Source organism: Lynx canadensis, chromosome D1 (genome assembly GCF_007474595.2).
Source record: "Lynx canadensis isolate LIC74 chromosome D1, mLynCan4.pri.v2, whole genome shotgun sequence".
Lineage (NCBI taxonomy): Eukaryota > Metazoa > Chordata > Mammalia > Carnivora > Felidae > Lynx > Lynx canadensis.
Genome location: NC_044312.2, coordinates 79,361,922 through 79,434,010, shown reverse-complemented (window position 1 = coordinate 79,434,010; position 72,089 = coordinate 79,361,922). Strand labels below are relative to the sequence as shown.

Below are 72,089 nucleotides of genomic sequence, written 5' to 3'. Positions count from 1 at the left end.
ACTAAGCCCAAAATTATCACTAAAAAGGATATGACAAGGATCAGAGCAGAATGAAAGACCTATCAATGGAGAAAACTCAATGGAAGAGATCAATGAATCTATGAGCTGGTTAAAAAAAATAAATAACAAGCCTTTGGCTAAGGAAAAAGGCTATTAACAGTATCATGAAAATTTTTTTTTTAAATTTTTTTAATATTTATTTTTGAGAGACAGAGATGAAAGAGCACTAGTGGGGGAGGGGCAGAGAGAGAGGGAGTCACAGAATCCAAGACAGTCTCCAGGCTCTGAGTTATCAGCGCAGAACCTGACACAGGGTTCAAACTCAGGAACCATGAGATCATGACCTGAGCCAAAGTTGGATGCTTAACTGACTGAGCCACCCAGGCATCCTGATAATATTTAATTTTAATGACTTTTCATTCCCTTTCTCTTCTCTATTTCCTTATCTGCATATATAACATAAGTCATAACAGAAAATTTAGTGTTGCACTCTCATAAGAAGGTTACCAAACCTGGAAAAACTTATCATACTTATTAAAAAGATGTAAGACAGAAGTCTGAAAGAAACCAAGATGCTCAAACACGTATCCATATAAGAAAAAAACTAATGAGGGAAAGCATATTTCTGTCCTATTTTGTCTGGAACTGCTTCTTTTCATTTGGGTCTTGGGCATGTCATTTTCATGGCTAACTTATACACAATATTATTAATCAATTGCTTAGGGAGACCTTGAATGTTCAAGTTGAGATCTGTTTGAAGCTTAATTAATGATTGTATGATAGATCTAGGGATATTCTTCAGATATTTTAAGGAAATAAGTGGAGAATATTTTGATAGGTCTTTCAGAAATTTTAAGTGATTTGACAATTTTCAGTTCTCCGAGGTAATGTTTAGTTGATTACATAGAGCCACGGTGAACATATAGAGACATATTTTCACTAAAATGACCTTTTTGGATTTTTTTAATTGGACACGCACAACATTTTCAGTTAGAGTCTAGCTGACAAGAACTGTTTTAGGTTTGTTCAGTAGTTCACAATTTGAAACTCATTCATAGATGTTTTTAGACATGTTTCCATGTTTCTCATATAGATATATAAAATATAACAAAACAAAACAAAACCTGAGGAGACATATCTTGGCCATAAATTTAAGCCAAATCAATAGTTTTCTCCTTTGTGATTTAATATATAAATAATTATGCTAAAATTTGTTTTTCCTAGAGATATTTTTCACAGTTGAGGTTGATTATGCATCTGTAGGGATTCTTGTCCTACTTTGTTACCAGATGTTCAACCAAGGCATAGTCTAGCCTAGCAAGCAAATGCAGCCTATTTCTAGATTCTCAATGTGTTGCAATGCACCTCTCATTAGAAGGTCAAAAGCATTATAGTCAAGATGCTTATGTTATTGTGAAATGACTGAAAATATTTTTTATGTGTTTATTATTTATTGAGCAATTATAATGGTTCATTTTATGTGTCAACTTGACTATTCCAAGAGATGCCCTGAGAGCTAAACATTTTTTTTTTTTTTTTTTTTTGTGGGTGTGTCTGTCAGGGTGTTTCCAGAAGAGATTAGCATTAGAATTGGTTGACTGAGTAAAACCAATGGCTCTCTCTGTTGTGGTTGAGCATCACTGAATCTATCTAGGGCCTGAATAAAACAAAAAGGCAGAGGAAAGTGGAGTTTGCTCTCTGACTGACTGTTAGAACTAGGACATCAATCTTCTTAAGCGCTCAGTACTCATGGTTCTCAGGCCTTCAGACGTGGACTAGGATCTACACCATCAGCTTTCTGGGTCTCACACCTCCTAACTATACCACTGGCTTTCTTGAATTGTCCAGCTTGCAGATGGAAGATCATGAGACTAGCACAATGCTAGATACAACATGGCAAAAGTCGGCCAGATACTTTTCCTGCCTTCATGGAATTTATAGTCCAGTAGAGAAAAGGACATCTTATGAATACTCAAAAAAGGAAGTACAATTACAAAATTAGGTAATTTCAGTGATAGAAAAATTCAAGAATTTAGGTAAGATTGAGGAAGGGTAAGAGAGATGTAATGGGGAAGACATGTTTGTCTAAGTGATGTCTAAGCTGAAGCATAAAGGAAGCACTTGTATTAATCAAGTAAAAAGTGATGTGTAGATTATTTCATCTAAAGAGACAGGTACCTGCAAAGACCTAGAGGTTGAAGAGGCCTGTACTTGTTGGAGAAACTAGAAGGCCAGTATGGACTGATGTGTCCTGAGTGAAGCAGAAAGCACTGCAAGATGAGGATGGTGAATAGGCACATCCTTGTGCAACCTAGGAAGGAATTTTCTTTTCAAGTTGACCATAACCAGCTAACATGGATGATTTTTAGGCAGGCAATGCATGTTCTCACTGCCAGTTTTGAGTAGACTAAGAGGGAATCCATTAGTATCAGCTGGCAGGCAATGTTCCGGGAAAGATAAGATGGGTGCAGGAACTGGAGTAGTAATGTGGAAATGAAGATGTGGATGTAGATTTGAGACATATTTGGTGACCCATCTCATGATGTGCTGCTTGTGGAGAGGGGACGAGGAGAAGAGATGCATTAAGGGTGATTCCTGGATTTTTTGATATGGGCAGCCAGGTAGACGGGGTAATTTATTGAAAAGAGAAATAAGAGGAGGACCACACACACTAATCATATCCAACTTTAACATACCTCTCACAAAGACAGACGAGGTATTTAAGAACTTACACAGATCAAACCCTAAAATGTGATGATACAGGATGTACCTTCGAAATAAAATTGGGCTAGGCATAAAAACTGAGTACATGTTAGACCACACACTAAAAGCCAATGAATTGCCAGGGTAAGAGTAATAAAAACGCCATTCTCTGCACCTTAAGCATAATACTAAAAATTCATAACAAAATGTAAAAGTTCCCTACCATTTAAAATTAAATTTAAAATAAAAGCCTGCTATTAACTGTTGAGCCAAAGAATCTATATAAAATTAAATTTCAAAATTTCTTGAGATAGTGATAATGGAAACAAAATACATCAGAGTCATGGTATAAAGCTAGAACATTGTCAGAGGAAAATTTATAGCATTAAAATACCTATGTTAATGGATATAAAAGTAAATGAGGTGAATTCCAAAACCTCATTTTCAAAAAAGAATGTTTACTTATTTATTTTGAGAGAGAAAGAGAGAGGTAAGGGCAGAGAGAGGGAGAGAGAGAATCCTAAGCAGTCTCCGTGTTCTTAACACAGAGACTGACATGGGGCTTCTTCTCACAAACTGTGACATCAAGACCTGAGCTGAAATCAAGAGTCGATGCTTAACTGACTGAGCCACCCAGGCACTCCCAAAATCTCATTAAAGTAACAAAAGTTAAACTAAAAGAAATGACATAATAAATAGAAAATCAGAAGTATATCAAATAAATTGATAAATGTTAAATATTAATGAACACAACCCAGCAACAAATTAATTATACATCATGACCAAGTATATTTAATTCCAGAGCACAAGCCTATTGAGATATAAATATACCAAGTAATAAATTCTTTCATATTAATAGATCCAAAAGAAAAAAAAATATATGATCATCTCTATGTATTCAGAAAAGATGTTAGCAAAATTAAACACTCATCAGATAATCAGTAAAATGGGAGTTTATGGATAATTATTTAACAAGAAAACTGCATATACCTCTGCCAAAAATGCAGCATCTTACCTAAATGAGCAATTAAGAATTTCTCACTGAGTTCAAGGAGAATACCCACGATTTCCACAATATTTTAAACATTGTGTTGGAAGAATTTACCAACACAGGAATAGATAATCAGAGGTGTAATAATATGAAAGGAAGAACATTTTTTTTTGTTAAATCTCCTTTCATAACTGTAGATGATAGTAAAATTGGTATACAAAATCAATAGCCTATATACATGTGTATATATATTAATCTGTACATATATCAGAAGATATAATGGAAGAGAAGGCTCAGTTTAAAATAGAAATAAAAATAAAATACATATAAGTAGCTTAACAAGAAATATTAAAAACATAAATGGAAAAGTTATATAAAACATTCCTGAAGTACTCAGAAAAAGAATTCATCAAATGAGAAGACTTATTAACATCCATAAACAAAAAAAAATTACAAAGATGTCAGTTTTCACTGTTATATTGTATTATATTATATTTGTTATATTATATTATATTTGAATCAGTCCCAGTAAGGTAACATCTCCACCCCCAGGATATTATGCTGAAGTGGCTTGTTCGCATGATTTTCTCTCTGCTATTCCATAAACTAATTGAGTGGAGTAAATTAGTCTTTTCACCTTTCATGACTATCACAGGATCAGTGACACAGTAAGCACTTAAATATCCATTTAATGAATAATTAAAGAAAAGTAACACTGGATTATACTGTATTTATTATTTTCTGTGATTTGATAGTTCAACAAAAGCCAGCTTGAATAGTGTGTATACTTAACTTTGAAGATTGTCATAACTTTGTACCATGTCTTCTTTTTAAAAAAATAATAAAAATTTTGAATAGAAGGGAAAAAAAGTTGCAAAAGTCTTACTAGTAATATATAAATTTCTTTCTCCCTCTGCTTCTCTCCCCTGCTTGCATGCCCTCTCTCACTATAATAGATAATAATAAGTAATAATAAGAAAAATATTGACTAGCAGAGAAAAAAAGTTGCAAAATTCTTACTAGTAAGAGATAGAGAAAGCATTTAATGAGCTCTGCAAACAGTGCTAGTGTGCAAATTACAGAGCAGTTACATGTTCTATTTGATTTTATGCCTCTAAGCCATATATTTATTCAGCATATATTAACCAACTGCCCTTTCCCGAGATCTAGAGCTAGAAAGATAAAAACAGTCCATTATCTGAAGAAATAATCTTTTTCTCCCTGATAAATGTGGTCGTATTTCTATATGTGCATAGAATATGTATATATATGTGTAGATATACACATACACACAAAAATATACATATAAAAATATTCTATGTTGAGACCTCTTTTAAAGGAAAACTATATAAACAATAATGGTATTATAAATAATTTATATAATGACAGTAGAAGACTACAGAGTCCATCTCAGTGTATTAGAGTCAAAATGAAATTTAGCCCCTGGGTCTCTGTATGGCATAAATCTACACATCATCTTCCAAAAAGTTAAGAACCTTGTGTTGGAGTGGTATGTAGGATTGTTAGGAAGAGAATTGCTTTCTCATTCAGATTCAAAGTATACAGAATAAGATCCTATTCTTCTGAATCAACTGTATTCGCATTACTTAAATGAAAATTATACAGTTAAAAGAGGTTGGCATATGTTCCTATGCTGAAGATCACATAAAAAATATTCTTAAAAAGGGATTAGTAAACGTACATTTTCTACCAATACTGTAAATTCCATTTTCTACACATCTGCTTGATGCATCTGCTTCTCTCTCGCCATGATCTGACCACAGCCCATATCCCTCCACTCTCCAATTCACTTAACAAGCTCCAGCTGTACTGACTGTTCTCCAAAGCTCTACAGTGGTCTTAATCTTTCTTCCTATAATTAGCACAATGAGCAGAGAGCCAGTGTTCCCTCACTACTCTCAATCAAGGAGGAAAATTGGATTGAGAAGGGATTGGCAAGAATGTGTAGAAACAGAAGTGTTATAATCGAGTGAAATCTATGCCTACCCATATGCAAGGTACCTTCCAGAAGGCTCACTTTACTGAATTTACTCTTATCTATTGAATTTACGGAATACTCACCTGATTTGGGTAGCTATTTACTTATTGATTTACTTTTTATGGAAATATTCCCTTTGCTATGTTCTAAACCAAAACACCATGAACCAAATTACCCATGAACTGCTACTCCTGTGGTTTGAAGAAATCTCCGTTTTCCTGAAGTTCTGATATGACTGTGGGAGGGGGAAAAGGAGGGAAGATCTAAACTTTCTCTTTTCTATGGCTTGGAGTACATTTGAGAAAAATGCACTGAGGGGACAAGGGAAAAACATCAGGCCACTGAAACTTTAATTTTTTTTTAATGTTTATTTATTTTTAAGAGAGAGAGAGAGGAAGAGAGAGAGGGAGACACAGATCTGAAGCAGGCTCCAGGCTCTGAGCTGTCAGCACAGAGCCCACACGGCACAGGGCTCTAACTCATGAATTGTGAGATCATGACCTGAGCCGAAGTTGGACTCTCAACCAACTGAGCCACTCAGGTGCCCCCAGGTCACTGAAAACATTAAAGTCACAGTTGATTATAAACTAAATTAGTCAACAAGGGATTATGATCTTTCTACCTGGAGTTAAACCCTCTATAAATATGTCACAATATAATATTTAAGGATCTTTATCTCTCTCTCTCTTTTTTTTTTTTTTTTTTTTTTTTTTTTTCTGCTGCTGGAGTGTCTCCTCCAGTGGTTACATTCTTCTCACTCCTGCTCTTACAGCCTTTTTGGTTAAAAGTCTCAGCATCTCAGCAGTTCATCCATTGAGGGTACAAATCCCTTCTCCCACAGACCGGGGATCGAAAAACTGGAAGGGTCTGCTTTGAAATGGAAATGAGGAAAGAAGAAGATGAAGGAAAGGAAATAAGAACTGAAGGCAGTGCTTTCCAATTTTTTCTGTTGAACTACTGCTAATAGCAAGCAGACAGAAGTGGAGACAGACCCTCCCGTGAGTCTTAGGGCACAGCCTGAAGTTACCCATCTCAAGTACAGACTCCTTTTGAACTCTCAAGTTTAATCATTAAGAGAATTTGCATTCTGTTATATAGCATAGATGTTTATTTGAGCTTAAAGGATGGTTTAAGTATGTTCATTATAAATACATTACCACCAATATCCTCCAATAAAATCTGAGATGAAAACATGGGGAGGTGCCCCATGTTTACTCTGAGATTTCTCTCACCTTCTAGTACCCCTTAGAATACCTTAACTACTTGTCTAAGAGACAACCTTAGACCTCAGATCTAACCTGATTAAATAAAGGCTTGAATAGTTTTCCTGTTACTGAAACATCCTTAATTGCAAGAATATGTTCATTATGTTTGTGTTAAAGTTATGCACTTATCTGATAGCTTAAACTCTGCCTTTTCAAATCCTTACCTTTTTTTGCTCGTGACATCTCACATGATTGTCACTTAAGGTAGAGTGGACACATCGAGGGGAGTTGGAGATAGTTGTAGTGACACCAAGACAGAGATAGAGACAGCTATCTCTATCTCTACCAATGGCACCTGGGCGGCTCAGTTGGTGAAGCGGCTGACTTTTGATTTCGGCTCAGGGCGTGATCTCAAAGTCTGTGAGATCCAGCCCTGTGTCAGGCTCAGTGTGGAGCCTCCTTGGGATTATCTCTCTCCCTCTTTAGATCTGCTTATCCCCTGCTTATTCTCTCTCTCTCTCTTTCTCAAAATAAGTAAATAAAACTTTTAAAATATATATATAGCAGGCACCTGGGTGGCTCAGTCAGTTAAGCGTCCAACTTTGGCTCAGGTCATGATCTTGTGGTCTGTGAGTTCAAACCCCATGTTGGGCTCTGTGCTGACAAATCAGAGACTGGAGCCTGCTTCAGATTCTGTGTCTCCCTCTCTTTCTGCCCCTCCCCCACTTGTGCTCTTTCTCTCAAAAATAAATAAACATTAAAAAAAAAGAAATCTAGTCCTTGTATTTTTATAGTAGATATATTTCCTTTTTTAGTCCTTATTCTCATGTATGGTTTAAAAAATTGATTAAATTTTATCCATCTTCCATAAGCCTCTCTAGTTATTCTAAACCCGATTGTTATCTTGTGTATCTTTTTTCCTACTGACTTCATGTGGCACATTTATTTTGTACTGAATGTCCATATTCAATTTGGTCTATCTGTGAAATTATTATTAAGTTCCATTGCTTTGTCTTGCTATTCACATATGGGAATAACCTTAGGAACTCCCCGAGCTTGCACCAATGGGTTAACAAAGCATAAAGAATTAGAAAGCCACGGGATGAACATATCCAAGTTTGGGTAAACAAGAATAGGTAAACAGGGAAAAGGCCGCCAGTATAAGACAAAGGGATAGGAATAGGAAATCTCAAGATAAAAAACATCCAAGATTAGGTAAACAAGATTAGGTATTCAGGGTGGAAGCATCCTCCAATTTAGTGAAATAGCAGAAAGCTGCTTTCACAGGAAGGAAGGACAAAAACAGGAAAACAGGACTTTACACCTCAGCAGCATGAAGTTGCCAGAGCAGAGCTAATTAGCAAAAGAAAGGTGCCTTGTTGACCCTGAGGTAGCATGCTCTGTCTTTCTTGTCCCCTAACCCAGTTCAGGTAAACAGAGGTAGCTCCTCATGTGTGTTGTAAACAACCTTCTGCCCAGTGCCAGGATTCTGTTTTGTATTGACCCAAACTCCTAACACCACATGTCTTCAAAACACCCTTCCTTCACGCCCATGAGTTAATGTTCATGGTTTCAGTGTCTCTGTGTGCACATCCACCATGCTTGTAAGCCTTCTGATCTTAATAAAAACGGAACAAGGACCCTTATTCAGGGCTCTTGTCTCCTCCCAGATATCAGCTGCTTTTGCATTTAAATCCTGCATGTGCTCTCTTGCTGGACAAGAGAGAACTCCAGACCCAGAGTCTATGACATTCATATAATAATATTAAATTGGCTTTAGTTACTGGGAATTTTTTCTATGTTAACAACATGCTCCCCGTTAACTTCTCTTCTTTTAACCAGCCTTTTCATGGTAATTCTTTTCTGTTGGTTCTTCTAAATGAATTAACAATCATAGTGACTAGCTTACAAAAATATGTTATACATAGAATTAGACCCATCAAAAAGCAGCCAAATGACTAGGACTCCAGGGTTAAATATAGAATGAGAGGCAGACAAATTTCAGGAAATACGTGTTGCTATCCTATCTCTGTCTCGGTGTCACAACAACTATTTCCATCTTCCCCCAGTGTGTCCACTCTAACTTAACTGACAAACACTTGAGATGTCCCAAACAAAAAAGGTAAGGATTTAGAATGGCAGAGTCTAAGGTATCAGATAAGTGCATAATGCACAAGTAGTTAATTTTAATACAAATTGAAGGAAATGGGTGACTAGATGGCAGCTACAAAGCTTGTCTATAAGAGAGGTAGTTGTAACAGGGTCCTTCCAGGACATCCACTGGTGTCAGGTGTTAGCCCAGTTCACTTTTAATAATGCATATATTAAATCTTGATATTTTAAAAAGAAATGAAAAATAAATGCATTTTCAGCACTTGTTTATCAACACTGATATTTTAAACAAGCTACTCCTTTAATCTAATACAACTGCTTTTATACTTTAGAGTTGGTGTATGTTTCATTGTGTATCTTTTTATCTAGTTATCACACTAAGTGTTTAAAATTACTAGATTCTGTTTTGGGTCTTTCATCAGTTCTTCTATGTAATTTATGGTAATGAAATAATTTATAAACACTAAAGAGAAATGCTTCCTTAACAAACCTCAATTACATGAAAAGATTGAACTTTACTTTAAATTTATTATAGCTCATAATTCCTCAAAATTTAACTGTTTCACATAAATAGCCCTTGTATTACATAAGAAATAGTGTATCTCTCTCAAGCTCTCTCTCTCTCTCTCTCTCTCTCTCTCTCTGTCTCTGGAAGAAAGAATGGATAAGAGAGAAAGAAGAATAAGATGAGAAAAAGGAGGAAGGGAAAGAGATGAGGAGAGACAGAGACTAAGAGAGAGAAGGGAATACACATTCAAACTGGGAGAACTTGGATACTTAGAAAGATTTTAGGACTCCTTTCGTCAAGCCTCTTCTCTCATTTTACAGAGAAGGAAAATGAAGCTCTGGATGATTAAATCATTTATTAAAAAGACTAGAGTGAAGGAGTGGCACAGCCAGAGCTAGAAAACTTTCTTATTTTTAGCTGTGTGTTCTATATTCCCAGAAACCAGATTTTTGTTGTTGTTGTTGTTGTTGTTGTTGTTATTCTAGCACTCTAATTCATAATTACTGCCTGCACAATTTGTATTTTAGTTTTTATAAGTCATTGAAAACACTGTGAATTTTGTCATTATTCAATAAGGCTTGACAGTTCAGTAGCCATAGAAGACGCAGTCTGATTAGAATTGATGAAAACCTATTACTACATTTTAGCAACATTTTAAAAGTTTTCTCTGGCAATCCAATGGCGCAAAGATAGGCTTTTCAACAATTGGTGCTGGGCCAACTAGACATCTACATGCAAAAAAAAAAAAAAAAAAAAAAAATGAATTTAGATATTTAGAGACTTTACACTCATCAAAAACAAAGCAAAACAAAACAAATAAAAAACTAGCTTAAAATGTATCACAGGGGCGCCTGGGTGGCGCAGTCGGTTAAGCGTCCGACTTCAGCCAGGTTACGATCTCGCGGTCCGTGAGTTCGAGCCCCGCGTCGGGCTCTGGGCTGATGGCTCAGAGCCTGGAGCCTGTTTCCGATTCTGTGTCTCCCTCTCTCTCTGCCCCTCCCCCGTTCATGCTCTGTCTCTCTCTGTCCCAAAAATAAATAAACGTTGAAAAAAAAAAAAGAAAAAAAAAAAGAAAGTCACCTTTCTAACAATTTAAAAAATAAAATAAAATAAAATAAAATGTATCACAGACCAAAAGTAAAACACAAAGCTATAAAACTCGTAGAAGCTCCCATAGGAGAACTCAGATAACCATGAGTTTGGCGATTAGTTTTTAGATTACAGCATCAAAGGCACAATCCATGGAAGAAACAATTGATAATAGACGTAGTTAAAATTTAAAAAAATTCTGCTCTGTGAAAGACAAATGAAAAGGAATGAGAAGACAAGCCACATACTGGGAATAAATATTTGCAACAGATGCATCTGATGAATGTTATCCAAAATATACAAAAATTCTTAAAACTCAACAATAAGAAAATGAATGCCCAGATTTAAAAATGGGCCAAATACCTGAGTCACTTTAACTGAGAAGATATACAGATGACATTTTAGCATATAAAAAGATGCTCCCTGTCATATGCCAGCAGGGAAGAGCAAACTGAAACAAGGAGATAGCACTTCACACCTATTAGAGTGGCCAAAATCCAGAATACTGATAACACTGCTGGCTGACAAAGATCCGGATCAAGAGCAACTCTCATTCTCTGCTGATAGCACCATACAGCCACTTTGGCAGACCGTTTGGTAGTTTTTTTACAAAACTAAACATACTCTTACCATGTGATCTGACAATTACACCTCTCAGTATTTGGCCAAAGAAGCTGAAGACTTATGTACAACAAAAACCTGCACATGGCTGTTTATAGCGGTTTTTATTCATGATCGCCAAAGTTTAGAAACTAAGATGTCCTTTGGTAGATAAATCGATAAACAACCGGTGGTACATTCAGACCATGGAGTGTTATTCGGTGCTAAGAAAGGAGCCATCAAGCCATAAAAACTGTGGAGAAAACACAAATGCCAATCTGCAAGAAAAACTTGAATGCTAATCTGGAAAGAAGCTAATCTGAAAAGGCTACGTAGTATATGATTCCTATACGACATCTTGGAAGAGTCATGAAAAACCATGGCAACATTAAAACATAAGAGACTCTGAAGGACTGAGAACAAACTAAGGGTAGATGGGGGGTGGAGGAGAGGGGAAAGTGGGTGGTGGGCAGGGAGGAGGGCACTTGTTGGGATGAACACTGGGTGTTGTATGGAAACCAATTTGACAATAAATTATATTTAAAAAATAAGTTGTTTTCAGGAATTGAGGAATGGAGAGAGAAGAATAAAGAATTTTTTGGGCAGTGCAAATATTCTCTTAAATACCATAATGACAGATACATGTTTTCATACATTTGTTCAAACCCATAGAATGTACAATACCAAGAGTGAATTGTAATGTAGACTATGGACTTTGGGTGATTATGATGTGTCAATGTAGGTTCATCAATTATAACGAAATTACCACTCTGGTGGAAAACATGGATAATAGGGAGGCTATGCATGTATGGGGGTAGGTGTATGTGGGAAATCTCTGTACCTTCTCCTCAATTCTGCTATGAGCCTGAAACGACTCGAAAAAAAAATAAAATCTAAAAAACAGTCTTGTCCTACCATTTTAAAAATATAAGGGTGATCATTTTTTTAATATAGTATAAATGATTGAGTTTGTCAAGTGGTTTCTAACTTGGAACACCACTTAGCCCTTAAAATAGAAGCAAATGCAACAGTTACTCTTAAATTGTTATTTATGTTGAAACCTCATATTTTCTTAAGGCCAGATTTAAAAAAAAAAGATTTTAAGTTTATTATTTTGAGAGAGAGAGAAAGAGAGGGAGGGAGGGAGAGAGGGAGGGAGGGAGGGAGGGAGAGAGAGAGAGAGAGAGAGAGAGAGAGAGAGAGAGAGAATAAGCAGGGAGGGCCAGAGAGAAGGAGAGACAGGATTCTAAGCAGGCTCCACACCAATAATGCAGAGCCCAATGCAGGGCTTGAATTCAGGAACCATGAGATCTTGACCTGAGCTGAGGTCAAAAGTTGGACTCTTAACAGACTTCACCACCCAGGCACCCCTGATTTTTTTAATTGGCAAATAAAACAGGTAAATAGGAAGAAATATGCCAATTATACTTCAAAATGATTTTAATTAATTACTTCTATATATGAAAAGTAAAACCCAAAGTAGCTGTCTGCAGGAAGGAGAAACAACTAGAAAAGCCATTAAACCACATTTTATTTATACTTCTATTGTTCATCATGACAGTTTTCTAGCTTCTGTATATACACATTCCACAACTGTAAATGTCAGTATAAAAAGTGCAGATAACTTCTGGAGCAGAATTCAAGGCAGATAAATTTCATATCGACTTAAGTTAGTGTTAGTAGCACTTAAAGCCTTGAATGTGTATACAGTAAAACCCTGGATTGTGAGTAACTTGTTCTGTGAGTGTTCCACAGGAAGAGCAAACATTTCTAATAAATTTTAACTTGATAAACGAGGGATGTCTTGCAACACTAGGTATGTGAAGCCAAATGTCACATGATCACAACTGAGCCAATGGTTCTCCTCTCTCTCTCTCTCTCTCTCTCCCTCTGTCTGGATTGTGGGTGATCATCTTCCATGCTCAGATGCTCAGTCTCAGGCCACGGTGTTTGGCAGAAATCAGTGATTTTTTCAGAACATTGGAAGATGCCCACCACTGGCACTAGTGTGTTTTCTGTCATTTCAAAGCACCTATGGGCAGTCCTTTACTTTTCCATACAGGAGTAAGGTTAGGAATGCTTTGCTTCATTCTAGGTCTTAGATAGGTTTTTTGTTAAAGTTGCATGAAAAGAAAAAGATTTCATTGAGCCAATAGTTAGTAGTGATTCCGTTAGAGAAAGTTGTCCTGTATGATAACCCTCCTCTCTTGTCTCCCTTACACCAGTCATGAAGGTTTTCAAAAGTAAGTGCAGGTTAATTTGTTTATATTTCCTTATATTTTGTATTTTCTTTATTATTTTCTATTATATTACAGTATTGTAATCATTTTTATATGAATATGTTTTGGGCTGTAGAATGAATTATCTGAGTTTCCATTATTTTTTATGGGGAAATTTGCTTTGATATACAGGTGCATTAGATTACAGGCAGATTTTTATTTACCAGCTTATTCTGTATGCAGAAAAACACATTTTTGTCTGGGGCAACAGAGGTGTGAAGGGTTTCCAGCCCAGTATGAGATGCAGACTCTGTGCTCTTTAAGAATTGCTGGCATGTTGAAGTGGGCTGCTCATTAATGACTTTGGCTTTGTTTTTCTCTCGTGTAGTTCATATCTAGAGCTGAGCCCTTCAAAAATGGTTATGGGACGCATGCAGAAAATAGAACAGCTTCCAGTGTGCTATAGTTGTTACATACTTTTTTTTCTTTTTATGTTATTTATAACCTTTATAGTGTCCATTAACTTCAGCAGATTATAGTTAAAACTTTGGGAAAAAATGTTTCATATACTGAGCATTATTTAGAGGAGTGTGGTGTATTATTCCTATGTAGTTTATTTAGCTAATACTGAAATTGTTTTTTTAGGCTTTCTCATATGTCTCAGATACCTACATTTTCTTAATGATGTTTAGACAGAAATCAGTTGTTTGTGTTTACTTGTCTTTTAGAGAATAACACTTCACAATATACATCATTTAAACTTTTCTATGGAAAATAATGAAATTTTCATACATGTGGTTTTCTGTAAAACTTTTCCATGATAACAAATTATTATACAACTTTAAAAGCTTGTTTCACGATGAGTTGTATACACAGTAAATATGCCAATAAAAAAAAATTTGTATTTTCTTTGGTAAACAAAAGCTACACATTCTTTACCAAAATAGAAGGGTTAGGAAATTATATTAGAAGTTACTAAAATATGAAGAATCAGTATATCAATTGATATATTATATTTTCAAAATAAGATATGGTCTAAGGTATTATATTCTGAACGCTGTCTCCAGTTGCATTATTTTTCTTTCTCAGAAATGACTTTTTTCAGATAATGCATAGTTCTCTTCTTGTGAAAAAACTTCTATAAGAAACATAAGAATCTTTGGAACCATATATATTTGGGTTCAAATCCAAGATCATTCCTTTAATAATGATCTGTGTGACTGTGTGACTTTGTTAAGTTCTTTTAATTCTCTAAAACCTACATTTCCAGACACTTAAAATGAATTTTACTTTTTCTAATGTACTATGTATGATTGAAAATAATAATGTGTATTCTCTAGTTTTTGATGCCAGTTCTATTTGTTCCTTTAATCAAACTGTCAGTTATATTTTTAATTCTAGATTATTATTAATTTTTTAACTTAAGTGAAGTTTACAAGTTTGTAAATTTCTTCTAATGTTTCTATACATCTATTCTTTTTTTTTATTTTTAAAAATTTTTTTTAACGTTTTATTTATTTTTGAGACAGAGAGAGACAGAGCATGAACGGGGGAGGGGCAGAGAGAGAGGGAGACACAGAATCCGAAGCAGGCTCCAGGCTCTGAGACATCAGCCCAGAGCCCGACGCGGGGCTCGAACTCACGGACCGCGAGATCGTGACCTGAGCCGAAGTCGGCTGCTTAACCGACTGAGCCACCCAGGCGCCCCTATACATCTATTCTTTAAATATTTTTTGTTGAAATGTAGTTGACCTATAGCATTATACTAGTTTCAAATAATATAATGATTTGATATTTGTATATATTGTGAAAGGTATTATAAAAACTAACCATATAGTGGGGCACCTGGGTAGCTCAGTTAGTGAAGAATCCAACTCTTGATTTCAGCTCAGGTCATGATCTCACAGTTGTGAGATCAAGCACCATATCGGGTTTGATGCTGACAGTGTGGAGCTTGCTTGGGATTTTCTCTCTTCCTCTCTCTCTGTCCCTCCTCTTCGCCCCCCTTAAAATAAATAAATTTAAAAAAGCTTTTTCTTAAAATTTTACCATATGGGGATAATGGCTGGGAATATAAAAATAGAGCTAACTTGATGGAAGGGAATTTGATAATATATAACTGCATTTGCTCTTTGACACAGAAACTTCATCTCTAAAAACTTATTTTAAAAATATATGTTCAAAAATATGAAAACAAATATACATAACATGATTTATTCTATTTCAATTTGTAATAACAAGTGACCATAAAGCAACCCAGTGTCCATGGATAGTTTACTGGTTAAATTAGTCATGGCACATCCTGATCATTTGGCTGTAAAAAGAAGTGAGGAATATCTATGTATTGATATTCAGCATATATATTTTTCATTTTGTTTTTCAGAATATATTTTAAATTAAAAAAGCACATAAAAAAAGTATATGTGTGCAATGCTACCATTTACCTAAGAATGTGATGTTGGGCACATGGGTGGCTCAGTCAGTTAAACATTCAACTCTTGATTTTGGCCCAGGTCATGATCTCATGGGTTAGTGAGTTCAAGCCCTGCGTCAGGTTCTGTGCAGGCAGGACAGAACCTGCCTTGGATTCTCTCTTTCCTTCTCTCTTTGCCCCTCCAGCACTTGTGCTCTCTCCCTCTCTCTCTCTCTCAAAATAAATACATTTGTAAAAAAGAATGTGATATTATTTTTATCTGTATCTAGCTATATCTATATCTGTATCTACCTATTAAAGGAAGACTAAAAAAAAAAAAACAAAAACTTTTGTAAAGTGTTGCTTATAACCCACTAATTCCATTCCTACACATATACCCAAGAGAAAAAAAACCCTTCATATTCACAAAAAAACTTGAACATGAATGTTCATAGTGACATTATTCACAATAGCCAAAGAATGGAAACAACCAAATGTCCATCAACTGATGATTGAGTAAACAAACTATTATAGCCACACAGGGAAATATTTTTCAGTTACAAAAAGAACTATGTATTGATTCATGACGTAAAAATGAATGTACCTTGAGTACATTGTGCTAAGTGAAAGAGTCTATCACAAAAGGCCACATACTGCGTTATTCCATTTATATGAAAAGTCCAGAGTGGGCAAGTTCAGAGGGAAAGAAAGTAGATTAGTGATTATCATGAGCTTGCAGTGGGAAGAGAGGGAGAAATGGGGTGCGGCTGCTATTATAGGTATGGGGTTTCTTTTGGGAGAGATGAACTATTCTGAAATTAGATAGTAATGATGGTTGGATAACTTGGTAAATATATTAAAAGCCATTGAATTGCACTCTTTAAAAGGGTGAATGTTATAGTATATAGTATATTTTATTTCAATAAAAATTTTAACATAAAATGAAGATAGTACTGTTTACATTAAGTAGCTGTTCTGTGGATGAGATAATATTCACAAATTAAATAACAAGATGGTTAATAGATAGTAGGTGCTTACTCAGTGTTAGTTCTCTTTCCCTTATAATGTATGGTAATTATACTTTCACTTGTGATTGTGAACAGCTTTTGATTTTTTTTTTTTGATCCATCCCTTCTTTGCATCTTAATAGCTCTTTGAGCTTATTACCTATTCTTGGCAGTAAATTGCATATATAATATCCCAAACTGTTAGTCATTTCAGACAATCAGTCAGACGTCTGTCTGCAGGATGCTGTTGCAACAATTAGCTAAATTTGGTGATATGTGCTTGGTATCAAAAGGACCAAAGAGGCTTAAATGAGATGGAAGATCCTCAAATAAATTAAATTGGTACCTAGCTCTATCGAGAATTTAAGTACTGAAAAGCCTGTCTTATGGGTGAATTTTGCATTCGGAATTAAAATTCCTGTTGAAATCATTTTAGTATGGCAATTCTTCACATGTAGTCTGATGGAAGGATAGTGAGAAATAAGGTTGGAGTAGTAAGTAGGAGTCAACTTGAAATGTCTTCTAAGTTATAGCTTATTGTAGTTTATTAAACTAATGGTTAAATCAATTCTGCTTTTCTCAATTGTCCAAGTTCTCTGAATGAAATTTTGACCCCATTGTACCTATCTCTTCTAGAAAGTGACACCAAAGACCTCCCGCAGGTGAGATAGAAGCTGGAGAAGGGAAGTGAGACTTTGTTTTGTGTTCTGGAAATAAGTCCTTTATTAAATATGTGATTTAGAAATACTTTCTCCCAGTTGGTGCCTTATCTTCAAACTTTCAAAAAGCAGAAATTATACATTTTGGTGAAGTTCAATTTATCAATTTTTTTTGTAGATTGTTTTTTTTGTGTGTCATATCTAAGAAATCTTTCCCCAAGAAGATCTTGAAATTTTTTTCTGTGTTTACTTCTAGAAGTTTGAGTTTTAGCTCTTATATTTAGGTTTTTCATCCATTTTTAGTTAATTTTTTAAATTCATACAAAATAGATTGTTCCTTTTTTGAATGTTCATGTCCCATTGTCCAGTAGTCATTTATTTAAAACATTCCTATTTCTTGTCAATCTTGACATCCTTGTCAACAATCAATTCATAATATATTGAGGTTTAATTGTTGAACGTTGTATTTTTTTATTGACTTATGACCACATTCTTCACTAATCTCACACTTACTTGATTGTTCTTAAAATGAGGTAGTGTGAGTCATCCAACTTTTTTGTTTTGCTTTGTATTGTTATAATTTTGGGAAATTTGAATTCCTTTATTTTCCATATAAATTTTAGAATCAGCTTGATAACTTCTACAAAAACTTCTACTGAAATTTCAATTAGGTTAGGGTCATATTTATAGATCATCTTGAGAAAAATTCACATATTAATGACATGAACTATTTTGATCCATAAATATGGTATATCTCTCCATATATGAAAGCATGATGGAGTCATTGGTAATACTCAGGTTGTTGGCTTGGGTATTATGTTTTTGGCCTACCAAGTATCTCTGTTTTTCTTTGTTGCTTACATTACATGGGCTTTGTTTCAGTTAGTAATGTGCCCAACTAAAGATCTGATTTCCAAGTCCCCTATATAAGCAGCTATAGCTAATTGGCAAAATTTTGGTCAGAAGGATATATTTAGTGTCTAGGTGTGGCTTCTGGAAAAATTCTAGCTTTACTACTTAAAGCAGGAGGAAGAGAAGGAGAGGAAGTAGAAGGGAAAGAATAGGACAGAAGCAGTCATCAGGCCTCTTCCTCTTTGCTTTCTGGATCTGCTTCCCTTCCCTTGATGAGAATACTGAATGCTTGGTTGTTACCAATTAACATGAAATTTTGAAGATTAATTCAACATATTAAAAATGGTAAAAAGGGGGTGCCTGGGTGGCTCAGTTGGTTGAGTGCCTGACTTCAGCTCAGGTCATGATCTCGCGGTTCGTGGGTCTAAGCCCCGCATTGGGCTCTGTGCTGACAGGTCAGAGCCTGGAGCCTTCTTCGGATTCTGTGTCTCCTTCTCTTTCTGCCCCTCCCCACCTCATGCTCTGTTCACTATCTCTCCCTTTCTCAAAAATAAATAAACATTAAAACAATAAAAAATAGATTAAAAAAACAATCTAGGTTTCCAATAAGATTAGTAAGCCATTGTCTGAAAGTTAGTTCCCGTATTATTAATTTTTGCTTTATGAAGCCCCTAAACCTCCATTTGTCTGAGTATTTGTGGGAAGATAATCTTTAACTTACTAACCAAAATATTTCTACAGAGTGGGTGTACATTCACAGATATGTGGAAGAAAGAAAAAATAATAAATGCCTAACATCATTCTATAATCCATACCAGAGTAGCTGTAAATATCTTATTCATGGAAGTGTAATTTGGAAAAAAAGAAGAGGAGCATCTAGGTAGCTCAGTCAGTTGAGCACCGCCCCCCCCCCAACTCTTGATTTCAGCTAAGGTCATGATCTCTTGCTTTGTGAGTCCAACCCCTCATTGGGCTCTGTACTGAGTGTGGAACCTGCTTGGGATTCTCTCTCTCTCTGCCCCTCTCCTTCTCCTGGATTCTCTCTCTCTCTCTCTCTCTCTCTCAAAATTAATAACTAAGCTTTTAAAAAGAAAGAAAGAAAAAAAAAGAACATATATCTGCTGCTTTAATTTTAGTGAAGTAAATAGGAGTACTGTTGTTATACATAAGTTTTATACTTTTTTGTGCTAGATGTATTTTTGTTAAATATTAAATGATTAATGATTAAAGGGGCGCCTGGTTGGCTCAAACGGTTAAGCATCTGACTTCACCTAGGTCATGATCTCGCGGTTTGTGAGTTCAAGCCTCACATCTGGCTCTGTGCTAACAGCTCAGAGCCTGGAGCCTGCTTCAGATTCTGTGTCTTCCTCTCTCTCTGCCCCTCCCATGCTCATGTTCTGTCTCTCTCTGTCTCTCAATAATAAATAAACATTAAGAAAATTTTTAAAAAAGATTAAATGATTGAAAATTACTACATTATACTTTGGAGATAATGGAATGGTCTCTAATTTGTCATTTTGGTTGAACCACTTTCATGTATAGGTCTTATATTCCTTGGAAGAAGAAATTATATACCTAGCACACATCTGTTTTCTACCTATTATTGAGTCCTGTAAATATACAGTTCATTGCAAATCAGTAATATCTGTGCCTTAAAATTCAATACTTTATTTTTTTCATAATATGTAAATCTTAGCTATACACTTTTGGATACATGCTGAAGTCACTTTTATACCCTTCCCAGCATCCTGTCTATTACTTCATAATTTCAAAGTAAGATGTAATTTCCCTTACAAAATTTGGGTTCTAAGAAATAAATGTTAGGTTTTGCAAACTTGAGTAAGATTTTTTAAAAATATTTTCAATGTCTTTATTTTTGAGAGACAGAGAGTGAGCAGGGAAGGGGCAGAGAGAGAGAGGGAGACACAGAAATCCGAAGTAGGCTCCAGGCTCTGAGCTGTCAGCACAGAGCCTGACGTGGGGCTTGAACTCACGAGCCGTGAGATCATGATCTGAGTTGGAGTCAGATGCTTAACCAACTGAGCCATCCAGATGCCCCAAATAAGATTTTTTAATAGAGAAAATTAAACAACAATTTTAGAGGTAACAGTAGAGTGACAGACACAAAAAAAATCAGTGAAATAATATCAAATTATTTCTAAGAATTCTATGTGCAAAATGTATTCTCTCATCTCAGTTATTGGAAATTAAGTACAATCATCATCTGGATATCCAATTAAGTGAAGGTGATGCTAACATAATCCAACTGTAATTCATGTTTGATACCAAGTTAAAAGTGATATATTATCCCATTATATTTAGTTTTTTAATTTTTTAGTTTGGCTTAGGTTACAGTAACATGAATCTTTTTAGTCTAGAACGACTTCTTGGTTATTATTGCCCTTTGAAATACTTCTCATTGTGTAGTGCTAAGCTCCTGTGCTGTGAAAACTTTCCTCATCTCCCAAGCCACAATCGTCTGTTTTTTCTTTATTACTTCCATAGGCTGTGGCTATATTTCTGCCATCCCCTTACTGCATTCTGCCTCGTGCAATACTTAATCATGCATAAATCTGTGTTTCTCATTAGGAAGTATGTTACTTTAAGATAGCAATATGGCCTTCTTCCTTTTCTGCCTTTCATTTCTCCTTCCTTTCTTCCTTTTCTTATTAATAATTATAGCTAAGAGAACTTGATAGACTTTATTTTCTACTAAATCTACCATTGTGCATGGTACAAATAAACATCACATACAACTATATGAATCACTTAATATTCTCGAAAGCATCATTATTTTGAATGATATTTCATAATAGAATAAATAAAGTAAAAAATATATTATGTTATGGATTTCAGAATCAATTTTCATAGCTAAAGAGAACATAATGATAGAATTGAGATTAAAACCTACAGTATCCAAATTTAATTGGAAATATCACTTGAGACTCAACATTTATTTCTTCGAACACTTTTCAATGAGACGGTCTGGATACAATATTGTTCCAGTAGAAATGAGTGCCTCTAACCTCACAATTGTCTCTTCTAATCCCTTACCTTAAAAGAAACCAGAATTTCTTAGAGATATGTCCAATTTTATACATGACTCTTCCCTCAGTTCTATTTCAAAGGTGACTTCCTAGTGTAAATCTTTACCTTGATTTTATATTGTTAAGCTCTAAGTATCTGTGGGTTTTTTGTTGTTACTGTTTTTTTTTTGTTTTTGTTTTTGTTTTTTATGGTCTTCCTGCTCTGTTTTAATGTTTCTTTAACTCTAGAACTGAGTCAGGTGCTAAGTTATCTTGAGTTCTGACAAAAAAAAAATCAGGTGGTGCATGGTGCAGAAGTTTCTGCCTTTATGGCTTTTGAATGAATAATCAGTTAATAATCAAATGAGCAAATCATTTTTCCACCACTTAGGTATAGAAAGAGAGCTTTCAGGATCTCGAATTTCCTGTTGAAAGCATCCGTCTCTTTTCTAATGTTAGTGTTTGAAAGTACTTCAGCCCATGGATCCCATACCACATGGACCTTGAGGGAAGTATGACGCAGGGAAATTGGGCAATTTCTCCCTGGAGTAAACTCTGGGTACAGGCACACATAGTTTCTCACAAGGGACTTACTGCCTTCTGTAGGCTAAGTCTCCATCAAGAAAGCACAAAATGCTAATCTTCACCTAAGGAAGATTTCCTTCACCTAAGGAAAGGCAAATCTCTGTGGCTGGTCTGCCTTTTTTGTAAACCTAAAGAACACAGTTGCCTTTTTTTTTTTTTTTTTTTTAGTGTTTATTTATTTTGAGAGAGAGAGAGAGCCCACACGTGCAAGCGGGGAACGGGCAGAGGGACAGGGAGAAAGAGAAACCCAAGCAGGCTCTGTGCTCTCAGTACAGAGATCCATGAACCATAGGATCCTGACCTGAGCCAAAATCAAGAGTTCGATGCTTAACCAACTGAGCCACCCAGGCACCCCAAGAACATAGTTTCATATTTGTTCACAGTTTGCCAACTCCAGGCACCTAGGTAGAATCCTAAGCATGTGATGAATGCTTTTAGTTTATTCCACCAATGTGCCTGTCCCCATTCTCAGTCCCCACTCTCTGTGGTTTAATGACAAAGTGAAACAGAGTGAGACTGTGAAAAACATAAATTCAAACCAGGATTTTTCAAGAGTTCTGCAGATACTTGTTGAAAATGTGTAGTTTTTCCTTCATCACATGCAATATAGACATACATTACATGCTTATCACTATTTTTGTGAATGTTGTGTTTGAAAATTGCTGATCATTGCTCTATAGGAATAATGGCAAAAGCACACATATGTGAATCCACTCTTGAGTGCCAGTCACAGATTGATCCAAGGGAAAATAGCAGACGACTGTCTAGATTTTAAATGAACTCTCTTTACCTGGCTTTAATCTGGCAGGCAACTTCCTGAGGCTCTAGCGAAGTGAAACGGAGATAAATCAGTCATGACTAAAGAAGTAATCTTAGTTAAAACTAATGAGGAAGCTAATTGGAGTCATTTATCTTCATGTCAGGTTCATTATTATACTATGGTTCTTCTTTGTGTTAAAGTGGTCAAAGTGTCCATGTGAATAAACAAACAGGTTCTTGCATTGTTGAAATAAGGAGATTAAAATGGGGCTTAGAGTTTGTTAAGAAGTCCCTTGGTTTTTCACTCTTTCCAGTGAAACTTTGTATTTCTATATACGTTCCCTTCAGTATATAATTGATCTACTTGGGTTATATGACTTTGTAGAGCCATTTCTGCATTACAGGACTGTTAAAATCATTCTACTCCTATTGAAGGAGTGTATTAGTATTTGAATGCATATTATGAGATCAAATTTAAATTTGGTATATTTTGTTTCAGACTTTTATTATACATCAAGATAAAATGTTTAAAACATTTGTTTATTTAAAAAAAGCTCATTCCCTCAAATATCCCATACGTGTACTTTCATAAATGAAATATCTTCCCTATATTTTTTTGCCACAGTTTGTTAAAAAAAGAAACTTTTGTAGATCATCTAGTGTGGTAGCTTTCAATCTTAGCTGTACATTCGAAGCAGTCAATCTGGAAAGTTTTTATTTTTAATTGGAACTCAGGTGTGCAGATGGATTAGTGATATCCTTGGTAGTAGATACACGGTTATCTTTGGCCCACATTTATGTGTTTACTTTGCTAATATAATGAGTATTACTAAACTCACTATTCAATCCCTTACTTACTACTACATATTTATATAGGCCTTTCCTATCCTAAGTCCCTTTCTCCTCCACAAATGAAAGCACTATTCTGTTTATGTACTAGTCACACATGTATACATTTTATGTGTAAACAATGAATTTTTTGTTTTCTGTGCTTTTGAAGTTTATAAAAAAAGACATTTCTTTATATTTTCCTCACTCATTAGATCACTAAAATGTATTCATGTTATGCATATAGGAATTAATTTCCACTGGCATAAGGTATTTCATTTTCTTTTCTCTTAATTTTAAATATTTTCTTGCTATCTTCTTTTTTTTCCCTACTAAGTAGTGCTACTATGAACATTCTTTTTTTTTTTTTAATGTTTATTTATTTCTGAGACAGAGAGAGATAGAGCATGAGTGGGGGAAGGGCAGAAAGAGAGGGAGACACAGAATCCGAAGCAGGCTCCAGGCTCTGAGCTGTCAGTACAGAGCCCGACATGCGGCTCGAACCCACAAACTGTGAGATCATGACCTGAGCCGAAGTCGGTCGCTCAACCAACTGAGCCACCCAGGCACCCCAAACATTCTTCCTTATATCTCCTCTTTACAACTTTAATTTGGGAATATACTCAGGAGTTGAAATGCTTCTCACTGGGAAAACTTCTTCGACACCAGAAGAGCCACGGTAGGGTGAGTGGAATCCAGAATAGTTGATAGAAGTATATAATGAGTATCAGTTGCAATTTCAGGATAAACTACAGTAGTTAGAGATAGCTCATCTTTCTAAACTACCTACTGTAAATTTTGCCCCAGAATTATGAGTACATGTCATCTCAAAAATGTCTTGGCAGGACACAGTATACCTAATGTGAGATGGGAGATGGACGTGCATTGGAAAGATGTTAAAGGTGGACGATAGCAGGTGTGACTGTCCTCACAGGACTGCTCTTCAGTTACATTTTTCTATACATACAAAGATCTAGAAGTGCCTGAGTTCATACTAACCTGGAGAGGTTCTGGTGAAGAATAAAACTTAGTTCACATGTCCCCAGTGGAGACCAAGGGTATGGCAGAATTGACCCCTAGAAATCCCAAGCATGATGAAGCTGAGGCTGAGTTTTTGCTTGAAATAGCTTTTGTTTTCAAGTTTTTGCTTGAAATAACACCTCGGGTTAAGTTCCTCTCCTCTCTTCTTCCCGCACTCTTGAAATGGTTTCTAATGAGAGCACTCCCTCAATAAATTGCTGTCATTTGAGTCCTCACCCTATGGCCAGCTTCTGATGAACTTGATGGATAGAAACATGCTAAAGAAATGATCTAGAAACTCCATGACCTAAATTTTCAAAGCTTAGAATTGAGTGGTAAAAAAGAATTCCACTTTGCTCTTTAAGTTCTATGAAAGTTTGATATCAGACTTCTGGCTTTCAGAACTGTGAGGAATAAATTTCTCTTGTCTTAGAGCACCAAGTTTTTGTGGTAAAATTTGTTATGGTGATGCTGGGAAACTAATTTAGTTACTTAAACATAATAGAATATTGTACAATTAGTAAATATATTATTCTAAAGAACAGAAAAAAATGTTATGGGATAATATTAAAGAATAATGAGGCTGAATGTGATTACCAAAACGGTGACATAGGTTGTTCCTGAATTTGTTCCTCCTCACAAGAACAATGGACATCTATTTGAAAACAAGGCACCACTGAGAGAATCCTAGAGCATAGGGATGAGGCTGAAGCATTCCCTTATACCTCAGAGACCAAGAGAGGTCACAATAGAAAGCTAAGAGAAACAGTTACACATTGGCCACATTTCTCCAGTGCAGCACCATGTGGAGAGGTCTCCCTGAACTTCGAGTACCTTCAGTGCAGAAATAGAACTCAGGAGATACATCCAGGTACCCCTTTTCAGCATTGTGGGTCACTTTGTGGGAACCCCTACTTTGATATTTCACCATGGGAATTGCAAGGGAATCTGTGGGGCAGATTTCACTGGGAATCTGACTACAACAGAGAAAGCAAGGGGGGGCTTGTAACAACCAGTAAATAGATCTCTGCAGACCAGGCTGATAGCTGCAGTATCTAAGTAGTAGTCCCAAACAGCAGTTTTTCTCATCTGCAAAACTGACAGACTCCAATCAGGGAACTCAGCAAGGTACAGAATAACCTGATAAAGATCCTGAAACAAGGAGTTTTGCTGGCCCTAGAGCTGTATTTGCTCGTGCCTTGGTAAGGTGCTGAGTCACTCCTTCCCTCCTGTCAAGAATGTCTTCCAGCTCTACCTGATCAGAGGGGCTCATGACCATGCCTGTGTGCAACCTAGCAGTGCTCAAGCTGGTCAAAGAAGTGGGCAGGCAGAGTTGATAACCCACCAAACAAAGTCAATACTAGGCATAGAAGCTTCCTGTATTACATGCATGCAGGAGGTCCAAGGCTGAGGGTAGCTCCCAGCCCCTTCCAACTAGAGAGACGGGGAAATTAAAAGTAGCTTAGAGTGCTTTCTCCTCTTTCCATTCAGGCAGGGAGGGCTGTGACATTACCTTACCTGGGGTGGAGAGTATATTCTGGCCCCCTTTGACCAGAAAGGCTGGTGAAAACACTTGAAATTTGTGCAGCTAAGTGAGGCTCTAGTGAAGAGAAGGACAGACAGCTGATAGTTTGCAGAGCAAAGACAGTGGCCGTGTTCAGCCAATGAACTTGCAGTATGGATATTTTACTTCTATTTAAAGAACTTCCTTTAGCATCTCTTGTAAGGTAGGTCTGGTGGTAATGAACTGCCTCAGTTTTGTTCCCAAATGTCTTTATCCCTCATTTGTTTCTGAAGGACAGTTTTGCTGGGTATAGAATCTGTAGGTAACAATGATTTTCTTTCTTTCTTTCTTCTCTTTCTTTCTTTCTTTCTTTCCTTCTCTCTCTCTTTTTTTTTTTTTTTTTTTGAGAGAGAGAGAGAGAGAGAGAGATTGAGAGAGAGAACACAGGAATGGGGAGGGACAGAAGGAGAGAGGGAGAGAGAGAATCCCAAGCAGGTTACAGGCCCAGTACAGAGCCCAACACCCAAGCCCAGTACAGAGCCCAATCTCATGACCATGAGATCATGACCTAACCCAAAATCAAGAGTCAGATGCTTAACCAAATAAGGCCTCCAGGCTCCCCCAACAATAATTTACTTTCAATATTTTAAATGTCATCCCATTCTCTCCTGGCCTGAAAAGGAGAGAAATCTCTGTTGAGAAATTTGCCAAGGGGTACAATTGATTGTTACATAATATATAACCATAACAATGTTTGTGAATGCATTAAAAGAATTGTGCTTATAGCTTGTTACTTCTAATGCAGTGTAACCTCTCCTTTTCTCACTAATACAATTTCCAATAACACAACAGGGAAATTGAGAAAGTGTTTTAAAACTGAAAACAATAAAGATATCTTACATGATTAAATCAAATGGATAGAAACCTAAATCACAAGTGTTCTTATGCTCCAGATGCAGACAGATTAATTTTCTGGTAAATAGTATAAAAAGTCAATTCATTCCATATTTTATAGTTTTTCTGAATCCAGGTTGACTGTGTCCCAGGACATGCTTTTGTCTATTTTCCAATCCTACTATGACATGTAGTCGGATCACCAGGAGTATTAATTGACTTCATTGAATACTAATGGTACTTCTTCATTTCATAGATTTATGTATGTATTAATTCTTTTTATTGTTCACCAAACAAATATTTATTATGGATATATCATGTACCAGATACTATTCTAGACAATCAGAATACAATAATAACAAAGCTAATTGCCATTCACTGAGGACCCTAATTGTACCAGATAGTGCTAAGAGTATTTTATTTATATAATTTAATAGAAATAGTGAGATGTCTGATTATTCTATTTCTTTAGGTAAGAAAACTGAGAGTCTAAGAGGTTAAGTGAATTGCATGAGATAAGGGGCAGAATTAGGATTCCAACTGTTGTTCAAACACAAAGTACACCCATGTTTGCTTATGCACATATCCCAGTGTACTCATGATTATTCTGTTTTACAACTTTTGCCCTAATATAATTACTAATAGTGCCCTATCCCTCTCAAATGCATCCTTATTTCTGAAGATAACTGATATTGTCACCGTAATATTGTTACATTGTGACTTATGGTCTTTGGTCAGAGTGTAGGCAAGAAGAGCGCCTATGTGTGTTAAGATATCTTGAGATGATCAGTGTGGAAATGAAACTGCACGTCCAATAAATCTTCCTAACTCTTTATTATTCTGTGTGGCAGACTGTCTTATAAAAGATTGCTTTACAAAACTATACTGCAGTTAGTTGGAAAAAAATTTACTCATGTTAATATTTAGTGACAATTGATACCTGAAAGGCTCAAAATTGTGGTATTTTATGTTTTGGAAGGCACACCACTGTAGTTCAGTGTTGAATTATGGAAGCCTCTTTTTTCTCCATCACTGGATTATGTAAGTGTTCCCATAACCACGAGCACAGATAGTAGTGGGAAATACAGAGAATATTGTCGGCATAGTGGAATATCCCTCAATAAATAAGCACAATCAATCTCATAAAAATTTCAATAAGACAGACAGTTCTGTGAAAACTTCTTTTGTTGTTACACACATCAGTCTAGGGTGTTCAGTTTTTCAGGCTGTGAATCAATTATGTAGTAATACCTTGGAATTAATGGGTGTTTCGAGGACAGTATGAAATTTACATAGATGTGACTTTCAGATACTAGAATATATTTTATTTTGAAGTAAATTCAATAGCTATCTTATCATTTTTAAACAACAGAATGAGGGAACAAATCTAATAAAGGGGCCATAATCAAGGAATAAGATTCAAAGACCTTCAACTGCACTTGAACACATTTTGATGGTAAGATGTTGGACCTCCAGCCTAAGTCTAATACCATCATAGATGATACTTTGTGAGATATCTTGGGGAGAAAGGATGAGGGAATTTTGCATGTGTAGAGGTGATAAACTATTGTGGCCAGAGGTCAGACTGTAGCAAATATATTTCCCAGGAAAGTCCACGAAAATATATTTTATCCTACATATGCTTCTTAAAATGTGATATTGTTATTCCTCCATTGATTGTTGAAGTGTTTCTTTTTTTTCCTTTTAACATGGGTAAGCCTGTGACTAAAATAAAATTAACTGCTAAGGTTAAGCCAAAAAAAGGGTAATAAAATTTATGATTGGCTTCTTGAGATGTCTCAGGAAGAATCCAGATACTAAGCTGTTATGAAGGCAAGGAGGTACATCAAAAAGACATGTCAAGATGTTTTGTTTGCAATCCCAGTTGGAGTTTCAGTCAACAACAAGCATTAACTACCAGACATATGAGTGACCAAGCCCCAAGGTGATTTCATTCTCAACATTCAAGCTACCTTAGCTGATATTCAGTTGCAGGGAGAAAGAAAAAAGGCTGTTCTACTGAGACCTGCCCAATTTGTAGATTTATGAGCAAAATATTATCATTGTTGTAAACCACTACGTTTTGGGTTGGTATGATGTGCAGTAATGGGTAATTGACAAAGATGGTAGGAGCAAAAATATCTAGCTAATAATAATGAAAAGATATGCTAGAAATTAAACAGAACATTTTGATGTGATCAATTTGTCCGTTCTTCAGTATGAAAGCTCCTTGGTAGAATAGTAAAATACATACTCTTTGCTTTAAACATAAACTAAGTTCCTTTGGAATTTTGGAATAAGAGCTCCCTTGCTCACAAGACAACTGCAGTCATCACTCAATATTATTGTTCAACTATCTGTTGATTAGTAGTAATCATTGCTAATATTTTAAACACATTATTGACAGACTGTTGTAATAAACATAATTCAAAGATGGGTAAACATTTGGAAGTACATGGTGACATCCAAATCCAATCCTTTGGTCACCATACATAATAGAAAAAACACAATACAGCCTATCATTTGGCAAAAAGAGTAGAGACTATTCTGGAGGAGCCTGGGGAAGAGACTGATTAAAGAGAAAATGAATGATCACGCCATTTCAAATGCTGACAGAGGAAAACAATGCTAAAGAAGTGGAGTATATTTCCAGGACCAAAATAGGACAGTTTTTTGAGGCTGGTTTGTGACTATAAAACAGTTGTCATCACATAGTAGATGTCTTATCTCAAAATATAGTTTACTTTACCTTTTTCTTTATGTGCGTTCCAGAAGGTAATATCTTGTCTTTGAGTTGAATTGAATGATCCTGACCAATGGCCCATACTGGCTTTGATTTCAGGCTGCGAATATTTGCCAATGCATCCGTCTTCCAGTACACATGCCCCGATAAATGAGAGAGCCCTTCTCCCTTAATGATGAAAAATAATCTCATTACTAAGAGGTCCTTTGGGTTTCAGGCTGAGCACCCCTCCACTGAGCTGTAGCCTTGGACTCACACTTTGAACCATACCCCTAAGTTGAATAAATGCTATACCTGTCCAGGAGCTAAAACACTCAGCCAAGGATATCTTATATGCTGTGGATTGCATGAGGTATACCTCTCTTCACTAATTAAAGTACAATAAAATTATTTTTATACATGTAACTAATAAAAACACTTGAAAGTTGGTTCTGTTGCTAAAAAGCAATCCTAATACAATTTATATGCATACATCCTATGAATATTATTAAGAAGATGATTAACTGAGAGTAAACAGACTGATAATATAAAAAACAAATACAAAGTTAAATTTAAAAACATTTTGTTAATGTTTATTTTATTTTTGAGAGAGAGAGAGAGAGAGAGAGAGAGGGAGGGAGACAAAGCGCGGGTAGTGGGGGGCAAAGAGAGAGAGAGAGACACAGAGTCCAAAACAGGTCCGGGCTCTGATCTGTCAGCATAGAGCCTGATGCAAGACTTGAATCCACAAACCACAAGATCATGACCTGAGCCGAAGTCAGACACTTAACTAACTGAACAACCCAGGTGCCCCAATACAAAATTAAATTAAAGAGACCCATGGGCAGACTCTTTGATAAACCCTAAACAACAAGAAAAAAAGTAAAGAAGGGAGAAAAAAAATGTATAGAATAATTCTGTATGTTTGTAGTAGGAAGATCAGCTTATGAAGCTGATTTTCTGGTGCTAGTTGGCTGTATCACCTTTGTCATGCTTTTATACTTTCTGTGATTCTGGGTTTTTTCCACCTTCTACTGAGAAAATTATCTAATTATCTATCCTGAGTAATCTATTCGGATTGCTATGGGAGAAGAAAAATAAATGTCAACAGGCTTTGAAATGGCAAGAATAATATAACATACAGAGTAATAATAGCTAGTTATCTTACCTGACTGGTTCAACTAAAAGATAATACATATTAACAAAGAGGAGATAAGATCTCACCCAAACTGCGTCATTATCACATGTATCAGCAACATCATCTCAGTTAGGAATTCTCTTAAATTTGTTTTCCTTCTATAGTAAATTAGTAAATACTATCTTATTTTAGTTTTTACCTCTTCTGGTTTATCTCCTTTCATTTCTCTCTCTCCTCTGTCTCTATATGCAGATTATTAAGGGGAGATAAATATATTTAAAGAAAAATCCAAAAAAAAATTCATAACTACTTTTAACATGCAAAAAGCAAATAATTATGTAAATATAGTAAATAATATATCCAAGAAATGTAATTTTACATGGCAGTCAAAATGACCTGATAAAGTAATAATACTAATTTTGTATCGTGTATCATAATCTAAACCTTTGCATTGTAAAATGTGGTTGCAATGTGGTCTTTATAGAATGATTCAAATGCATTGTCTAAAAATAATATATATAAAATATAATTAATTACTGTATATTTTTAAATATTAAGTTTTTATTTATTTATTTTGAGAGAGAGAGCACAAGCTTGAGTGGCAGAGGAGTAGAGAGATGGGAAGAGAAAGAATCCCAAGCAGACTCTGCATCATCAGCATCAAGCCTGATATGGGGCATGAACTCACAGACCGTGAGATCATGAGCCAAAATCAAAAGTCAGACGTTTAATCGACTGAGCCACCCAGCCGCCCCAAATACATTTAATTATAGAAAAAATCAATAAATAAGTAAGTGCTGTTGTTATTACCGATTACTCTGTCAAAAGAAATACTGATTTAGAGGAATATCATTGTCTCTTAAGTAGATCATCACTAAATACTCATCCTTTTAATCTTTTATTTATTCATTTTGTTTTCATTTTTGTTTGGCTTTCTTTTTGCCTCTCTCTCAAATGCAGTTCCTTTAAATGTTTTCTAGAAGTAGGTTTCCTGGTAAACAGTCATCTTTGCAGCCTTCTCAGAGATGAATACCCCTCCCAACCATCTTTTCAGAGAGCTGGCTCTCTCCAGGGGCACAAATTTGCTTTAAGGTTCTCCACAGAAAACAATGCCTGAGTGGGCTCTCAATTGTCATTTCCTAGACAGCACTGCTATGATTTTTGGTTTCAAATATAAAGAATAGAGCTCAGATGTGAATTCAGATTTGCTTCATTCTAGATTCTACCATCTTAACCACTGGGCTGTCCTGCCCTTCGGGTGATACTATAAGATTACACCTTGATTATTGTACCTCACACCATGCTACTTCCTACTTCTGTGCATTTAACCATTCTCAGCCTGGGATGACTTTAAATCTCCTCTACCCCATTAGTTCCCACTTGTCCTCTGAAACTGGGTATATCAACCATTCCCTCCAGAAAGGCTTCCCTGAATCCTCAATCTGATTAGGGGAGGTTTCCGACATTGTGTTTTCAAGGGCCCACAAGAACCCAGCACATGTCTAAATGATCTCTCACCATAGGGTAGCTGTCACAAACCTCAAAGGTCTATCTTTATGTTCTTGTCATCTACAATTGCAATATACTCTAAATTAGGGAATATATCCCGTTTATCTCTTTTCCCACAGTAAGCACTCAATACATGCTACAAGAATGCATTCAACTTCTGTAAATCATTTCTCCCCTGTGGGGCATTATCTTTTCTGTTCTAGGGTCTATATAATGTCTTATTTTACAGAGTTTAAGCTCCATATGACAACGGGATTTTAAAAACTGCTTTTCCAAATGAACTTTTATTTTTTAATTTTTCTAATATTTACTTATTTTTTGAGAGAGAGAGAGAGAGAGAACAAGTAAGGGAGGAACAGAGAGAGAGGGAGACACAGAATCCAAAGCAGGCTCCAGGCTCTGAGCTGTCAGTACAGAGCCCGACGCTGGGCTTGAACTCATGAACTGCGAGTTCATGACCTGAGCCGAAGTTGGTTGGTCAACCGACTGAGCCACCTAGGCGCCCCCCAAATGAACTTTTAAAACTTTAAAAGTTTTAGTAGGATGTTCACACAGATTTCTATCTTTTTTATTGTTTTTCTGAATCAGGTTAGTTGTTTTTTCAATGACTTAGCTGTTGTTTTCAAGTTCTCCCCAGCTGTTCAAATGAGTCATTGTAGATTTCTTTACACTTAAGTGCATTTTGTAGAAGTCTGAGCAATGCCACTTTTTCCACGTGCATAATGGTTGCTTTGCATTAGCTATTTTAGACATCTTTTCTAATGTTCAACAATGCCATCCAGTTGCTTATTAAACTACATGTATAAGAATGTTTCTTTTCACCACTTCTTTCTTAAAATATCTATGTAAATTTTCCAGGAAAATGTAAAACTTTTCTTTTTTTTTGAAACTTTAAAGGTAAGTGCAGAATCAAATTAATGTCTTCAAATCTTAGAAACCTTTAGTGGTCTTAAAATATTTAATAGACTGAGTCCAAAGCTCATGCTTAATATTTAATTTTCTTCCCTCTCCTGATTTAACCTCCTTGTGTAGCCTTAACTTATTCCATTTATTCAAGCCTACCCCACACTAGAATCAAAATGGTTTAATTCTAATGCCCTCAATCCAGTATTATTTCCTTTGTCTGTCTCTGTCTTGCGGGGTCCACTCCTATCTGGGTCATGTGATCACCATTTTGTCCGTTGAAATCCTTTCCATCCTTTAAGGTTCACATCACTTCATGTAAATTATCTCATCACCAAAACATGCTATGAATCGTCCCCCTCCCAAACTGGTGTTATTTCTCTTTCTCTCATTTTATGTCACCTCAAATTGTTTTAGATGCTCTGCCTCCAAGTTAAATTCAACAAATATTTTTCCAAACAGCTCACTTAGTTGTACAATAAGTTTTGTTAGAAAGTTTTGCTGCTGTTGTTGTTTTTAAAGCAAGTGTGCTATTTTAATGCACAAAGGGCTAAAGTGATTAGGTGATGCTTCATGAAGTAAATGACCTTTAAAGGTTCTAGAATGAATATTACTTAACCTCAAAATGTTTAATTTGGGGTGGGCATTATAAGGAAGAAAACTAGATTCCAGGAAGCAGAAACAGGGCACAGAGACAAGAAAGCATGGTGCCTGTTTAAGGAATATTGTGTTCTGGTTTTGCTGGGAGAGTCTGCGTTTGTGAGTCCACTTCAGCTTTATCTGCTTACTTGGCAACGTTAAACTCCATCATTCTTCCCTCAGAAGTGCCTGAAGAGATCTGTCCCAAGTGTGTCCTGAGAGTGTCCAGAGCACTCTTCATCGCCAAAGGGACAGATGCAAAATTGGCTGGCCCACTGAGCCGAGTGCCTCTGTTGCAGATTCATTTGGAGTTATTCCCTTTGCCTATAAAACCTTGTTCCTGTGGTGAGTGCATCTGCTTCTGATCCCATTTTGTTTGAGATTATTTAATTGTTCCACATGCTGGGAGTGTTTATTTACTTACCCACCAGACACCTGCACCTCTTTGATGCTGTCTTTTTGATTTGTTTATAAATAGAGAAAAGAAAATCCCATTGAGAGTGAAACACATTTTATGTCCAGTGAAAACGTTTAGCGATCACAGTAGAAAGCACATTGTTTTAATTTCACAGTCCATTGGAAGCATTAGCTCATTAACAAACTAATTAAGGAAAAGGAAAGAGAGGTGGTTTGGGGTAGAGGGTATTGCTTACTCTAGTCAGCATGCATTAGCAGAGCTCATAGGTCTTTAACTGTTAAGCACCTATCACGTCTCTCCGGAATCTCCTTTGGCGCCTGACCCTATTAGGTTTGTACTTCTCTCTTTTCCTTCTGTGTCACAGGAAATAAAATAGTTTCTCGGATTGAAGGTGATGGGATCAGTTTTATATTTCAGGTTAGGTTTGTGTCTTGAAAATTGAAGGGAATGATAGAAAAAAAAATAAATGCATTCCTTCCTTAAGTGTTCCATAAGTGTTTATTAGATGTGAGGCACGAGCAAGCTGTAGCATCTGACTTTCATTTTAGTCTAGAAGATAGATTTTCAAAGAAACTGTTTACAGTGCAGCATGATAATTGCAAGGATAAAGTCGTATATAACACAAAGGAGTAGGAAGATGAAATACGGTTAGGAAAGGCTACCTGTTAAAGGGAATATTTAAGTCAGACATTCTATTTTGCTTTTTATATACTACACAAAATTTATGAAAGAATATGTATATTATATATTTTTTGTGTCTATAGCTCCATGAAGAGAGAGTAAAGGAGTGATAATAATAATGGCTGGCATTAATTGATTTTCTCCTATTTGCCTTGCATGAATTAATTTACTTCATCCTCACAACAACCCTATCGGACAAGTAGTGTTCTTGTCACCTCCATTTTGCAGACAAGGAATCAGAGGCTCACCGAGGTGGAATAACTTTTCCAAAACATCACCAAAAAGTTCAGTAGCAGGACCAGAATACAGACTCAGGCAATCTGATTCCCATGCCTTTGATTTTAACCTTTGTGAAATAAGGAAAAAGAGCTTTTGAAAAACAGAAGATTTCTGGGACATATATCTATCTATCAGGGTAGAGTCAGGAGGCAGCACACCAATAATTTAAGTGGGAGAATTTTTACATGAAGAATTATCACCAGTAAAGAGGAGACACATTTGTAGGAGAGACAAAGAGAACTCTAAAAAATATGGGAATGACTGAAATAGGGAGCAGCTACTACATTTAAAGCAAAACGAGAGACTCCAAGGAAATAGCCAGTTATGAAGGGGAGTGACCCCACACCAAGCTTAAGATATTTACTTCATTGGAGAGGTTGTGTCTGAGGCCCACTGGGTGGTAGAGAAATTCTCTGAGATGCCATGGGCTGCAGCTGGAAAACCACCTCATGTGGTACACGTAAAACTCACGGAAAAGGTACTTGCTTTGCTGCAGTTAAAACCTTCTGGGGTTGTGCACCACGTGATCTCTTGCACACTACTAGCCAGGAAACTGGCAGAAAAGCTCCAAACCAGGTAAAAAAAAAAAAAATCCTTCTACTTGCAATGACCCTTCAAAAGCCTAATATTATGGTGGGGTGTCAGGGTGGCTCATTCAGTTAATCATCTGGCTCATGATTTTGGCTCACGTCATGATCTCATGGTTGATGAGTTCAAGCCCCGCATCTGGCTCTGCACTGACAGCACAGAGATGCTGCTTGGGATTCTCTCTCCCTTTCTCTGTCCTTCTCCTGCTTGCTCTCTATTTCTCAAAATAAATAAAAATAAACTTAAAAAAACCCTAATATTATGGTAACCAACAAAGCAGAAATGCTCACAAGATCCAGTTACAGTACCAAAAAACAAGGCAAAAAGGGTAGATGTGGAGCTGAGAGGCAGTAAATGGATAACTGACATAGAACTGAAGATTTCTAATCATGTAAAGATATGGTGCCCAATCACATGCTATTCAAAATAAAGCCTAGATTGTTATGTTCACACACACATATGCCTCTCCCTCCACATCAATTATCAAATTATTTCAAATAAATCTTGTGTATTTATGACCTAATGGTAACAAGAACTACAAGCTTTGCTTTTCTTTGGGGAAGTCTAGCAACAGAAGCATCTCTTCACCAATTTCAGGATTTGGAATATAGAAAAAGAATAAAATCCTTGTAAAATATCCCTCCATTTACCTTTTCCTTTTTTATTTTCTTTTTTCACATCTAGGAAAACTTTTTATTATTAACCTTAAGGTTTGAGTTAGATTTAAATGTCGTCAGTCCCATATCATGATGTGAATGTTCTAAAATGGAATTCTGAAGCTAAGACATTCTGTATTTATGTAGATGTTGTCCTCCTATACTATGTTAAGAGTGAGGATCGCAGATTGTCTTTTTATCCCCTCTTTAAGCCAGTATAAATAGGCTAAATTTTTTTAAGCTTATTTATTTATTTTGAAAGAGGGAGAGAGAGAGAGAAGGAGGGGGAAAGAGAGAGGGCGCACACACACAAACTGGGGAGGGGCAGAGAGAGAAGGAGAAAGAGAATTCCAGGCAGGCTCCATGCCCAGCACAGAGCCTGATGCAGGGCTTGATTCCAGGAACCATGAGATCATGACGGAGCCAAAATCAAGAGTTGACTGCTTAACAATTGAGCTATCCAGGCATCCCCAGGCTAAAAATATTTTAAAATATATTGTGACTTGTTCTTATCTATTCCCTAGAAGCTTAATATCTCTGCATCAATAATTCCAGACTCTAAGGGAAAAAATTAAAAAAGAAGCCAAAAGACACAGCAACATACTTTGTTTCTATTATAATTGATGACTAAGTCTTTTATCGGGAAGAGTCCAGTCTTTGAAATTTAGAAAAGCCTTTAAGTTTCTTTGTAATTCTGAGGAATATCATTGATCTTTCCTATTTTTAGAAAAGCACCCTGTAAGAAAAGTGTGCTATACCAACATGTCTGAATATAGATAACATAATTATAATGTCATGATCTGTATTTAGTACAGAAGGAGCAGGAAGAGTATGAATTTGACTGTCCAAAGAATATCCATTAATATGTTTTATTTTAAATTTCTGGAGACATTCTAACATTTTATTTAGCATTTTTAAGTGTTTATTTTTGAGAGAGAGAGAAACAGAGTGTGAGCAGGGGAGGGCAGAGAGAGACAAGGAGACACAGAATCTGAAGCAGGCTCCAGGTTCCAAGCTGTCAACACAGAGCCTGACACGGGGCTCAAACCCACGAGCCACTGGATCATGACCTGGGCTGAAGTCGGACATTTAAGCAAGTTAAGCCACCCACATGCCCCGACATGCTAACATTTTCAAAGAAAAATGGCTGAAATTGATCAATGTTAAGTCTCTTCTAGCTCAGTTTCCTTGATTCTATGACAACGATGGGATAGACATTTTTCAAATGAGACAATAATACAACCTAGTTATTGAAACTTCAGTTCCTAAACACTATACAAGGTTTGAGACACTGAAGAAGCACACCTTTCATATTAATTTTGTTATCTTTATTATAATATAGAAGTATATTAATAAAATAGTACAATTTTTTTTTGTTTTGGAAATCAAAGAATATGGCTTTTATTTTCCAGTATAGGAATGCTACTCTGCAGAAACAGAATTGGACTTTGATCCAATTTAATAATATCCTCCATATTTAGAAATTCAGTGCAGTAAGTATATCATAGACTTCTTTTAGTTTTTTTTAACCAGTGCATAAGTAATTAATTTAAACTCATAGTATTGTTTGACATTGACAGCAAAGTTTTGGAATAAATACTAAACATGACATTTTTCAGAGGAAGGAATTACACTTCAGAGAGATTAAATAAATTTCTTAAGTTTGCTTAGATGGTAATTTAGAGTTACTATTCAAACCTAAGATGATTGATTCCAGATCTTAAAGTCTTCTCATTATTCCAAACTGGCTTTCAAAAAGCCTGCTTTAAAAAAAAAATATCTTAACATGTAATACGTGAAGATTAAAAAAATTGGTATATAAGTCTCAAAATCCCTAAGTCGATTAACAACTTATCCAAGAGTGTTTAAAAATACTCAGTGGGGCACCTGGGCTGCTAAGTCAGTTAAGTGTCAGATTCTTAATTTTAGCTCAGGTTATGACCTCACAGTTTGTGGCTCTCACAGTTTGTGGCTGACTGCACAGAGCCTGCTCAGGATTCTCTCTGTCCCTCTCTGTCCCTCCCTCACTCATGCTCTCTCTCTCTCAAAATAAATAAATAAACAAACAAGCAAACAAACAAACAAATAAAATAGTAAAAGAAGTGTTTTCAAGGGCCCTGTAATGTCCTATATTATGACAATAACAATTGATCCAAAGAAAAGATATGTTGTTTCTAATGAAATGCATCACCAAGAAGCACCATATTAAAAGATATAATCTTCCCTTCATTATTCCTTAGTACATTTTAAGATCCAGAAATTTATTTTTCAATAAGCATGCAAATTCTTAACGCTCAGTAATCTGTACTTGCAATCAACTTGTTTAATTTCAATTAATTAATTCTTTGGTCTGCCTCATGAATAGTTTTAGAGTGTCATCTAAGCATATTTTATAAAAATCAGATCAGACATTGGATTGTGTAACAAACAAACTCTTTAAGAAAGATTTTGTTTTCTATTTAATCAACTGTGTTATGTCTGGGAAATATTTATCTTCAAATTCATCTGTTGTTAACTTCTGTAACTTCTGCTTAGATGGTCTTGGTTTGGTGTCTGCAGTCTGCAGTCTCAGTTCAACAGATTCTAATTTCGTTACTTAGTGTTTCATGTGTCATGACCCTAATCTTGTCAGGTCTTGCTATTCAAGTTTATACTCAGCTGATCTGATCAAAAGGGGCTGTTTTATTTAAAATGAACAGGTATCTCTAAAAAGATAATTGAAATGACTGCTTGTTTAAAAGAATAGCATGGATAATGGTCTGAGGTGATTCTTGCCAAGTGAAAACACACAATCTTAGAGATAACTATCTCTGGGGCACAGGAGACCATGTGGGATTATTTTTTTCTTAATTAGAGGTCACATCACATTCACCAGAAAACTTTCATGAATTTTTCAGATATAAAAAAAATGATTTGTACAGATCTTGTGTCCCCACGTGTGTGTGCCTAATCTCAGCTGGTCCACCCGAAACCCCCTGAGCACCAAACCCTAGTCCCCCGCGTGGTCCCATTTCTGCTCCAACAAGATGAAAGGAACTATCGTGACAGCTGACAGAAATGCTACCCAGTATCTTAAACCAACTTGGTGCAGACAGTGTGACTAGGTTAAGAAGGCTGACTGAAGCTCTGCCCAAACAATCTGTGGATGGAAAGGATCCACTGGAGAGGATGATGATGATAAAGTTCCAGATCTTGTGGAGAATTTTGATGAAGCTTCCAAGAATGAAGCACACTGAATTGAGTCAATTTCTGAAGAAGATAAAACCTGAAGAAGTTACTGGGAGCTTCTATTTTATATTATCACTGCTTTTTAAAAATTTTGTTCATGGATCTGATAAAATCTAGATCTCTAATATTTTTAAGCTCAAACCCCCTGGACACTGCAGCTCTTTTCAGTTTTTGCTTATACACAATTCATTCTTTGTAGCTAATTAAGCTGAAGAAGCCTGGGAATAAAGTTTGAAACAAGATTAATAAAGTTCTTTGCCTAGTTAAAAAAAAAAAAAAAAGATTTGTATGGACATCTTTTTCCTTGCTTTAAGCTTGATATATACTACACAGTTTTATTCTTAGACCTCTCATGGAGCTCCTAAAACACCATTTATCTTTTAATGCAATAGTTGATTTTGTTTTATTTTTATTAAATGTGGTTTTATTTTGCGAGGGGGAGAGAATGTGAGTGTGCATGGGGGAGGGGCAGAGAGAGAGGGAGAGAGAGAATCCCAAGTAGGCTCCGCATTGTCAGCACAGAGCCGGACGTGGGGCTCGATCCCATAAACTGTGAGATCATTACCTAAGCTGAGATCAAGAGTTGGATGCCTAACTGACTGAGCCACCCAGGTATCCCTGTCACAAATTTTGTAATAGTTAATTATGTATAAGTAATTAGTGCCTGGTTTTAACTCAGGACTCAGGAAATGCACAATAAATGACATACCAATTTTAAATAATACATTTTAGAAACCTGTTTTAGAATTCTAGAACTGGAGTGCCAAAACATTTAAAAATGGTAGCTATTGAATCACAAATATTAAATATTTTAGTATTTATAAATAACTTCCTGTATTTTATACTTATCAAAGAAATGTGTCATATATAACCAGATGAAAATGTACTAGTCAGTATTTATTTTGGAAAAAAATGTACGAAGCTCAAAATACCTAAGAAAATGATATACACAAAATTGAAGGCTAAAATAGCATAGGTAAATAATCTAAAATGTTAAGAAATTGAAGTTCAATTCCTGCTTTTGGTAAGATAATGTTTATTTTAATTGGTATAATTAATACAAAGATTTAAAAATATATTAGTTCTTACAGTTTGATGAATTGTTTCAAAGGGAACATACTTGTGTAGTCACTGCTTAAGTCAAGAAGTAGAATTGTACCAATAGCCCAGCAGTCCCCCTTGTGTCTGCTCAAATCACTACTCATTTCCCCAAAGGTAACTACTATGCTTATTTCTAATAGCATACATTAGTTTCACCTGTTCTTAATATATGTAATAGAATCTTACACTGCATATATTCTGTATCTTCTTCACTGAACATTATATGTATTTTTCACTCAATATTATGTAGATGAGACCCAACAATATGCTTCTACTCATTTTCGTTGCCAATTTTTACTACATGTAACTATACTATATTCTATTTATTAGTGCTGTGTAAAAACAACAACAACAAAAAACAGAAACAAAACAAAACCCCAGTTAATAGAGCAAAAATTTTATTATTCTCATGGATTCTGTATGGGGCAAGAACGTGGACTGGTCACAGTAAAGAATTTATTTATGCCCTGCCAATGTGTGATGGTTCAACAGGGAATCCTTGAAGGCTGGAGATGATTCAGTGACTGGGGCTGGAGCCATCTGGAGGCTTCTTAACACATGTCCAGCAGTTGATTCTGGTTGTCCACTAGGACTGCCACTGGGAAGTTGGCTGAAACATCATATGCCATCTCTCTGTATAGTCTAGTTGGACTTCAATGTGGCAGGATGGCTTAATTCCAAGAGTGAGTATCCAGAGAAATCAAGATGAAATCATGGCATTTTGATGATCTAGCCTCAGAAATCTCATAGTATCACTTCATCCATATTCTATTGTTAAGGCCAACAATAAAGAAAAAAACAGCCTAAGGGAAGAACTTACAGAAAGCACTACGATATGGGAAGAAGGCTAAGGTCATATTTTAAGAAGGACATTTGAAATGGGAGAGATTTTTGCAGCTGTCTTTGGAAAATACAATCTGCCACACACTGTATTCAAATATATGGCAATAGGATGAAAATAGAAGAGTATACATTTCCATTAAAGAGCTGATGGACTTCTGGGTTATTTCCATTTTGGGGATTTTATGAGCAATGCTGTTATAAACATTCATGTACATGTTATATGGTGCAATATGCATGTATTTTTTATAGGCATATCCTAGAAAACATACTGCTGGTTCAAAGAATATTTCATGTTGTGTTTTCAAAAAGCAGATACTAGAACAAATATTCAGATCTATCTGATTTCTTGAAGGAATGCTTTTCAGAAGAATCTACAGAAAAGTGAGGGAAGCAGAATAGTGATGGGGAAAAGTCAACTTAGAATATCACCTCAGGTAAAGTGAAGTCTTAATTGGTCTCATCCATATGAGGATCAGAAGTATAAATCATACAGCAGAGTAGTTTTCCCCTCAAAGCCAGGGAGCTGGCATTTTGTTATATATCCATTGATCACTATTTGTGAGCTGTTCCTTGAACTGATTGTAATGAAGACAGGGCATCACGGGAATACCTCTCTACAGAGGTGTCTGCTGTCAGTTGAGAGCAATTCTCCCAAGTAAGGAGGGGTTATGAACTGACAGGAACCAACACTCACACTAACTGGGGATGAGATGTAGATGGAAGCATTAACTACACTAACCACAGTGCACCTTTGCATATGAATCTCACCTTACATTCATTTCATCCATTACAGTATCTGATTCTGATTTATCACAGTTGCTCAAAAATTTTACAAGAAAAAGGTTAGTGGTATGAATCACAGGCTCCGTACATTAGTTGCTTCCAAGGTTCTGACTATTGCTTATTTTCTCCTTCCTTCCTTAAAGATCCTAACTCCTCTTTGCCACTCCCTCGGCTAGCACTTCTGGTCTATGGGGCTTGCCTGGGAGAGTGACCCAGCCCTTCATCTCTGAAGTGTTAGAGACCTTAGTTTCCATACATTTACTACATCATGTTGCTATACTTGTCAACTAACAGTTAAAACTGGGCATGGGAGTAAAAAGAGGTGCTTGGTGGATCCCAGGTACAAACATTCCTCCTCACCTCCACTATAGCAGCAGTCCTATCTCATGATTATCAAGGTTAATTACCCTTGTCATTGGTAATTGTTGTTGTTTTATATTGGTAATTTCTTCTCTCTCTCTCTCTCTCTAGTGACTACGCAATATCCATAACCTTAAGTTTAATTGAAATCTTACTATTTCCTCTGGTGGAAGAATTCCTTCACGAGAACCAGAGTTTTCTAGCTAAGAAAGCGCACACACGTGTACACGTGCACGCACATGCAAACACACACACACACACACACACACACACACACACACACACACACATACTCATTCCCTGAGTCACTGGAAGTGATGGGAAGCCATGCCACTACTACTTTCACTCCTTGGTTCCTTCATGATGAATTCTATCTATTGAGTCCAAATGCCCTCTAAGGGCTGGTAGTTTAGAGAATATAAATAAAATACTGTCTTATTCTTGATGGTGTCATTGTCAAGCTAATGTTTCACTTGCATCTTTATAAGGCTATCCCATTACTGTAATAGACCAGCACCTAGTTGTTGGTGTGGTATGTGGAAAGACCAGTGAATCCCATGGTTAGGGTTGGTACTTTCTTTTCCATAAAGAGTCCTTTTTCTATAATGATATTACACAGGATTCAACGAAGGTGAATCAGATACTCTTGAAAGTGAAATGGTGGTTTTGGATGAGGCCCTGAAGACGAGAAAGGCAAACCAACTTCTGATATATGTGTCAATTCTGGTCAGGATTATGACTGACCTTTGTGAGATGTAAGGAGTCTGAAGAACTCAACTTGCAGTAGGTAGCTGATAATCTTCTAAGAAATGACTCCCTATTGGTGCCTCCGCGTTGATCTCCACAGTTGACTTGTCAACTATCCAGCAGCAGCAACAGTTAAATTATCTTTGGTGAGAGGGATTCCATGTAGTTAGACTCATGTGTAGCCTTCATCTCTGACACCAAGGGTACTCTATTCATAGCTCACTTTGCCAAGCTCCACTGTGGTCAAGCCATGGAGAGGCTGAATAACCTTTTAACCTGCTAAACTGTTTTCCACTTATCATAAGTCTCTGTACATGCTTTTCTTGGGCCACTTCTCTTTATATTGCCTAAAGTTCTGTACATTTGGAGAACTTCCTTACACCTTTGTTTTGCAGGATCAACCTAAGTACATTTTTAGGACAGCAGCCATCTATTTGAACTTTCACGTGTTGAGCTGATCCATCTGTGAAACAGTCTCAGCACTGTGACCCTCTTCTCTCAACTGGTCATAAGGAAACCTCCCATTATCCCTCAAGTATTAGCTGAGGGATAACTTTTGGGGCAACAGGGCTAACGAAAATGGAGGTCTGAACCTGCCGTTCATGTAGCTTAATTGTTGTGTTCTGAACAATCTCTAGCTGAATGCTAGATGTACTATCTCTATCAGTGACCCAGTAAAAGGGATAAGGGTAAATGGGACAAAGAACTTGTATGTTCCTGTCTGCTAGATAAAGCTTGAAGAACTTATAATCTCATCAGAAGTTTATAAGATTCCTACCTCACCAAAACTCATGAAAACATTACCAAAATTTGTAGTTGTTAGCTTTTAATTTTAGTTTTTTTGACTGACATTTAAAGGTATCCCTTTTTGTTTTTATTACAGTTCTTTGCGATTATTCATCTTTTTATATTTTTATTGACCTTTGATTCTCTTTTGCAAATGCCTGGTCATGCCTATTGATAATTTTTTTTTCTAATTACATTAACTACCTTTTTCTTACCAATTTATAAGTGTTCTTTATATATTCTGGATCTGGATACAGGGCCTTTTTCATTTAAATGTGTTCCAAAAATCTTCTGCCTATATGTCATTTGACTTTCACCTTATAGTAATATCTTTTGGTAAACAAAAGTACTTGATTTTAATTTAGTACACTTTGTCAGTAATTTTATATCACTTGATTGTATGGTTAAGAAATATTTGCCTACACAATGAGAAAGAATGAAATCCTGCCATTTGCAGCAACGTAGATGGAACTGGAGGGTATTATGCTAAGTGAAATAAGTCAGTCAGAGAAAGACAAATATCACGTTTTCACTTATCTGTGGATCTTGAGAAACTTAACAGCAGACCATGGGGGGAGGGAAAGGGGAAAAAAAGTTACAAACAGAGGGAGGGAAGCAAACCACAAGAGACTCTCAAATACAGAGAACAAACTGAGTTTTTTTTTTTATTTGAGTGCATTAATAAATTTTAATGTGAAGTAGAACAAGCCATTGATATAGAAAAGAAGAGGCAGCAGAGAGGGATAAAGACTGTTACTCTTGGGGCGCCTGGGTGGCGCAGTCGGTTAAGTGTCCGACTTCAGCCAGGTCACGATCTCGCGGTCCGTGAGTTCGAGCCCCACGTCGGGCTCTGTGCTGACGGCTCAGAGCCTGGAGCCTGTTTCCGATTCTGTGTCTCCCTCTCTCTCTGCCCCTCCCCCGTTCATGCTCTGTCTCTCTCTGTCCCAAAAATAAATAAACGTTGAAAAAAAAATTAAAAAAAAAAAAAGACTGTTACTCTTTACAGGCTGATTCAGTCTACATGAAATAACAGTGGTTCAATCCTGTCCATATAGATCTCAACTAGACCCCATTATTGCTTGAGCATGCTCATTTCTAAATAGCACTTTTGCATCTTTTCTTTGCAAATCATCTGCATTTCTCCTCAACTCACTCCTTTCCTTCATTAACAAAGTAGAAACCCTCATAATTCAGACGACCTCACTCTACCACCTGTAATTACGTAATGCTTCCAACTCCTTTAAAATAGAATCCATGACTTTTATCATGGGTTACAAAGTTGCTGATGAGGTGTCAGCTGCCTGCCTCTCTTACCTGTTTATTTTTTTTCATTTTCATTTTTATTTTTTTTTTTAATTTTTTTTTCAACGTTTATTTATTTTTGGGACAGAGAGAGACAGAGCATGAACGGGGGAGGGGCAGAGAGAGAGGGAGACACAGAATCGGAAACAGTCTCCAGGCTCTGAGCCATCAGCCCAGAGCCCGACGCGGGGCTCGAACTCACGGACCGCGAGATCATGACCTGGCTGAAGTCGGACGCTTAACCGACTGCGCCACCCAGGCGCCCCTTTATTTTTTTTAATACGAAATTTATTGTCAAATTGGTTTCCATACAACACCCAGTACTCATCCCAACAGATGCCCTCCTCAATGCACATCATGCACTTTCCCCTCTCCCTTACCCCTCCATCCACCCTCAGTTTGTTCTCAGTATTTAAGAGTCTCTTATGGTTTGCCTCCTTCCTTCTCTGTAACTTTTTTTCCCATGGTCTTCTGTTAAGTTTCTCGAGATCAGCATAAGAGTGAAAACATATGGTATCTGTCTTTCTCTGTATGAGTTATTTCACTTAGCATTAACACTCTCCAGTTCCATTCACGTTGCTACAAAAGGCCATATTTCATTCTTTCTCATTGTCAAGTAGTACTACTTTGTGTATATAAACTACAAGTTCTATATCCATTCATCAGTTGATGGACATTTAGGCTCTTTCCATAATTTGGCTATTGTTGAAACATTGGGGTACAAATGCCCCTATGCATCAGCACTCCTGTATCCCTTGGGTAAATTCCTAGCAGTGCTATTTGTGGGTCATAGGGTAGATCTATTTTTAATTTTTTGAGGAACCTTCACACTGTTTTCCAGAGTGGCTGCACCAGTTTGCATTCCCAGCAACAGTGCAAGAGGGTTCCCGTTTCTCCACATCCTCTCCAGCATCTATAGTCTCCTGATTTGTTCATTTTGGCCACTCTGACTGGCGTGAGGTGATATCTCAGTGTGGTTTTGATTTGTATTTCTCTGTTGAGGAGTGACGTTGAGCATCTTTTCATGTGCCTGTTGGCCATCTGGATGTCTTCTTTAGAGAAGTGTCTATTCATGTCTTCTGCCCATTTCTTCACTGGATTATTTGTTTTTCAGGTGTGGAGTTTGGTGAGTTCTTTATAGATTTTTGTATACTAGCCCTTTGTCCGATATGTCATTTGCAAATATCTTTTCCCATTCCATTGGTTGCCTTTTAGTTTTGTTGATTGTTTCCTTTGCAGTGCAGTAGCTTTTTATCTTCATGAGGTCCCAATAGTTCATTTTTGCTTTTCATTCCCTTGCCTTTAGAGATGTGTCAAGTAAGAAATTGCTGTGGCTGAGGTCAGAGAAGTTTTATCCTGCTTTCTCCTCTAGAGTTTTGATGGTTTCCTGTCTCACATTCAGGTCCTTCATCCATTTTGAGTTTATTTTTGTGAATGGTGTAAGCAAGTGGTCTAGTTTCATCCTTCTGCATGTTGATGTCCAGTTCTCCCAGCACCATTTGTTAAAGAGACTTTTTTCCATTGGATATTCTTTCCTGCTTTGTCAAAGATTAGTTGGCCATACTTTTGTGGGTCCAATTCTGAAGTCTCTATTCTATTTAATTAGTCTATGTGTCTGTTTTTTGTGCCAACACCATGCTGTCTTGATGATTACAGCTTTGTAGTAGAGGCTAAAGTCTGGGATTCTGATGCCTGCCACTTTGGTCTTCTTCAATATTACTTTGGCTATTCGGGGTCTTCTGGGGTTCCATACAAATTTTAGGATTGCTTGTTCTAGCTTCGAGAAGAATGCTGGTGCAATTTTAATTGGGATTGCGTTGAATGTGTAGAGAGCTTTGGGTAGTATTGACATTTTAACAATATTTATTCTTCCAATACATGAGCATGGAATATTTTTCCATTTCTTTATATCTTCTTCAGTTTCCTTCATAAGCTTTCTATAGTTCTCCGCATATAGATCTTTTACATCTTTGGTTAGGTTTATTCCTAGGTATTTTATGCTTCTTGTTGCCATTGTGAATGGGATCAGTTTCTTTATATGTCTTTCTGTTGCTTCATTATTAGTGTATAAGAATGCAACTGATTTCTGTACATTAATTTTGTATCTGCGACTTTGATGAATTCATGTATCAGTTCTAGCAGACTTTTGTGCAATCTATTGGGTTTTCTATGTATAATATCATGTCATGTCATCTGAAAAAAGTGAAAGCTTGAATTCATCTTTGCCAATATTGATGCCTTTGATTTCCTTTTGTTGTCTGATTGCTAATGCCAGCACTTCCAACACTATGTTAAACAACAACTGTGAGAGTGGACATCCCTGTTGTGTTCCTGATCTCAGGGAGAAAGCTCTCAGTTTTTCCCCATTGAGGATGACACTAGCTGTGGGCTTTTCATAAATGGCTTTTATGATGTTTAAGTATGTTCTTTCTATCCCGACTTTCTCGAGGGTTTTTATTAAGAAAGGATGCTGAATTTTGTCCAATGCTTTTTTCTGTATCGATTGACAGAATCCTATGGTTCTTATCCTCTCTTTTATTAATGTGATGTATCACATTGGTTGATTTGCAAATGCTGAACCAGCCCTGCAACCCAGGAATGAATCCTTGATCATGATCCTTGATCATGGTGAATAATTCTTTTTATATGCTGTTGAATTCAATTTGCTAGTATCTTATTGATTATTTTTGCATCCATATTCATCAGGGATATTGGCCTGTAGTTCTCTTTTTTTGCTGGGTCTCTGTCTGGCTTGGGAATCAAAGTAATGCTGGCTTCATAGAATGAGTCTGGAAGTTTTCCTTCCCTTTCTATTTTTTTTGGAACAGCTTGAGAAGGATAGGTATTATCTCTGCTTTAAATGTCTGGTAGAATTCCCCAGGGAAGCCATCTGGTCCTGGACTCTTATTTGTTGAGAGATTTTTGATAACTGATTCAATTTCTCCGCTGGTTATGGGTCTGTTCAAGTTTTCTGTTTCTTCCTGTTTGAGTTTTGGAAGCGGGTGGGTGCTTAGGAATTTGTCCATTTCTTCCAGGTTGTCCAGTTTGTTGGCATATCATTTTTCATAGTATTGCCCGATAATTGTTTGTATTTCTGAGGGATTGGTTGTAATAATTCCATTTTCATTCATGATTTTATCTATTTGGGTCATCTCCCTTTTCTTTTTGAGAAGCCTGGCTAAAGGTTTATCAATTTTGTTTATTTTTTCAAAAAACCAACTCTTGGTTTCATTGATCTGCTCTACAGTTTTTTTTGTTTTTTTTAGATTCTATATTGTTTATTTCTTCTCTGATCTTTATTATTTCTTTTCTTCTGCTGGGTTTGGGGTGTCTTTGCTGTTCTGCTTCTATTTCCTTTAGGTGTGGTGTTAGATTTTATATTTGGGATTTTTCTTGCTTCTTGAGATAGGCCTGGATTGCAATGCATTTTCCTCTCAGGACTGCTTTTGCTGCATCCGAAAGTGTTTGGATTGTTGTATTTTCATTTGCATTTGTTTCCATATATTTTTTAATTTCTTCTCTAATTGCCTGGTTTACCCATTCATTCTTTAATAGGGTGTTCTTTAACCTCCATGCTTTTGGAGGTTTTCCAGACTTTTTCCTATGGTTGATTTCAAGCTTCATCACATTGTGGTCTGAAAGTATGCATGGTATTTCAATTCTTGTATACTTATGAAGGGCTGTTTTGTGACCCAGTATGTGATCTATCTTGGAGAATGTTCCATGTGCACTTGAGAAGAAAGTATATTCTGTTGCTTTGGGATGCCGAGTTCTAAATATATCTGTCAAGTCCATCTGCTCCAATGTCATTCAGGGCCCTTGTTTCTTTATTGATTTTGTGTCTAGATGATCTATCCAGTGTTGTAAGTGGGGTATTAAAGTCCCCTGAAATTACCACATTGTTATCAATAAGGTGGCTTATGTTTGTGATTGTTTTATATATTTGGGGGCTCCCGTATTTGGCACATAGACATTTATAATTGTTAGCTCTTCCTGATGGATAGGATCTGTAATGATTATATAATGCCCTTCTTCATCTCTTGTTACAGCCTTTAATTTAAAGTCTAGTTTGTCTGATGTAACTATGGCTACTCCAGCTTTCTTTTGACTTCTAGTAGCATGATAGATAGTTCTCCATCCTCTTACTTTCAATCTGAAGGTGTCCTCAGGTCTAAAATGAGTCTCTTGTAGACAGCAAATAGATGGGTCTTGTTTTTTTTGTTTTTTTTTTTTATCCATTCAGACACCCTATGTCTTTTGGTTGGAACATTTAGTCCACTTACATTCAGTTTTATTATTGAAAGATATGGGTTTAGAGTCATTGTGATGTCTGTAGGTTTCATGCTTATAGTGATGTCCCTGGTACTTTGTGATCCTTGCAACATTTCACTCACAGAGTCCCCCTTAGGATCTCTTGTAGGGCTGGCTTAGTGGTGATGAATTCCTTCAGTTTTTGTTTGTTTGGGAAAAACCTTTATCTCTCTTCTATTCTGAATGACAGACTTGCTGGATAATGGATTCTTGGCTGCATATTTTTTTCTGTTCATCACATTGAAGATTTCCTGCCATTCCTTTCTGGCCTGTCAAGTTTCAGTAGATAGGTATGCTACTATTCTTATGTGTATACCTTTGTAAGTTAGGGCCTGTTTATCCCTAGCTGTTTTCAGAATTCTCTCTTTATCCTTGTATTTTTCCAGTTTCACTATGATATGTTGTGCAGAAGATTGATTCAAGTTATGTCTTAAGGGAGTTCTCTGTGCCTCTTGGATTTCAATGCCTTTTTCCTTCCCCAGATCAGGGAAGTTCTCAGGTATGATTTAAGTACCCCTTCAGCCCCTTTCTCTCTCTCTTCTTCTTCTGGAATTCCTGTGATATGGATATTGTTCCATTTGATTGCATCACTTAGTTCTCTAATTCTCCCCTCATACTCCTGGATGTTTTTATCTCTCTTTTTCTCAGCTTTCTCTTTTTCCATAATTTTATCTTCTAATTCACCTATTCTCTCCTCTGCCTCTTCAATCAGTGCTATGGCCACCTCCATTTTATTTTGCACCTCATTTATAGTATTTTTTTAATTCTTTTTTTTTTTTTATTTTAAATTTTTTTTTTCAACGTTTATTTATTTTTGGGACAGAGAGAGACAGAGCATGAACGGGGGAGGGGCAGAGAGAGAGGGAGACACAGAATCGGAAACAGGCTCCAGGCTCTGAGCCATCAGCCCAGAGCCCGACGTGGGGCTCGAACTCCCGGACCGCGAGATCGTGACCTGGCTGAAGTCGGACGCTTAACCGACTGCGCCACCCAGGCGCCCCAATTTTTTTTAATTCTTTATGACTATTTTTTAGTCCCTTGATCTCTGTAGCAATAGATTCTCTGCTGTCCTCTATGCTTTTCTCAAGCCCAGCAATTAATTTTATGACTATTATTCTAAATTCTTGTTCGTTATATTGCTTAAATCAGTGTTGATCAGTTCATTAGGTGTCACTACTTCCTGGAGTTTCTTTTGAGGAGAATTCTTCCGTTTCACCATTTTGGGTAGTCCCTGTGCGTAGCTCCAAACTGCAGGGCACTTCCCCTCTGGTGTCTGTTTTAACTTGTGTTGGTGGGCGGGGCTGCAGTCAGACCTGATGTCTGTCCCCAGGCCACCACTTGGTCCACAGTCAGACTGGTATGCACTTTATCTTCCCCTCTCCCAGGGGCAGGACTCACTGTGGAGTGGTGTGGTCCCTATCTGGGCTGCTTGCACACTGCCAGGCTTGTGGTGCTGCTTCGATAGGACCTGGCCAAGGGTGTTATTAGACTGGGTGGATCCACAAGGTGTACAGGGGTGGGAAGGGCAGGCTTAGCTAGCTTTTCTGTCTGTGGTCCCCTGTGGGAGGGACCCTGCAGCACCAAGAGGGAGGCAGGTCCATCAGGGATGGATCCACAGAAGCACAGTGTTCGGTGTTTGCACGGTGCAAACAAGTTCAGTGATGGGAACTGGTTCCCTTTGGAATTTCACCTGGGAGATGGGAGAGGGAGATGGCGCTTCCCAGCACCTTTGTTCCCCCATCGAGCTGAACTCTGTCCTTCTGGGGCTCAACAACTCTCCCTCCCAGCGTCCTCTTGCCCTCCCTGCTCTCCCAGAGCAGAGTTGTTGACTTTTAACATTCCAGATGTTAAGTCCCTCTGGCTGTCAGAACTCATGGAGTCCGGCCCCTCCACTTTTGTAAGCCAGACTTCAGAGGCTCTGCCTTGCCCCGTGGGCTGCTCCTCCACCGCCCAGGTTCCCTCCTGCCAGTCTGTGTAGCATGCACCACCTCTCCTCCCTTCCTACCCGCATCCATGGGCCTTTTGTCTACGCTTGGCTCCAGAGAGTCCATTCTGATAGTCTTCTGGTGGTTTTATGGGTTATTTAGGAAGATGTGGGTGGAATCTAAACAATCAGCAGGACTTGGTGAGCCCAGTGTCCTCCTACATTGCCATCTTCCCAAACGGAGGGTTGATGAGGGGTGCAGGAGAGGGGAAAGTGAGTGATGGTATTGAGGAGGGCACTTGTTGTGATGAGCACTGGGTGTTGTATAGAAGCCAATTTGACAATAAGTTATATTAAAAAAAATAAAATTAGGGGCGCCTGGGTGGCGCAGTCGGTTAAGCGTCCGACTTCAGCCAGGTCACGATCTCGCGGTCCGTGAGTTCGAGCCCCGCGTCAGGCTCTGGGCTGATGGCTCGTAGCCTGGAGCCTGTTTCCGATTCTGTGTCTCCCTCTCTCTCTGCCCCTCCCCCGTTCATGCTCTGTCTCTCTCTGTCCCAAAAATAAAAATAAACGTTGAAAAAAAAAATTTAAAAGAAAATTTAAAAAAATAAAATTAAATAAAATTAACATCACACACACACACATAAAATATTTTCCTACATTAAGATCATGAAGAGCTCCTTTGTTATTGTTTGAAGTTTGTAAATTCTTTACTGTTTTACCTTTCACATTTAGATCTACAATCCACACAATGTCCCGTGTCTTGGAGATTTTTAAGAGAAGACCATAATTAAAAGAATTCAGGGAGAAAAATAACCCTTAACTTTCCTTTATTTACTTATTGATAAAATTTTCTTAATTTTATTTTAACATATTTTAATGACAATGTAATTCAATGATTTATAGAACATTTTAAATAGATATGATGCATCTTAGTTATTTTCTGATAATATCCATTGAGGAAATCTGACTGCAATAAACTAGAAATCTTTATATCACAATAGAATTTTTTTTTTGTAATAATAGACAATTCACCCATCCATGTATTATGAATCTATTATCTCATCCTACATTCTTACACTCAGGTATTATTATTCTAGCCTATGATTTCCTAGTCCTCTATGTGTTGACTATACTTATTTTCTAAACATTACAACAACCACCTACAAAAAACTTATATTTTGTTTTTGTCATTGTTTTGTAAATAAATGAATGTTCTTTTGGAAATCTCCATATATGGCCAAGACAAACAGTATGTTCAATATCTCTTGATAAAGTAAAAATAAACAAATTAACAAAAACTTATAACCCAATGTTATAAACATTTGGAATTTGTTTTTTAAGGACTTGGTATTAGAGGTATTAGATGTGACATTATAGCTTATTAATATCAAGAGTATACAATTTCTTCATACTGGGGCTATATGATTATTATGATTTGTCATGATTGTTATGACTTGACCATAATTATTGGTAAAAACTGGACTTTGAGGGCTGCATGTTGCAAATAGATTGGTGCATCTATGAGGATGGAGCAGGGACGTTATAAAGGAGTGTCAAGGTGCACAAAATTGTTTCTAAGACATAAATGGCTCCAACTATTCTATTCTCTTATCCTCCACCAGCTTATTTATTCCTTTTTGTGTGCCCTGCCTATAGAAACATGCAGCAATCTCATTCCCTCAGAGTCTTTATTTCTCATGGTATATTCCCTCCCTTTATTTGATAATAAACATATGTACAAATCTACTCTGATTGCTTTCATCTTGTGTTGGTATATGTCTTTCTAGAATTTCGAATGGTTTGTCATTCCTAATTTTCATTCTACCCTTCTATTTCAGTGCTAAGAGAGTTCTCCACCACCACAGAATTTTGATAAAATGTGACAAAATATTTGTGAGCTATTTTGGCCTTTATAGGGCTAAGCGTCCATTCTACTCGCATAAGCACATGAGGAGTTTGTTGCTTGGTGACATTTCTTGATCTAAAGTACTTGTCACTACTTGTGACATCGCATCTCAGATTAAAGATCAGCCTGGAGCCTTGGTGCAAATGGGCCTTGCCCCCTGAGAACAGTTCTGTTTCACACAGCTGCACTTCAGGCTGGCCTACCCCAGGTTGGGGCTCTTCTGCCACATAGGCTGCCCTGCTTCAAGCAAGGCTGTTGTCGTTTTTTCAGTTGAATGAGAGAAAGAAGGCCTTAAAAAACAAGTTTTTCAAAATACCTAATTATGCACCATTCTTAGTGCTAACTATATTAGTATGTGCTTTATTCATGTTTATTTCAGGTTTTGAAAGCAAGCTTATTAAATTTTCATATTGCAATATACATCTGATATTGAAAAATTTGAGGGGTACCTGGATGGCTCTGCCAGTTAAGTGTCTGACTCTTGATTTCAGTTCAGGTCATGATCTCACAGTTCGTGAGTTAGAGCCCCATGTCAAGCTCCACACTGACAGCACAGAGCCTGTTTGGGATTCACTCTCCCCATTCCCATCTGCCCCTCCCCCCTCTCAAAATAAAAATTAAAAATAATTTGATTATAACTAAATGAAAGAATTATTAGATATGACACAACTGTAAAAATTATATTGCATAAAACTCAGGAACTAAGTAACTAATCTTTTGGAAAGTAGAGATCTATATGATAAAACAATAATTTAAAAAAATAGTTCATCATTTTAATGTTTTCCATATGTCAATTACATTGAGATTATTGATTTTTGTAGTTGCTGGCAAACTATTAGTGGAAGGCTATCAATCAGTAGTTAGTCTAGGACAGAATAAAGTCCCTAGAAGCTGTGATGTATAAGACACAGTCACAAGAGGACTGCATGGCTCAGTTGGTTGAGCAGCCAACTCTTGATTTCGGCTCAGGTCATGATCTGACAGTCGTGGGATAAAGCCCTGCATCAGGCTCTGCACTGAATGTGGAACCTGCATGTGATTCTCTCTCTGTCTCCTTCTGCCCCTCTCCCCATCGTCCACCCTTGTGCACTCTCTTTCTCTCTCTCTAAATGAAAAAAAGTCACAAGAAATGATGTTAAGATTAGGTATTTGAACAAGTATGATTTTGAATGTACATCTTTGCTTTCTCCAAACACTTAAAAGACTTTTACATACAATAAACAAATATGAGTCAGCTGTAGGCATTGCTAAGGAGTTAAATTTAATTATGAAAAAATAAAACCATTCAAAAAACTAAGCCAGTCATGTAAGAACAAATATGGAATGATTCCACCTCTATAAGATAGCAAAAACAGTCAATCTTGTTGAAGCAAACTGTAGAATAGTGGTTTCCAGGGACTGAGGTGAACAGGAAATGGGGAGTTGCTACTCATCATATATAAAATTTCTATTATGCAAAATGAATATGTTCTTTAAATCTGATGTACTACGTTGTACCAATAGATAACAATACTGTATTGTGTATGTATCATCATATTTATTAAGAAAGTAGATCTTTCTTAATAAAGTAGAACATGTTAAGTGTTCTTTAAAAAAAAGTAGATAAAGAGGCTTTAAAAAGTGGTTATAAAATTACTCACTGAGTACTATTAGAAAGAAACAACTGCTGAATACAAAGCTTAACTTTTTGGTTTTGAAAACTTACTTGGTGGTTTCTGGGTAAAAATACTGGATTAAAATCCTATATCTCACTGTAATTTTTCCCATATTTTCACTATACAGTGAAAGCAATTTTTTTGAAATGACATAAATCCACAAAAATAGAGATAATGAAAAATAGACAACAACAAAAAACATACTGGAGGACAAAGATATAAAATTGTACAAAATAATTAAGATAATTAAAAATATATTTTAGGATGGCTAATATTCAAATAATAGGTATTCTAGAAAAAAACAGACATGGAAATAATTAGTAAAATTTTTAAAAAATAATTGCACACTGAAGGACTTTACTTTTTAAAGTTTATTTATTTGAGAGAGAGAAAGAGCATGCACAAGAGGGGGAGGGGAAAAGAGAGAGAGAATCCCAAGCCCTGATGAAGGACTTGAACTCATGAACCATGAGATCACGACCTGAACTGAAATCAGCAGTTGAATGCTTAACCTACTGAGCCACCCAATGACTTTAATTTCTAGTTTGAAAGATCCCACGTGCCCCCCAAAAGTAAATTAGTAATGAAACCAAAATAAGTAAGAACCAAATAACCAGCCAACAAAAGACACATTAGAATGGTTTTGGACTTCTCAACAGCAACATTGAAAGCAAAAATATATTGGAACATTATTGTCAAAATTATGAGAGAAAATTGTTTCAAACTTATAATTTTATTTCTAACCAAACTATCATTTAAATACAGAAAAATGGCGTCTTCATATCTAAATGCTCTCAAAAATTTGCCATTCTACCATTTTCCTTAGAAAGGTACTGGAGAGGGGTACCTCAGTCTGTTAAGCATCCAACTCTTGATTTCGGCCCAGGTCATGATAGCACAGTTTGTGAGATTGAGCCTGAGCCACACATTGGGCTCTGTGCTGACAGTGTGGAGCCTGCTTGGGATTCTCTCTCTCTCTTTCTCAAATAATTAGATAAACATTTAAAAACAGGAAGACACTGGAGAATATTGCCTATTGAAACTATGAATGAAGAATTCAAGGGAAATAGGAAATGGTGTGCAATTCAGGAAAGAATAAAAAGAAATTTCAGAATGCTGGTAATAGGATTTAAGGATAACAGCTGTGAATCAGGTAAGGTGGATACCAGTCTACATTAGAGCAACTCAGAAATCTCTAGGGAAGAATTATCCAGAAAGATAAAACTGATAGTGCACTTGCTGTGTCTCAATATACCAAGAAAATATTTAGAGAATTTAAGAGTTTATATTTGAATCAGTTACTGTTATTTCTATAGAACATAAGGAAAAAATTAAAAAGTGAATTTTTAGTTTTAGAATAACAAAAATATTTGAAGAAAACCAGTTTGCTACATAATTTAACTATGAAAAGTCTTTGTTCAACTTTATATAAACATTGAATTTCAATCTAACTAAAATCATGGTGTAACTTTATTGGAAAAATAGTTTAATGGGAATTGTATAGTTGTGTGTGCGCGCCAATTCACTGTGTGTGTGTGTGTGTGTGTGTGTGTGTGTATTTGTTGGCCAGAGGTAGAAAAAATAGAGAGAGAAATTTAATCCTCATCTTCCCACAGCGAGAAATAGTGGAAAATAATAATGCCTTAAATGGAAAATTTCAAAGTCATCTATACAAATCTGTAATTTAGAGACATGGAGGTAAATAATAAAGTAATAATTTGAAAGAAGTAAAAGAATATTTTTATACACACAAAAATGTGAAGAGGATAAAGTGAATGATTGCTTTATTCATAAAAAAGATAATTTAAAAACTATGAATATGTAAAACTTAGATCAAAAAAAAAAGAAATTACAGGGGCGCCTGGGTGGCTCAGTCGGTTGAGTGTCCGACTTCGGCTCAGGTCATGATCTCACAGTTTGTGGGTTCAAGCCCTGCCTCAGGCTATGTGCTGACCGCTTGCTCAGAGCCTGGAGCCTGCTTCAGATTCTGTGTCTCCTACTCTCTCTGCCCCTCCCTGTTCATGCTTTGTCTCACTCTGTTTCTCAAAAATAAATAAATGTAAAAAAAAAAAATTAAAAAAAAAGAAATTACATTAAGGATATTTTAGAAATGATTTTATCATATTTGGTTAGCCCAATCTCCTGCGTATGCTCATGTTATAAAATGTCACCTCAGCTTGCTTTGAGTGATAGCATGATGACAACATAAGACCTCCCTATCTTATGCCTCTCTGTTTAATAACTAAAACTTGGCATCCATCTATGGACTAAAGTGACTCTTTGGAAATAGTGGGATCCTGCATTATATGCCAAGGGACCTGGAAGCTATAGAAGATAAGCTTTATTTTGACTACATGTTCAAAAGAAATGGTCTGGTAGAGGCTGAACATCATTTTCCTAAATACCCAGACACTTGAGAAAATGTTAGCTTTGGGTTTGAATTACTTTTATCTCAATAAATAGTTTATCTTTATGAATGACAGGATGTGAATAATGTCTGTTATGAGATAAAATAGTTGGGAAATATCTCAGTGCTTTGGTATTGTTTATGGTGTGATAGTCATTAGTATTGTTTATCAGTATTTCTCATCTTATCTTTCTAGATCCATAGTAAAATGGAATCATCTGTCCCTTTTTAGTTAGACACGTGACTTTCTTTGAGCAATGAAAGATGAGAAGTGATAAGTATCACTTCAGGACAAACATCTTTAGAAGCAGGAATGCAATATGCCATATTCCCTTTTCTCTTCCATAAAGACTGATGGTATTCCAGAGCTGGAGCCTCCCCCACAAGCTTCAGTCTCTAAATGATAAGGGGGTGGATCAGAGCCCAACATGTTTTGGAATGACATGTAGCTTGAGTGAAATATAAACCTTTATTTTTTTAAACCCCTAAAATTTGGAGTTTAATTATTGGTGTAGTATAATACAGTATAATGGTTGTTATACCTGATTTCTCTGAATTTTCTCAATCATTTTAGGCTTGATAGACCCACTTAATTTTCTCATTTTTTTCCATAAAAGTTAACATCGGAAATTAGTGTGTAGGGGCACCTAGGTGGCTCAGTTGGTTATGCCTCCAACTTCGGCTCCGGTCATGATCTCATGGTTTGTGAGCTCCAGCACCGCCTCAGGCTCTGTGCTGACAGCTTGGAGCCTGGAGCCTGCTTCGGATTCTGTGTCTCCCTCTGTCTCTCTCTCCCTCCCCACTTGCACTGTCTCTTTCTGTCTCTCAAAAATAAATAAATGTTTAAAAAAATTTAAGAGAAATTATAGTGTGGAGCAGTATCTCTGATCCATTCATTTGGCCACTCGGGAAGAGTGAATCATAGAGCTGTTGACTGGATTTCTAAATGTTCTTACTGGTTTTCTTTGCAACCGTTCATTAATTTCCTCTTATGTTTGGGCCCCATGTTTGCCATCTGACTAGGTGGATAATTGCTAGATTTGCTTTATTTAGTTACTACTCACATCAAATCTGGAGCAATATAATGTCAATACCTGATCTGAAGGAGCAGAGAGTCAGGGCATAAGAAGTCAGCAAATTACTTTGCATTTCCTAGAGTGGGAATCAGAGAGATACCATGGGTCTGTGGTCTACTGTGAGAGAGTTGCTGCATTTGTAGTAAAGGGTATAGAAATGAGATAGTGACAATTGTCCTACATCTGTATTTCAGTTTCTGGTTGTCTTTTGTTAAGTGATAGCATGATTCACTTTACTCAGTCTTTAACATTTACTAATTTATTTGGGAAAACACCCAGTTCCCAGGGCAAGAAACAAAGGACAAAAATAGGGAAAAAGCACTAATTATCATTTTTTTTCTTTCTTTTTTGCAATTGATTTTACTTTTTTTAAGTTTATTTATTTATTTTGAGAGAGAGAGAGAGAGAGAGAGAGTTCATGAGTAGGGGAAGGGCAAAGAGAGAGGAGAGAGAGAGAATCCCAAGCAGGCTCCACACTGTCAGCACAGAGCCTGACGCGGAGCTCAAACTCATGAACCACGAGATTATGACCTGAGCCAAAATCAAACTGAGCCACCCAGGTGCCCTACTTTTTTTTTTTTTTTTTTTTGTCAATTTAAAGGCATGAAACGAAATGCTTCATTAAAAATGAATTGAAAATACCTAAGGAAATTCAAACATTTTGAGTTTCTATGTTAAAAAAAAACAAAACTGTTGATTATTTTACATGACATAACTATAGAAGGGAAGAAGAGTTCTGTTTAGTTACAAAAGATAGCAAAAGACTAGAGCCTATGAATTGTGTTTGAAGAGTAAATACAGTTATCTAAGACCTTGCTTGGAAATGTGTTCAAATGCTAACATTTGGGTAAATGGCTCCTGGGTCAGATGTTGTAAGTTTAACCTTTTCTCAGCTGTCAGTAAAAGGTAATTGTCAGCATGTTATACAGGTGAAAACCAAGTAAGAAAATCAATCAATTTCTCAGTAGGATCAAGCTCTTTTTTTATTTTTTTCTCCTTTGACAAACAACATGAGAAATGTAATTCTTATTTTGGTTATTCCAATATGAAATGTGAACCTAAAATAAGGCCGTATAGTTGTCTTTCTGCTGACAAAGCCTCAAACTTTGTTCCTGAAAGAAATGACACGGAGTGTTTGTTAAAAACATCTAATCCTGTTTTTGATGCTGATTATAATCTTCATCTACAGGCAGAAGTTAGAGTCTTACCAGCAATTAGCCAATGATTATCTGTACTAGCATAAACATTCAGGCAGACTGTGTTCCAATAAAACTTTATTTACAAAAAAACAGAGAGAAGGCCAAAGTTGGCCTTTGGGCAATTCACTTACTCTATTGCTTCTACACACTTAACATGCCTTAAAAAACTTTTAATGTGCCCATTGATGCCTTTCATATTTATTATCTGTATCTTCCAAAAGGATGCAAGCTCCAAGAAGGAAGGATCTTCATGCTATTTGTTCGTGTACTGTCAATGCTTACAATAATGTCTCATACATAACAGGTTATTGTAGACGATGGCATTGTGCAATTCTTTACTTCTCTTTCAGTTCATGCTCTATTAGGCTTCGTCACATGACTTCAAGTATAGACAGAAGGGAATGGTAACTCCAAGCCTGGCCTTAAGCATCACATAGTACTTCTAGACCCTCTCGAATTCTGCTGTGAGCAAAAGAAGAAATCTTGTTATCCAAGACAAATGATAGTAACATGGAGCAGGTTTAGACTTAATCTGCAGCATTATTAAAAGCTATATTTTCAGGGACTTTGAGAAAAATATTTTTTGTTGGATATTCCATTTATTATTAAGCTATTAGATATCTGAATTATAAATATCTTGGCTTGGGGCACCTGGGTGGCTCTGTCGGCTAAGTGTCCGACTTTGGCTCAAGTCATGACCTTGCAGTTCACGAGTTTGAGCCCTGGGTCAGGCTCTGTGGTGACAGCTCAGCGCCTGGAGCCTGCTTCAGATTCTGTGTCCCCCCTCCCTCTGACCCTTCCCTGCTTGCACTCTGTCTCTGTCTGTCTGTCTGTCTCTCTTTCTCTCTCTCAAAAATAAACACTAATAAAATAAAAATATTAAATATCTTGGCTCAACTGCACACAAGTAGGATGACTTTTCCTAACATTTGGCACATTGAAAGAATTCCATTCTCTCATTAAGATTCTCCTTGTGTGGGGGCGCCTGGGTGGCGCAGTCGGTTAAGCATCCGACTTCAGCCAGGTCACGATCTCGCAGTCCGGGAGTTCGAGCCCCGCGTCGGGCTCTGGGCTGATGGCTCAGAGCCTGGAGCCTGTTTCCGATTCTGTGTCTCCCTCTCTCTCTGCCCCTCCCCCGTTCATGCTCTGTCTCTCTCTGTCCCAAAAATAAATAAACGTTGAAAAAAAAAATTTTAAAAAAGATTCTCCTTGTGTGTCCTGGAGGAATCACTTCTATCGTATTCACTGTCTCCTCCTCATTACCATTTCAGTCTTCTTCACAGCCACACTTCCTACTTTTGTTTTCTGGGTTTTGAGGGAAAACAATTTCTCCTTCTAAGCCATATTCCAGGGAAGCTACTATTTTATTAATGAGCCTTTAATAAGACTTCCCTACTATGCATATTTCTGTGCTGTGGTGAGATGAGTAGGATTTGGAAACTGAAGGTCTGTTATTCATGCACTACGGAGTGAACTGGCAGCTAACGGTTCTAGCAAGAATTTTCAAGAACAATGTTGAATTAGTGATTTTTGATTAGCAGTAGATTAAGAAGGAACATGTGTCAATGGGACTAGACCTTGGATTTGGAAACCTGCAAAGGCTAAGTTGTAGATTTCCCCTGGATGCTATGAAAGGCATCTTTACTTTGATGAAAGGAGCTAGATTCAAAGATTCTATCCCTATCCAATTCCATAGATTTTTGCATGTGTATCTCCTTGAAAACGTGTCTTACAGGTCTTTTCTGCCATTTCAAGATCATGAATATTAGAGTTGATTTTAATCATGGAGTTGGTTCCTTAATACTTTTCTGGTCTTAAACTTTGTCCTGTCTCCCCTCTGTGCTTTTGTGTGTTCACACTCAGGTTTTCTCAGATGTATCTACTTCTGTGTTTTGGAAGAGCACATCTTAAACTGAGGCTTTTTTTCCCATGTGAAATATATCATGAATCAATATATAAAATGTATCATGAATCAAATAATTTCCCCCAAAGACTCTCTAGGCAAGAAAAGCTTAGATATTATGCTTTTATTTATTTCAGTTTTAGGAGAAGTAAATTAACTTTATGTATTTTTTTATCAATTATTCTTCAGTATCCATGTTTCCTTTTTCACAATAGCATATTCTTTCACACCGATATTTTGTTTACATCTTATTCTTTATTTTTTTATAATTCTCTTTTTCATATATCTTTCTCTATATTTCCTTTCTAATTCTTTAAAAGAATTTTTTTTTCTTATTTTCCTGTCAACAGGAAGTGCCATATGGAAAGGAGAAGAAAGAATTGCCATTTGGGTGAACTTCTTATATGCCAGGCCTTACTGTGTGGTAGACATTATTCTACTGAGCAAAAGAATTGCTTAAATGGGGAGATCTGAAGAGGTGAGGTAGCATGTCTAAGTGGTAGACAATAATAGAGGAGTGTCACCTGGATAGAGAGGGGTACATATCTAATGAATGATAATAAAAGTGAAGTAAACACCTAAAGAGTATATTACACTTTTCTCTTAATAGTTCAGGGAGCTTTTGGAGTTTCAAGGTTATTTCTTTTTTTTTTTTTTTTAAAGTTTCTCTTTTTTTTTTTTTTTTTTCAACGTTTATTTATTTTTGGGACAGAGAGAGACAGAGCATGAACGGGGGAGGGGCAGAGAGAGAGGGAGACACAGAATCGGAAACAGGCTCCAGGCTCCGAGCCATCAGCCCAGAGCCTGACGCGGGGCTCGAACTCCCGGACCGCGAGATCGTGACCTGGCTGAAGTCGGACGCTTAACCGACTGCGCCACCCAGGCGCCCCTCAAGGTTATTTCTTAAGGCAGTGATGGGTCTATGAAGAAATAGGTTTTCTCATGGCAAGAAAATATTGTGTTTAAATGGAATTTCTTATGGATCAACTACAAAGAAGGCACCAGGTATACAAAGGACATTGAAGAGAGACCCCAGGGACTTATGAATAGGAGGTCTCTCTGAACTCCCCTAGGCAAGTGTGAATGGCCATATGGTGGTTCCTGAACATACAGACTCAATCTGTATCATGAAACCATGTGAAAAAGCTTTCAGCTTCTTGCCATAATTCATCTCCTATTTCATTTTCTTATCAATTCATGATCTTCTTGACATCTGATCTTAGTGACTTCTCTTCTCTTCCCATTTTTTTTGACTTGTCTCATTTTACACAGATATACATCTCCAGATCAGATATTTCACCTCATATGTCAACCATGAGCACATTCTCTCTGAACCCATACTGTGTTATTCCATCCCAGGACCCTAACCCTAACCCTGTTCAATCTCTGTGAGTAGTTTCTCTTAATGTTTACTCTGGACTCAGAAGTAATAACAAGATGGAGACTTCTGGCATCATCAAAAAAAAAAAAAAACAAAACTCGACATTATAGGGCTTCTGGTAACATACAGAATCTGAAAAACAAATAGGTATTGTTGATATTACCTGCTAATTTAACCTATTTGACCAACGTTGCATTAACAGTTTGTACAAACAAGGAGTGCTAAAAAATTCAGGAAGGGACATTTTCTCACTACATTGGGTGGGGCTACAGACCTTATAAAGTAATACTGACCTTTTTGGATGATAGTATATTAGGAATTTAAGGATTATTAGCAATTAGAAAATGGATGAAAATATATTTTGAGTTTTTAATGGTATAGCCATGTGGAAACACACTTCACTGAAAGGTCAAACTTGTAAATGTTTCAAGACCAAATATTCTATGCCTCACAATCTAAAATCTGTGACCTTTACACTGTGTTTATCCACTCAGGCAGAATAGACCCATAACGCATTAGGCTGTTATACGATCCTGCTAAATTTCTGACCTTGTCTACTGGTGACTGCCCTGTGCATATGTATTTTGTTGAAAGATGCTAGTAAGAGATTTTTTCTGTAGTGCAGGTGTGAAAATGCACATCCATAATTCATCAAAACAGCCATTTGGAAAATGAATTAACCATAGTAACCACAGTTCTGAATCAAAGATTTCAGGTTTGCTTATTAAAATAACATTCAGTCATTCTGAATAGGTGTGAATGCAGTTCTAGTATGTGAATTTATTCCTTTTGGGAATATCTTTCAGTGTTTCTTGTTTAAAACGTCCACTTCTTTTCTAATGAGACATGGAAATAGAAATCTTTTAAATGAATAATTTTCCTTGGCCAAAATGGGGTAGTTTATAAGCAAATTTATTTCCACATATGAAAGGACACGTTTACTGGAGAAAATGAAACATACTGTGAGCTAAATACAAAAAATATTTTATATGATGTTCTTTTAAAAAAAAGCCTATGGAATAATTTATAGAACTGGGTGTGTCATAGATAAATAGGGAAGCTTCCAGAAGCACACACAGAGGGGGAAGGGTAATCATAGTTATAAAGCAGTTAATAAATTAAAGAAGAAAACTCAAACATGAAGGATGTTACAATAAGATTCAAAAGATATTTATGGTATTGATATGTCAGAATTTATCTAGCAAGAGAAAATGTGATTTTCCCAATGCTACTATTAAAGCATTAAAAAACAAAACAAAACATGAAGATTATGTTAGATCAAGACAAGCCCTTCTTTTGGGATCAAATCCTGAACTTCCACCATGTTACCATGGACCTTAAAAAACAACTCATTTTATTTATTTTTTTATCAATACCCCGTTATTTGCATAGCTAAGTAATTATGTTTCTACCTGGTCAATGACTACATTTTTCTTTTTCTTTTTTTTTTTTTAATTTTTTCTTTCAACGTTTATTTATTTTTGGGACAGAGAGAGACAGAGCATGAACGGGGGAGGGGCAAAGAGAGAGGGAGACACAGAATCGGAAGCAGGCTCCAGGCTCTGGGCCATCATCAGCCCAGAGCCCGACGCGGGGCTCGAACTCACGGACCGCGAGATCGTGACCTGGCTGAAGTCGGACGCTTAACCGACTGCGCCACCCAGGCGCCCAATGACTACATTTTTCTTGAATAACTTATAAAAATTGGGAAGTGTAGTGACTTAGATATTCACAACGATGATAATGTAGTTAAAGAGGGAAAAATCAGAGATGGGCTACACTTGAAAGATGGGTTTCTGTTTTCTGTATATGGTAAATATCACCCAGAAAGCTCCCCAAGAAACTCTATGTTTGCATAGTTTTCATTTTTGTTTTTTGTGTCTTTTTGTTTATTTTTAAAGTTTATTTTTTTGAGAGAGAAAGCAGGGAGGGGCAGAGAGAGAGAGGAAGAGAGAGAATCTCAAGCAGGCTCTGCACTGTCAGCTTGTAGCCCAGTGCAGAGCTTGAACCTAAGATCTATGAAATCATGACCTGAACTGAAATCAAAAGTCAGATGCCTAACCAACTGAATCACCTAGGTGCCTCACAGTTTTTGAAAAAAGTCTTCTAAAAAAAGTAGAGACTCAGAATATTCTAGGCCTGTAACTTTATTGAAATCTCTTATTTCTCTTTGGAAGATAATTAAAAAAGACTGTTGGATTCAAAGTCCCAAAGAACCAGATAAAAATTTAGTGCCCTTTTAGTATCCTGATATATTCCTCTCTTTAATGAAGCATCATCTTTTGCCATCAGCCTGATGAACAAAACCTCTACTTTACAAACACCAAAATATTCAATGAGTGTTAATTTCTGACAGTTGATATCCTATATATCTGCATATCCTTTTAAAAGATACTCGCAGGGGCGCCTGGGTGGCTCAGTCGGTTAAGCGTCCGACTTCAGCTCAGGTCACGATCTTGCGATCTCGCGGTCCGTGAGTTCGAGCACCGCGTCGGGCTCTGGGCTGATGGCTCAGAGCCTGGAGCCTGCTTCCGATTCTGTGTCTCCCTCTCTCTCTGCTCCTCCCCCATTCATGCTCTGTCTCTCTCTCTCTGTCTCAAAAATAAATAAACGTTAAAAAAAATTTTTTAAAAGATACTCGCAAATTTGAGTAAGGGCAGAAAAATGCAAAATGTATTTATCTGGAAAAGTCAAGTAAGAAATCATGTCTTTTAAATGTCTGATAATATGCCTTTTTTTTTCAGATTATCTTCATTATAGATAGAATAGAGGAGATGTTATAAATTTAGGGTACACATGTTAACCTGGATGCAATAATACATCCTGAGAAAATGATATTAGTTTATTATTTGATGAAGATTTATTTTATTGAATCATAGGAACACAGCATTAGAGTGATTCTCAGTTTCTTTTCATCCTGTCTTAATGCATGGTGGTGTCGTGCATAGAACTCTATTTGAAGACACCAATTGTGCTGGTCAACTGTTTTCACAGCCATCTGCACCCTTCCTTACCCAACTGTGTTCTGTATCCCAAGAATCAAATTTCTCTCAACCAGATAACCAATCCCATATATATTTTTTTCCATGCAAATGCCCATGAGTATTTGTTTCCCTAACTTCACCTTCACTGTACACTCATTTAGTCTCATTGCAAAGAATTGTTAGCACAGCTCTTTATTTTATTTTACCTGCACTTGCTCATATGCCGTTGATCTCTTTGTATACTAGTTAATATGGTTTATGAGACTTTTAATGAGCTAAGTAATTAGGCACCTTTTGTTTTATATCCACATAGTAGGAAAAACTTCATAAATCTAATTTTACCATATTTTAGCATTGTCACATCTCCAGCTAAAATATTTACAAGTCATTGCATTTGGTGTCACAAAGCTTGGGCTAGTTTAAATTATGCACATTAAACTTCATTCTTCTTTCACTGTAAGTTTTTAAAAATTATATTTTAATTGTTACAGCCCTCTGCAAAGCTATAACAACTTAGTTTTCTGTCATCTATGGAATGGTAAGCATATATTCTATTCTGTGCAATTGAAAGCCATATGATTAGTATTTAGGAATTAATGAATTTTGGGGGGTGATGATTTCTACCATCGTGATTTGATGACTGAATTATTTTTCTCCAATGAAAAGATAGGTTTCAAGTGATTAGGGTTTGGCCCTTTAGCTGCAACTCAACCTGTGGTTTAATACTTGAACTCTCAGTGCAAGTGTGTTATAGGAAAGGAAAGTTAGATGTTCCACATTGAAGATGAGGAGGTGAGGCTGTACATTCAAGGTTGCATTAATCATGATAATTCTGGCTAATGTGCTATGCAAATACTGGAATCTCAGTGATATATTGGTAGACTTTCAAAAAGATATATTGAATAAATGAATGAGCAAAAATTTAATTTACATGAGAAATCAACACAGCTTCCTCATTTTATCTGGCCCAATGTGGTTTCTGGTCAGCTAAAAGCCATGGACAATTTTACTTAGAGGCCACTGAATCTCACTATCACTGCTCAAGGTAATTTAACTTCTTAACTTCAAGTAAGAAGGCTTGAGAAGAATGTCATTGTGTTTCCATTTGTCCCCTTGCTGTTTTTGCGAATCATGCCATTCTTCCTGCTTAAATCCTCTTCCTGACATTATGTGTTTCATTCTCATTCAAGGGTTTACCCTTACCTTCTGGTAGTTTTGAAATTTCTGCTCCTGGTGCTTACTTTGGCACAGATTTCTTCTCTCTCTTCACTCCAGCTGTCCAACAGAGACCCTTTTATAATTCTTTCCAGGAGCTTTGTGTGTTCCTTGTGTGTTCCTTGTGTGTTCACAATGCTAGGATGTTGTTGGTTGTTCAAAATCATCACGATCACTGTTCCCTTTCCTGTGTTTTGGGCATCATATGATATTTCCAGGGACTACTAACCCAGGTCTGTCTTCTTTCATCACTCCTGCTGTGTGGGGGCTCCCCACGTATTGACTATCTTGCTTTTCAGCCATTCCACCCATCACTCAGGGAATCACAGTCTAATGATCTAAAAAGGGCATTTAATGGGGCGGTAGGTGGCTCAGTGGGTTAAGCGTCCGACTCTGGCTCAGGTCATGATCTCACAGTTCTTGGGTTCAAACCCCGCTTTGGACTTTGTGCTGACAGCTCAGAGCCTGGAGCCTGCTTCGGATTCTGGGTCTCCCTCTCTCTCTGCCCCTCCCCTGCTCATGCTCTGTGTCTCTCTCAAAAACAAATAAACATTAACACTTTTTAATGAAAAAAATAAAACAAAAAGGCATTTATCCTTTATATATCCAATGATGCCATGATTCAAATTGAGTTCTGTGTGTGTATGTGTGAAACAAAGTATTCAAATACATGTTTTAGGTTATTATTGACCGGTCTAGTTGTTAGAGCAGCTCTGTGTTATCCCCTAGCACATTATGTGAGAGAGTAAAACCTGTTCTCATGTGTTTAGGAGTAAACAGAGCAGATGGTACCAATTCATTTGCATAAAAATGAGGACCTTGCGTATAAAAGTGAAGTACTAATTTTGTTCATCAAAAGGAATCAGTACCAAGAGAACTACAGCTCAATACTTGACCTTCTTGAGCTCTACTAGGTGTATCTAGTAGTTTGGTCAACACTATCTGACTTTTCTTTCCTATGGCTCATGGTTCTTCACACCCCTTGGCTATCTGGAGTAAGTAAGCGCCACCATCAACTATTAGGGATGCATTTCATGCTCTGAATGGCAAACAGATGTATTCATTAAGAGAGTATTCATTTCAGAGATTTTTTTTTTCATTTAAAATCTCAACAGGAATAAGAAAAACGGGAACTTTCTGAAATGCACTGGAATGAGCTTTAGTATACAGACAAAATAATTTCAAGTCTTATTTTACCTGCTGTGGCAGTTGTCCTGCAGACAGAAGGTCTGATCAAAAATGGAGTTATTTTTACAATCAAGTGAATACCTTGAAATTTTGCTATCACTACAGATATCTATATTGTATGACAAAAGTGACATAAAGAAAAAATGTTGGGGCGCCTGGGTGGCGCAGTCGGTTAAGCGTCCGACTTAGCCAGGTCACGATCTCGTGGTCCGTGAGTTCGAGCCCCGCGTCAGGCTCTGGGCTGATGGCTCAGAGCCTGGAGCCTGTTTCGGATTCTGTGTCTCCCTCTCTCTCTGCCCCTCCCCCGTTCATGCTCTGTCTCTCTCTGTCCCAAAAATAAATAAATTAATTAAAAAAATGTTATCTAAGAAGATGCTTAATTTTTTTTTAACTAAAAAGAGGCTACAGTTTCAGAGAAATGCTTTTTAATACTTGTGTGTCTCAAAACACTCTGAAGCACAGAATCAGAAAGTATAATTTACATGCAAGTAAGTCTCTTCATTCCAAAAATATGCTAAAAATCTTAGTAGTGGAGGGGGACCTGGATGTCTCAATCCGTTAAGTGTCCAATTTCAGCTCAGGTCATGATCTCGCAGTTCATGAGTTGGAGCGTGCATCTGGCTCTGTGTTGTCAGTGCAGATCTCACTTCGTATGTCTCTCTCTCTCTCTCTCTCTGCCATTGCCTCACTTGCAGTCTCTCTTTCTCTCCCTCTCTCTCCCTCTCTCTCTCTCCCTCTCTCTCTCAAAAGTAAATAGACATTGAAAACATTATCAGTAGTGGTAAAAAAAAAAAAAAACAAAAACAACTCTACTTTTGAGAGAGCCTTTATATTGTGTCAATTGTCCGCATAATTGGTGAACTGGGGGTCTCCGACCTCACCATAATAGAAGATTTTCTGGAAAGAATTTTTCGGTGAATGCCACACTTCACATTATTTGTGGCAAAACAACATCCATGCACACTATATTAGCAGCCCTGTGCAATTGGCCAGAGACCCCTTAGCCTGATAATGCTCTCATCAGAATAAGTAAGAACAGTGTTGATTTGTAATGAAATTTCATTCCTTTAATTAACATTCCCTGAAGATAATCTATAATGGAAAGAGAGAGGAGTAAAAAAAGGAGTCTATAAGAACTACAAATGTGCAGGCAGATGTTTCCAGAGAAAAAAGGCATTGAGCATTATTCTGCTTTCTCTGTGCACTAAGTACCAATGTGTTTGGGAATAATAATCTTACTGTGCTTCCAATCAGGAAGTTGTTGCTTCAATTAAAAGTCTATTTTTTTAAATACTGTAGAAATTACAATTGTAATTAAACAACGTGACAGCTTTTATACACCTTCCCAACTTCTGGCTGTGTATTTGGCCTAGACTCTGGATGAAAGCCATGTTATTATAGTTCTGTCTAGTGCCCATAAAAATTTGGAAAACATGTCCTAAGTCCTTGAATTATGAGCTTTTCGAGAGGTTGAACTATATTCGATTTTTAATTTAGCACAAGAGTCTGGCACAGTACTTGGTCCAGAGTAGAAGTGCAACAAAAATTTATTAGGTAAACCAAACTAGGCTTGCAAAAAAAAAAAAAAAAAAAAAAAAAAAAAAAGATACAATTTAAAGAGGTTTGCAATTAAAGAGGTTTATCATAAAACTCTACGGATTGGTCTTTCATATCTGTATGTCTAAAAGTCTGTTACAATTATGGCTGTAGGTGATATGAGTAAATAGTTGCTGCCTTTCTAACCTTGGCAGACATTTAACTTTCACACATTTGTCAAATCAATAAATAAGCAAAAAAAAAAAAACCAAAAAACAAAAATAAATTCATCTGCCTCCAGAGATATGTCTAGTAAGAAGTGGCAATGGCTGATGTCAAAGAGGTGGCTGTGTGTGTTCCCCTCTAGGATTCTGATACTTTCCTGTCTCACGCTTAGTCTTTCATCTATTTTGAATTTGTTTTTGTGTATGGTGTAAGAAGGTGGTCCAGTTTCATTCTTACATGTAAGTGATGAATCACTAAATTCTACTCCTGAAACCAAAATTACACTATATGTTAACTAACTGGAATTAAAAAAAAAACAACCTGAAACAAATCAAAATCAAAAATAAGTTTACCCGAAGAAATCTCACCCTATCATTTTTATTAGATTTATTTTAATTATTGTTATTATTATTGGGGAATCTAGTTGAAAATTCTCTGCTTTGATGACTTTTAAATGACATCTACTCAGAACATTTAAGGAGAAATCACTTTTGATAATAGAGCTTTGCATTATAATTACAAACTTGGCTTAGCTTTATAGGAGCTGGATGCACGGTGAGATCATTTTAATTAGTTTTATCTTGATTTTGTTGTCTCTTTCCCACAGGTTTTTGAAATTTAATAACTCCTGTAAATTTCTTTAGTTACTAGTATGGATTTTATTTAAAGACATGATTTGATTTAATTCTCTGTAGTTAGCCCTTTAGTGCTTTTTAAAAAGTGTTCTACACAGATTTCTATCTTACTTTAGAGAAATGATCAGTGGATTGCCTCTTAGAAATGCAAATTTAAATCATTTAGTTCTTTTGTTGGAAAACTATAAATATATTCCATTTTCAGCTAAAATTTTTCTTGTGAAATACACACATACTTTGAAACTTCAACAATTGAGTTCATTCAGAAAATTCCAATAGACTTTCTGTTTAAGAGCACTAAAAATCTTTGCTTTATGGAGATATTAAAATCTATGTTGTGTGCAGGCAATAAAGATTATTAATAAAGACATTTAATATAGCTTGAATTAAACCACACATATTGACAATAAAAAAGGAAACATAAAACTGTACCAGATTGTGTTCCTAAATAAATAAAATTTCGGTGTAAATCTTTATCCTAGATATTGTGAAAAATAGTAGTATTCTATGATTACAAAATTTTTAACATAGCCTTCATTGGTCATGAAGGTCCCCAAAAGAATGTCATACCCAAAACAATTCATTACACATTGAGTGTATGTGTGTATTTGTGGGCATAAAACAAAGGGTATGCAAAAACTTAGTTTAACTACAAGTCAAAATGGAAAAGTTCTGCAGTTTCTTTTGTTTGTTTTTATTTTTGTTTAGGATTTATTTTTAGTGGGACACATTAAAATGTTCAAAACATTTTCTAAAAATTAACATTTCAGGGGTGCCTGGGTGGCGCAGTCGGTTAAGCATCCGACTTCAGCCAGGTCACGATCTCGCGGTCCGTGAGTTCGAGCCCCGCGTCAGGCTCTGGGCTGATGGCTCAGAGCCTGGAGC

At 36.6% G+C, this 72,089-nt stretch overlaps 1 long non-coding RNA gene across 1 annotated transcript; it reads right to left on the bottom strand.

Annotated features, from left to right (window-relative positions):
• Positions 1 to 16,046: 16,046 nt before the first annotated feature.
• On the bottom strand, positions 16,047 to 40,001 carry LOC115526069. The gene is made up of 3 exons (XR_003972530.1): positions 39,877 to 40,001; positions 33,490 to 33,495; positions 16,047 to 16,057 (listed from the first exon to the last, which is right to left on the bottom strand). It is a non-coding gene; the product is annotated as an uncharacterized LOC115526069 (long non-coding RNA).
• Positions 40,002 to 72,089: the final 32,088 nt, after the last annotated feature.